At 42.3% G+C, this 62,321-nt stretch overlaps 2 protein-coding genes across 3 annotated transcripts; both read right to left on the reverse strand.

The window, feature by feature from the left end:
• Positions 1 to 2,513: 2,513 nt before the first annotated feature.
• Positions 2,514 to 20,010, reverse strand: mpz (myelin protein zero). Of its 2 annotated transcripts, none has more exons than XM_034207900.1 (6): positions 19,808 to 20,010; positions 17,274 to 17,440; positions 13,156 to 13,369; positions 12,407 to 12,536; positions 11,886 to 11,928; positions 2,514 to 4,916 (listed from the first exon to the last, which is right to left on the reverse strand). In XM_034207900.1, the coding sequence occupies exons 1-6, from the start codon at positions 19,851 to 19,853 to the stop codon at positions 4,905 to 4,907; spliced, it is 612 nt and encodes a 203-aa protein (XP_034063791.1). In that variant the 5' UTR covers positions 19,854 to 20,010; the 3' UTR covers positions 2,514 to 4,904. The 2 variants fall into 2 exon arrangements, with proteins under 2 accessions (XP_034063791.1, XP_034063790.1); XM_034207899.1 differs by having other exon boundaries at positions 2,514 to 6,401.
• A 12,548-nt stretch (positions 20,011 to 32,558) lies between these two features.
• Positions 32,559 to 60,709, reverse strand: lig1 (ligase I, DNA, ATP-dependent; the record flags this gene model as incomplete). Its single annotated transcript, XM_034207902.1, is given in 8 exon segments — positions 32,559 to 32,736; positions 40,316 to 40,408; positions 42,769 to 42,912; positions 51,329 to 51,382; positions 56,642 to 56,794; positions 58,230 to 58,312; positions 58,869 to 59,013; positions 60,638 to 60,709. Coding segments are annotated over 8 exon segments (819 nt in total), but the record flags the coding sequence as incomplete, so codon positions are not given.
• Positions 60,710 to 62,321: the final 1,612 nt, after the last annotated feature.

Consider the following 62,321-nt stretch of genomic DNA (forward strand, 5'->3'; position numbering starts at 1 on the left):
ACAAAACTATCCTAGAACATTATAAACAATTTAGATCTTCCAGAAATGTATAAACATTTTACATTTTCTCGCACTGTCCCCCCTCGCATCTGCACGCCGGAGGAGGGACTAAACAGAGACATAACCTCACAGTGTAGTAACAGTGTAGTGCAGAACTACAATTATCTACCAACAAAATGGCCAAAAGATATTCTGCTCAGAGCCTTGGAGCTAATAATGGATGAGAGTGAGTGGAATGCATTAGAGGAACACGGTGAAGTGGAACAGGAAGAGATTTCTGAAAATGAGGATAGGCTAATGTGGAGGTAAACCCAGAATTTGACAGCAAATTGGAAGATGAACTTGACTCAGAGACAGCTGCTGAAGGACCCCCACAGCCAGCTGCAAGAAGACCCCCACAGTCAGCTTCTGGAAGACCCCCACAGCCAGCTGTGAGGTCTGTGGACCCTCAAAGGACTCAAAGACACAGACTACATTCAGCAACTGCAACAAGTACATCTGATTCTGTGCTATACACACGAAGAAGTTCTGCACATCATGTGTTTCCTAAACGGACTTGCCCATTGACTCACATGATGTTCTGCAGCGTCACTTCATCAATATATTTTTCGGATATACTGTATTTTATGAATAGTGACCGTTAATTGTTTTTATTTGCTTTGTGTTTATATCTGTTCTATGTCATTTATATGGATGTTTCATTCCCTCTATATTTCACAGCCAAATACTTTTGGATGTGAGATTCTTGTGTTCCAATAGCTGCTAAATTGCTTTATTTCCTTCAGGGCTTTGATTATTATATGACAGATTAAAAATAATAAACATTAATGAAAAAATGTTTCATTTACATTTGTCCTAGAAAAGCATGAGCAAAATGGAAACCTAGTTTTTATTACAGTGTATTATTTTTTTAACATAAATTACATTTTTAACACAAAAAACGATGGACACTTCTATTGTTAAATTTGATCTAGCAAAGAGTATTTTCAAAACAACCGTTGGGGAATGAGTTAAAGACAATATATATAAGGAATTGTGCATGTTGAATTTAGTTCTGTATTTTTTTTTAAAACCCTGAAATATGTCCCGGGTCAATTTGACCCGAACATTACCAAAGGGTGCGAAATGTGAACATAACACAAGGGTTAAACAAAAAAGGTGGGCTTCACTGTTTAGTTTCTATGGACATTTGACAACATATCACTGCTCGAACCTCAGTATTATAAAACAACATTGCCTTTTTATTATCTTTTTGGGCTACTATCCATTTGTTTGACATTCTTTTTTCTCCAATCAAAGTATATCTGAAATAGAAGAGTCAGTGACAACCAAGAGCTTTTTGAAAATGATCTACAAGCGTTTGGAGTGACCGCAAAACAAACTGGGAGCACTTTGATAAAAGACTCAGGTGCAGTGCTTTTTCTCTTGGCGGCCATTTACATTTATTCCTCATTAAGAACAATTGAAAAAGATTCTTGCACTCAGGAAAGAAACATATGCACACTCAGCCTTACATAACTCGCACTAAAGCTTCAAATTATAATTTGTTCCTTTGTCTGTGTACAAAATAAACAAACAAGATACAGTTTGTTAACTACTGAGTTTTAGGTGTGCTGCTATGCATATCTTTTATATTTTAAATAAACCAGGTGACCTATTTTTCCTTAACTACAGTCTTAATGCTTTGCTAATAGTCTCTGTTCCTTACTTAACGCCGAGACGTGAGTAGTGTTAATATTTTCATCTGCTCTCAACAACAAAGCAAATATGTACACCTCCTAAAGTGTCAATCTTTCTTGTGAAGGTGCTGTAATTACATCAATTATACACATGGTAACTGGTGGCTCCAAAGGATAGCATCGAAAGTGACACGCCATCCTCTCTGAGCAGTTCAGTGGTCATTAAATAAATACTGGTTGCACCGTGAGTCATGTATCTGTCTGAATTTAAAGCAGAGCATTTCTGAAAAGGTTATGTATTCTCACTGAACCCAGCCTGCCAGTTAAGTCAGAAAAAATTAAGCCTCTCTAAAAATTATACCTCATTTCGTAACCCCGTAAAATGCGAAAAGGTTGTGAATGGTCACCGAGCATTTATTTTCCGTTCATCGTCATTACTTTTTGGTAGTTGGATAACAAAGGGCATGGTGAGGTGAGACCATGTGTCTCCTCGTGATAAAACTTTAATGTTTAATATCAAAACTAAATTCCCTTTCAATTATAAAGAAAAACACGTGGTGGTCAATGTTCAGCTTTCAGTACTCCCTCGTCTAAAATGTTCTTATTGTGTATGCAAATGTCTTTGGATAGCTAATAAGGCCGGTGCTATTCTGTAATGAGTTTTGCTTTCAAGCCATCCATCAGAGTATTTAAATATTTCAAAAGGTGGATATCTAATTTTGGGAAGACTTTCTTCTTTTGAAACGTTCATGAAATGGTGTCTTGGCAGAGACATTCGTGACAGATTTACACAATGCATGGGACTTGGAGCTGAAAGAAAGAAGACGGCAGACATTTTCAGCTGGGTTTACTTTGTCTTCTGTTGATAACAGCTGCGCTCGGGCTTTAATCTGTATTTACGTTCTCTTTACAACATACTGTATTATACAGACAGTCATCAAAAGTTGTTAGTGGTATGGAGTTATCACAAGCATTAAAACAAATGTAAAAAACATAAGAAGCTCCAGTCTTTTTAAATAAAGGAAGGTTATTGTGCAATAAGACTAATGCAGTTCATAATACATATAAAACATTTTTTAAAAGGCATTTTAATGCGGCTTGTCTTATGTCAGGTGTCTGTGTGGCTTTAATGAAAAACATTCTGACTAACCCATGTGACTGGACAGTTAAACAGCGACTAGTGAAACAGATCTCCAGTTATAAATATGTGGATTTTAGCACCTTTTTGCCGTTATGAATTTTAAAGGAACATTCAAGTCTTCACTATCCACCCTGCGTATCAAGCATCAGATCGCAATCCATCTTTGGCTCAGGGTTGGGGAAGGAGCACCTTTAAAAGAAAGCTCTGGGGTAAGAGAAGACGATCCGTGGTGATACATATGGATTTTTGGCTTGCCTTAACACGTCTGATAAGTCTCTTCCTCTCATGCTTTCTCCCACAGCAAGCACCTTCCTCCCCAGCCACATCTTGCTGAATCTGAGGCGAACATAAACCATTATCCACCCCTCATCTTCTCTCTCGCCTCAAAATAAAACATACACCAGAGAGACAGCCACACAGCACCTTCCATAACACACAAGGTCAGAAATATAGCAACATATTCTATTGAATACAATTACATTTCTTCCCTGCCTCGATAAACATGTTCTCCATGTGGTTTCTTGTACACATGGAAACAATGTCTACATTTGCTTTACTTAGGGTGACATACTTGTTTTGCTTATATCAAATCTCACTTTTAAAACTCTTAACTAGACACACATATACATAAAACGCGTCCTATTTGCGACCGAAGGAGAGCTAGCTAGATTATAAGTTCCTCAGAGAGAACTAAAGGGCGATTTCTGCCCGTGTGTTTCTGTCCTTTGCCGGTAAGGGTCATAGGAGGAGTGTTTTGGCATTCGAACCAGCAGAAACAACACAGTGAAGAAAGAGGAAGAAGGCGGACTGGCAGGGGACATGCCTCGGGGGGAGGTGGCGTTTTGAAGGGCAAGTGAGAGGGCGTTCGTCCATCATTTGGTAAGCCGGAGGGAGGGGAGAGAGATGTCCGTCATCGAGTTTAATAAAGAGAAGAGGAAGGACAGAAGAGAGAAGGAAGAGGAGCAGAGCATTGAGCTGTAGGCCTGGCAGTCTGATAAGGAGAGGCTTAAAGAGAGGAGTGGATTGTGTATAGGCCTTTTTTCTGCGCGGGGAAGAATGCGGTGCAGAGTCACTAAAGGCGACAGGAAGCGGAAGAGATAAAGGAAGCCAAAGACGTAAGGACAGAGAGAATGAAACAAGGGGATTGGAGGGAGGAGATGAATCCCAAAGATGGGAGTGGAGATGAAGAGAGAATAACAAAAGGAAGGAAGACAGCAGAGGAGGCCGGGAGCGAGATGAAGAGAGAGATATCTTGTTACCAGCTAGTGCTAAGATAATTAGCCCTGGGTTGGTGAGGAGAAATGTGCGAGAGGATTAAGTGGACCGAAAATAACTCTGAAAGCGTAGAAGCTGCACCTCTTCCTGGTAAGCCTTTTCGTCAGACTCGTGAGACAACCGCCAGCCCTCGGGGTCGTGACGTCATTTCAGGTTGTCAGTCGCCGCCCGTCGAGTCAAAACGGACACAAACAACACTTCTTTCTTTTCTCTACCCCCCTCCCCTGCTGGCTGAAAAATGTGCAGCTGTTACAGTAAGCCCTTACGCTCTTATAGGTCCAGAAATAGCCCCCTTTAGCCAGGGCGGGTGACACGGTGACAACCTCCATTAGCTCGAATGTGAGAGGATTGAATCACCCGAGCTCCGGGGCTTGAACCTCTATCTACGACCCGGCTGAGAGCAGGAATCATATTTCTCTCTCCCGCTATCACACTCCACTCCGTCTCTCTTTTTCTCCATCTGAAGTGCAGAGTGCACTCGCATTGGTGTGTGATTGAGTCGTAAACATTAAGGGGGGAGATTCAGGGGGCCTTAAACACAGAGCGATGTCTTTCGGGCTCCTCTTAAGGAAGTTATGTGTGTTGTTAGGCCTTAAACACTTTTACAGTTCGCCCAATGAGTGCATTCAGGCTCTTTAATCAGCCGTTGTAAAACATTATTTGACACTGTTGCCACTGATGTAGTGGGACTATTCTTATAGCCAGTGCTGTCTTGAAAGAGAAGAGATAATGGGAAATAATGGGGGTTGCATCAGGCTGGGCAGAAAAGGAGGGCGCAGACTAGAGGAGTGAAGGCAGTCATGGAGAAGTCAGACCTTTATCTACAGGAGAGAGAAAAGAGGAAGAAAAAGAGGGAAGGGAAGTGAAAGAGAAACAGGATGGAGCAGTTAGCATATAAATCAATTCTATAATTTGAATTAACAAGAACATTCACAGTGAAAGAGGAAGAGATGCGATTGGAGAGGGAAAAGAATGGAGATCAGCGTAGAGGGGAGAAAGTTAGTTTGACAGGTCGCCTCTGGAAAAAAGCAAATTGGCTTGTCCCCGCAGCTCTGGATTCGTGATGCGTATCGAACGCACTAGGAGAAAGCTTTTTTTCCGGCGGATAGGATCACAATGAAGGAACCAGAAAGGCAAAACCCGGGGAGCAGCTTTTTTAGATTTTGTTATCAAACCCGGCCGTCGTAGGGTCTCGCTTCAATTGGCATATCTTATGACCTGACAAAAGAAACTGGGGGTGCCGAGTGGTAGAAGAGATTATCACCACATCTCAGATCTCAAACCATAAAGTCATTAGCCTGTGACAAGAGCAGATATGATTTGACTCGTGTATTCAGGTTGTGAAGTAGGATTGTGGTTTCTTCCCACTCTCTTATCCTCGACGGCCCCCTCCCCCCTTGCGTCCCTATAGATGAGAGCAACTCGAAAATGAAGGGCCCGCCACTTTTCCGGTTAAAAACAAGGAATCGCCACCAAGCAGTAAACAATAATTTCATCATGCCCAAAAGCTGATGTGTCGTATCCTGCACCCAGAGTTACGGTTTCTTTACTTCCTGAAAGAAACGATCTAATTCAGAAATGACAATAACGGTCTATAATATATTCCAATTTATTCCGTATCGTGTCTGTATTGTACCGTCTTAGTTGTGCCTGATCTATAGTGTTTGAGTGTTAGCCTGCTGCCTGCCACTCGTCCACAGACAGACTGACCGGACATCGATCCAGTATTGATTTAAATTAAATCATAAATCGACGTTGGTCATCGATCTCTAATGAGATTTTTTAATTGTTTGCTGACCATCGTAACTGGGCTACGGGAAGAAGAAAAAAGGCGCAGTAGGCCTACTATTAATGTTTTTAAGTGTAATTGGCTAAAACTGTTTTCACCCAAAAGAGGGGCGGGGCCTAGAGGGAAAAGTGTTGCTCTCATCTATTGGTTTTTACTTTTTGAAGGTGAGCTGGCTGGCGAGGCGGGAGAGGAAGCCAGGCGGTGCGGACCTCCCTCCCCCCGCCTCACCGGCTGACTTCTCCTCCCCATTTTTTCGGGTCAGCTCCAGATCAATGGTCATCAGCACCCGGCCCTCCTCCCCTCCCCCTCCTCCCCCCACACCCTCTGTCTTTCTGGCGATGGTTCTCTGCTGCTGATGCTTGGGCTTGGGCCTCGCCAGCGACAGGTAAACGGGCTGGAGCAGCAGTCGGCCCCAGCCCCTCCCCGTATCCTATTTCTTATCCTTGCGTGACTCCTGCTTCTTCTTTTCCGAGGAGGCCGCCTTCACCTTGGTGGGGTCGGCGGTAGGCACGGGGCCCTGTGGGGGACGAGGGAGAGGGGGTCGGGGGGAGAACAGGGGAGGAGAGTCACTTCAGGAGGAAAGGAGCGTGAGGGTAACAGAGAGACAGTGAGAGGAGGGGGTGACCAGGTGTCTCTCTGGGTGAGGGACTGCACAGCATTTTGTATCATTTGTCCCACCTCCCACAGATTGAGAAATGTCTTGCATTTGATTGTAGTTTAAATGTCGTCCAAGGGATTAGTGCAATATGTCATTGTCCGTAAATTGTTAACTGTTGGAAATGTAATCCATTCAAACCAAATATAGGTCACTTACTTGCATGGTTTCTATAAGGTGTTGTTATTAATATTTATAATGTAGTAGTTGGACATTATCGAAATCTAAACGACCTTTTAGCATCCCAGTAAAATGTCCCATTGTCCCGCACAGACATACTCTTTGTCCCACATGTTGACGCCTTGTCACCCTGGGGAGGTGGGAGGTGGGTGAGTTAAAGTGGAGAGGATGAGACATGGAGTTAACAGGTGGAGCTGTGTGAAGAGGAGAGAAAAAACCCATTTAGGTGAAAGAGAGGAGAGTCAGATACACAGAGAGAGAGGGAGAGGGGTGAGGAGGTAGAGAGACAGTCCTTTTTAGGGGAGGGGGTAGCAAGTGAGGGGGGGGTGGTGTCCAGAGCTGTAAGGGGGTGACAAAACAGGTAACCATGCGTTAGGATGGGACACAGTGGCAGGCAGGCTCCAAAACACCTGTGACAACTGAGTGACCATCGATCAAACACACACACACACACACACACACACACACACACACACACACACACACACACACACACACACACACACACACACACACACACACACACCACACACACACACACAACACACACACACACACCTAGATTGGGTCCTTATGGGGCTGCATGATTTGGAAAAAATTGCTAATTGCTATTATTTTTGACTGATATTGTAATTGTGGCATTAATTTAGCAAATGAAGGGGACATTATTATTTTAAAAACATTAAATTACATTATAATTTTAGGACAATCTGTTCCAAACAAGGATTTTTTATTAATTATGTAGAAAGATATTTGTAGGCTGGGACTTTTCTGCAGCTCCACCACCATTCAGATACGTTTATTTCCATATTTTAGCTAAATATTGCGCTTTCTGCAATTTGAATATTGCACTAGTGCATACCAGATTAGTAACACTTCCATTAATTGTGCAGCTCCAGATTTTACTACTTGTGCTGTTATACGATAACTTTAAATTCGACTAATTGTTGATACATTTTCCTCTTATTTTCCCTTAGTGTTATTCTTATTTCAGTGGGTAATAAAGGTGAGTTTTCAGTCATTAAAGCTTCATTTTAGGTATGTAAAAGTATTATTCAAATGACTATAATTCCGTGTGTAGTTTTGACTTGCAACACAATATAGTCATCAAAAGGCTGTTTACTGATTTAACACTACTATCTATAACCTCATCTGCATTATTCAAATCTCTCCTTTTTCATATCTGAATAAAGCTGCTCTTGCTTTAAAGTATGTTTTTTAACCTCAGATGTATGTCATACTAATGATTATTCTATTATCTCTTTCACTCGAGTGTTTTTGTACATACATTGTCTAAAGAGATAATTAAGACTTTAGGTCCTTCTTGATGATTCTGCATCTTATTTTGTTGACAATAAACTGGTGTTTTTAACTGGGACACCCATTGTTAACACTTTCTGTCCTGCAAATCAAGCCATCCACTTATACTGGGTCCCTGAAATATTATACATTTGAGACACTTTCTACATAAAATAATAAAACTGCACTTCAAGGCATTAAAACCCCATCACATTTAGAGTGGGGAACTTCCTGTCAAAGTGAAATATTTGCTTACAACCCATACATCTGGGATGTTAAACGAATAATTAAAGTTAACAGCCAAATAAAGGTACACTATTGCTGTAGCCTTGAATGGACCTGCTTTACTGGCTATTTGATATATTTTTAAGTCTCACATTCAACCTCCATTCATCTACTGTTACACTGGTATGATTAACCCATTCACTCCCACCCATTCTGCACATTGTCTGTTCAATGTCTAAAACATCTCTAAGAAGAAATCTATGAAAGTTAGAGTAGGAAGGAAGTAGAGCTTCATTTCACAACAGATCCATCAGGAGGAAGTGGACGGATCTGAGATAAGGTCAAGATAACACTTAACTTTACAATAGCTGCATTAAAGTATCACAATAATGCTCACTTAATGCCAACGTCTGTGCACTTGTAATACTCTTCTACAGGTTGTAGAAGGCTGTAGGGCTGTGGTGAAGAGTTACAGTCAGCATGCTGGATGACTTTTGGAGACTGAAACCATTCATGTAAAGTACATTTACTCAAGTACTGTACTTAAGTACAATTAGGAGGTACTTGTACTTCTGCTCCACTCCAATTCAGAGGTAAATTGTGTACTTTTACACTACATTGATTTGATATCTTACAGAAGTACTTAAGTCATTAGCTGCACCTTTACCAGCTTTGATAGTACTTTAATGCATCAATAATTATAAAACACATCATATTATTCAGAAATTGGCCAATTTTTACTTTGTTAAGTATATTTTGATGCTAATACTTTTGTACGTTTACTTGAGTAACATTTGGATGCAGGACTTGTGCTTGTAACAGAGTATTCCTACGCTCTGGTACTTTAACTTAACTTAGTACTTCTTCCACCTGACGGAAACACATCCTCTCATGCACGTCAGGTTACTCAACGGTGGAGAAAAGAAATGCACTAGGCTGCTTCTAGCTCCTGAAGCTCCCACTAATAATCCCCCACTGATTGCATTAGAACATGTATTATCTTTAATTATTCTCTGTGCCAAAGCACTCTGATAAGACGCCAATCGAGGCGAGCGCTGCAGCTACGGTGTCGTTACCTTCGATCATACTTACACTCTCTCATACATCATCGTACTGTTTACCATTATGCATCCCACGGTGGGCTCAGGTTTTTTTTTTTGTTGCTGTATTGCAGAGCTCCCACGCTAATGACGGGGTGAACACACTGCTTAGGAAGGATACAGAGCCCCCCCCCCCCCTTGTCACAGCGCTGCACACACACTTCAAAAGGAAATGTGGGTACAGTGGGGAGGCAGAGGGGAGGTAAGTGGCTGCGTCCCCGGCTGCATACTAAAGAGAGACAGTGGGGAAGGCAGATTGAGAGGTAGATGAAGAGTGAGAGATAGTGATTTTTCTGTCCAGAACCGAAGCTGATCAGAGCCCAGAACACCTGAGGAGGGACGGGGGAGAAACTGGAGGGGGGGGGGAGAGGAGGGGAGGACTGACGGAGAGAGAGAGAGAGAGAGGAAGTAGAAAGGGGGGGAAATACAGACAGATAGATGTTTCTCATGGTCAGGAAGGGGAGAGGAGGATGATGCGACTGAAGAGAGAGAGGGAGGGAGGGAGGGAGACTGGGGACAGGATGAAAGGAATGTGAATGAGAGAGTGAAGGGAAAGGGGGAGGCAATTGGGGGATGGAAAGAAGAATGGGAGGGTTGTGTGTGTTTGTGTGTGTGTGTGTGTGTGTGTGTGTGTGTGTGTGTGTGTGTGCGCAGATCGATACAGAGTGCACTCAATTATCATTCCAGTACAGTGTGTGTGTGTGTGTGTGTGTGTGTGTGTGTGTGTGTGTGTGTTCCTATGTGTGTGGCTGCAGGGTAAACTCCTCTCCCACAACTCCACCTAATGGGGAGTAGCACACACCACAGGGTTCCTTTGTCTCTCTGTCTCCCTCCCTCACTCTCCCTTTTGGAGATTTGTAGCGCAAGCCCAGCAAAGAGCGAGTAACGAACACGCCGAGGCCGATACAGAATTGCGTTGTGTCAGCAGAGCTTCCTAATAAGGGCTATTTGATCAAACAACCACTTATGAGCGCGGTGTAAAACTCCCACGAGCCCTGTGTGTGCGGCGTAGCTACAAGGGAGGAATCAACTAAAGGAAAATCATAAAAAATAAAAAACAAGCAAGTCTGAGCTCAGATATTTTTCTTCCAAAACCACGACTTGCAGGAGGAGTAACTGTAAATGACAACATTGTCAAATATTCCAGCGTCCTTTTGGCGGCAAGTTATTTATTCATATATGCACTGTCACCCGCCGGAGGCACTTGAGAGCAACTGACTGCAACTCGAGAGTAACCTGACAATCATACGACACGAAAAAAATAAAGAAGGGGGGGGGGGGAAGATGAGAAGGAGTGTTGTGATAGGAGGAAGGATGGGCCTCTCGCTGGTGTCACCCTTCAGGGTTGAGCCACAGGGGCAAGATGGCGCACACTCAACAGCCGTCTTTACATTAGCTTATACCTGCGGCTAAATCACACGCCGTCACAGAAACACCTTTGATCCAACGCCTCAGACAACACTCATTTCCAGAGGTGGAAGAAGTACGCAGATCTTAAGTAAAAGTAGAAGTACCAGAGTGTAGAAATACTCTGTTACAAGTGAAAGACCTTCGCATCAACATATACAACATGCCTTGAAATGAAATCTTATGACTTCCCTTTCTTTCATTATCAGCAGGCAAAGGCGTGCAGTCGATTACAATACACCCCCGCACCCCGCATTACCACAGAGTAATCAAACACAACTTGCCCCGGTGCCTTGTATTTACAAAGGAATACAAGCCACCAAAATGTCTGGTTAATCCACCACTTGAGGCTATCACACTCCCATGAGGAATAGGAGGAGGAGGAGGGGGAAAAACAAACCCAAATCCTTGACGCGCAGCAGCGTAAAACCACTGATAACAACCCAGACCATAACAGGCCTAGAGATTTTCATTTGACTCCCAGTGAGAGAAATCAGCAGCTCAAGCAAATCACAATCCTATTCAATGCAGCAACAGAAACGCTCGGCCATTTCACAGTAGCAGGTTGCCCTCTGGATGTTTACTGGCTGCTCGGCCCCTCTGAGGGAGCTGAAGGAGGGGTGAGGGCCACCAGAGAGGAAGAGGAAGAGGAAGGACAGTATGAGGCTTTAAAGCACCTCCAACGCCGACATGGCACACAGCTTGAACACTGTTATTAGTGTTCGCGGGCAGAGTTTGAATGACATTTGTTTGTTGATGTGTTGCTTTGAGGAGGAGCCGGCTAAGTGTGAGGACATGTTGGAGCTTGCATCGGGGGGAATGTGATTACGAAGCTGTGCCGTTATGCACTGTCATGTTTGGATGTGTGCTTTTATGTGGCGCCGCTGCAACAGAAAGGATGAATATTCCTTGTGACAACACGGTTCCTGAGCCTAACTGAACGCCATTGTAATCTCTCCAAAAAGGACATAATTTGACTATTTAGCGCCTGCATGTGACAGCAAGCGGGCTGTTGCATTTGTTGTTGTTTGACTGGGTGTGTTTGTGTGATGGAGCGTGTCAGGAGAGGAGACAGAGGAAGAGGAGGAGGAGGAGGAAGAGGGGATGGTTTTAGGGAGGACAGAAGGGAACTTGCCTGTCTCGCCGGTGTTCCTTCTCTCTTTTTCTTGCCATGTTTGCTGGAGGGGACAAAAGAGAGACAATGTCAGGATGTCGAATCTATCTCTCCCTCCAGTGGTCGCAGGGCAGCACTGCCTGGCAGCCATCATGAAGAGAGCAGCAACTTAATCTACTGTCTCTAACACAGCCCCCCAGGTGGGGAAGGCTTAAAGATATCAGGAGATTGGACAGGTAAAAAACCGGATGACGGATCCATCATTTTCATGATCTGGTGGATAATCCACTCAGAAGCCTCTGCCTCACCACTTTTAATCATCTTACTTTGCAGTACTGTTTTTTTAGATTACATCTAGATGGGAGATAATTATCCGTCTCTTTCCAGCTCGCTGACTCCAAATCCGAAAGCTCACACGCCTAATGAAATCTATTTGGTGGCCTGGCAGCTACGCCCGCTTGGCCACGCAGGTGTCGGTGCCAGGGATGGGCTCCGGCCTCTCTTCCAGCCCCTGGCAGCAGAAACCCCCCGCTGACACTGACCTGACGCTGAGGCTGAAGACACGACGCGCCACCAGGAACCTCATCAGGTAGTAGATGACCACGATGAGCACCAGCAGGCCCAGCACCACCCCGATGATGGCGCCCGTGATCACTCCAGCCTGGATTGGAACTGTCGGTAGAAGGGAGGTTTGAAGAGAGAGCAGAGCATATGAGGATACAAGGGATGGATAGTGACAGAAGAAGGGCTCAGAAGAAAGATCGGAGAAACGGTAAACAAGAGCAGGAGAGGAAAATATGTCACAAATGGACAGGAGAGGAAGAAACAAAGCAAGAAAGGAGAGATGGAAGTAGAAAAAGACAAGGAGAGCAAAGGTAGAATAAAGGTTGAATGGAAGATGAAGAGGCAGAGAAGGAGATAAGGTTGAATAGAGGTGAGAGCAGGGGTACAGGAAGTATGGGGGGGAGAGATGGAAAAGGGTGAAAGAAGTGAGAGAGAGGCAGTGATAGCAATCTCAAATAAAGAACATTGTAATTGATTTCATTTGAGGGGAGGGGAGGGGCGAGGAATCCTAACGGAGGAAGGGATCTGAGCACGGTCATCACTTTGAGTCTGATGCTCTGCCTAAATTGAGATTAAAATCCAGAGTTTGGATCGATTATAACAACAACTGAGAACAGTAGGCTTTCGATGAAGACATGTCACCAGCCATATGGGCTCGGAGGAGGGCTGCAGATGTGACACTGTTGACTTTAGACTTTACATCCTGGGGAATTTCCTTTTGTCTCACCGGTCTCAAACACCAGCAGCCGCACGCTGGAGGGACGGCCCACGATGTCGGGGGGGTTCTTGGCGTCGCAGGTGAAGGTGCCGTTGTCGTTGTAGTCCAGGTTCTTGATCAGGATGGAGCCGTCGCGTTTGCCCGGGTTGCCCACGAACTCCACGCGGTCCCTGAAGGGGCCCTTGTTGTCCACATAGGCCTGCCCACTGGTGTAGTGGAAGATCTGGAGAGGACATAGAGGATGGTGTACTGTAAATGATCCAATTCAAATGTATTTATATAGCCCAATATCACACATCACATTTGTCTCAGAGGGCTTCACAAATTAACAAACATGAATGATAATATAGTAAAAGGACAAGATACATGGGAAAATACCAAAACACAATGACACAAAAACAGTTAGAATACAATAATTAAAATTCGCCAAAGATCGCAGGGGGCGCCAGGCCTCAGATGATTTGAGGCCAAATATCATATTTAGACTCTTTTTTTTAACATATAATTGTAAGGCAATACATGATTGTCACTAAAAGCCTTGTCTCTACATTACAGTAAAATATAAAAAATAATTGACTAATTAATTTTAATAAAAATTCAAGTTAGTATTAAAGGCATAAAAAGACAGAAATGTATAATTCTTTCTTTAATATAAATGTTTCTTCTGCCCATAAAGTGTCCAAACCAGGCTTGTCTGGATAAGCGCATTTTTAAAACATAGTTATTGTCCATGCCGGTTTCAGTTGGATTATTTGTCACAGTTGCTCCGATCAGATCGGTCTCCTCCATTTTGTAGATTATTTACGACTTTTGAATCCACATAAACACATCGGCAAAATCCGGCTTACTTTGAACATGTGTTTTAAACAGTTTAATCCCTTTGTGAATTGTTTCCACTTCCATTGTTTCCCGTCCTTTAATTTCTTCATACAGCGGGAATCCAAATGAATTAATCCTGAGTCCAATAACCATCAAAGTCACTCCAATAGTGCTCCTTAATTACGCTTTCATCCTCCTTTAACAAAATACTTCACATTCATCCAGTTTGTGACAGTTGTAGCATTTTTGAGACTTTTAAACTTTAAATACCGCTGTTGCGCCCCCCCCCCCCCCTTGTGTGTGTGTGTGTGTGTGTGTGGGGGGGGGGGGGCGCAACTTCCAACAGGAGTCATTTGGGGGGGCTCTTGGGAAAAAAGGTTGGGAACCCCTGTTCAAGAGGTTAATTGTGCTTATTTTCAGGTTCATATTTGTATTTTCTGTCTCTCCTGTGACATGTCTCCATGATTTAAAGTTCAAAAAGCTCTTTATATTTCTCATACTGCCTGTATGAGTACAGGAAAGGGAAAACCCCAACAAAGTATAATAAAACTGGTTGTTGTGTAGAAGAACTGCGAGTATTGACATGTTCAAATACCAAAGGTTGAAATCAAATCTGATCATATTCCTAATATCATTATATTTAAAACCTCAGTTTACATTTAGATTAGAGCTCTGCTGATCTGCTGAGAGATCCTATCTGTCTTGTTAGGAGCTAACGGCAGGTTTCTAACGGGGTCTGCCTTTCGCTCGGACAGGTAGTGCGGCTGAAACACTAAAGAATAGTGCAGAGTGAAACAAAGCAGTCACCTTGCAGGCTGGGAAAAAAGCAATGAACTGTAAGAAGTTAAAACACTCCGAGATAATTATCTGTGACTCTGAGAGCAAAAGCTTTTACAGTACAACCATTTCATCGATTGATGATTCTAAAGTATTGATCTAAAAGTAAAAAGTTTGCCTTTTTTGGTTTTCTATGAAACATGTAATGGCGCATTTCTTAAAGTAAGGTATTTACAAAAGTGTTGTTTTAGTGTGAAACCAACAACTCCAGATGGGAGCTGGGTTCGATGCCAAGCCCCACCAATATATCATTTCAGTAAAAAGCCACATTTAATTGGTAGATAACAGACAACTAAAAGCTAATTGATTTTGGGGGAGTCTAAATGGAGGCGTACAGCTGGGGTAAGTGAGGGTAAGCAATGCCCTAGACTCTGAGGTCAAGGTCAAAATGAGCTGACATTTTAGTAAATGAATCAATAAAATGTTCACGTCTGTCTGAAGGTTCGAGGCCTGTGGAAAAAGCCTCTATGAATTATCCACGGCCTCTTGACATGATACGAACATGTCAGAAATCAAATGCGACATTTCAAAAATGACAACTGCTCCGAGAAAAACAGATAGACATATGAAACTGTAAATCTGTCCGGGCAGCCGCAGAAACGAGCGACAGCAGATAAGCAGGAGGAAGACGAGACATCTAGTTTCAAAGTGAGGGCACTGCGGGAGACGGATGAAAGCGAAGGAGGTGAGGGGAGGAGATAATGAGAGAGGAGAGGAGGCGAGGCTGGGGAGGAGGAGATTAAGGGAGGTGGACAGAGGGAGATAGAGAGATTAGAAAGATGGCAGGACGATAAGGGCAGGGAGAGGAAGGTGAGGATTAAAAAGTTTCTGCGCCTGTTGTCCCCTTTCTCTCATGTCAGGGCACATTGAATATCACTCGAGTGTGTGATGGAATTGCAGACTCGGTCCTGTATTTGTCGGATTAAAGCAGGATTCCTTTTTGATGATTTGCAAGTATCCTGCTCTGCGAGAGTGCTTTTAAAATACTCAGAAATCCACCAATACTGAAGCAAAACTCGGATCAGCCGTGTTTCAATTCATCCTGATATTAATTCAAGTTTTCAAGTGATTGCACATTAATCAAATATATATATATAGTTTGGAGGACTTCACTCAGAAACCATGCCCTGTGACATCGCCCCCCCCCCCCATCATCCTCTGACTAATGTCTGTTCCTCTTCGTGCCTGGTAGAGGCAGAGATGGAGAAAACAAAAAAGTCTTTGGGCAGAAGACTCGGCCATTGTTGGAGAGTCGACATTTCTGCTGGAGCACATGATGTATTTGCTTTTTCGTCTTGAATATTTATTTGCAGCTTTTTGAATTTGAATCACACCATTTAGGAAAATGAGGAAAGATGAAGGGACTCTCTTTCATTTCCTCTTAATAGCAATTTCTATGTTCTCAAAATCTGCCTCTTTAGCAAATAAATGCTCCACTTTGTCTGCCATCTCATCACTAACTTTGTCAGTGTGCGGTTTGGCTTTGAGAAGGAAGTCTAAAGTGAACAGTGTAGGACAGTAACTGAGTATATTTACTAAATACTGTAATTAGGTACACTTTTGAGGTACTACATTTTAAGAGGACACATTGTAGTTTTGACCCTTCTATATTTAGCCTATGTTACATTACAGATTCAAATTAACTTTACCAAGTATTTGTTTTGTGTACTTTAACTACATGTTTGAAGGCAGGACTTATACTAGTATTTTTTACCGTGTGGTTTTACTACTATGTCTTAAAACACAGTACTTCTTTTACCTCTCAGTGAGTTTATCAGAGCTTTTCTGCAGAACTCAGCGGCCTGTGGCGACTGAATGCAGATGTGTGCATTAGAGTGGATTGAGCTGTAAAACCAGAACAATGAGCCTAAAAATGAATCCCTTTGAAGCTCACCTTAAATCTGTCCCATGACAATCTCATAAGAGGCAGCTTTAAAGTGGGTGTGACTAATTTTGATTACTTTAAAGGTTGTTTCTCTGTTTGTTAACCTGTCGATAAGCACCAATTATCTTGTGTTGCACTACTGGAGGAGCATGTGACCTAAGTTTTTAATTGCCATATCTACACTGTAGCTAATGTACAGATCCGGACTAAAACCACCAGACAAAGGGACAGTTCATCCCACAGGCCATAAGACTGTTAAACACCTGAACTTTTGAAAGAACATCCATAACATTCATCTGTTTGCAACTTATATCAATATTCCAATGACTTGTATATAAACTATTCTGCACTATTTCCATTAGATTCTATTTCATTTCATTTACTTGCACTATTATCTGTTTTATTGTGTTGCACTGTTGGAGGAGCCTGTGACCTAAGAATGTCATTGTCATAACTACACTGCTATATGTACACATGACAATGAAAGCCTTGAACCTTGTACCTTGAAATGACAATAAAGCCTTGAAACTTGAAACAATGAGCAGTCTATAGTGGTTGTGTGTGTGTGTGTGAGTGTGTGTCTCACAGAGATGCTGTCCCGGGATCCGTCCGGTCTGTACGTCCAGGAGAAGGTGACGTCATCGGAGGTGCCGCGCCATGAGAAGAAGGAGCAGGAGAGGCGGACGTCGGAGCCCAGCAGGGCGTGGCGCTCCCAGCCGGTGTAGATCGATATGGCCTCCGTCTGCTCGGGCACTGGACACACATAACATCAGGATTCATCAGTGGCGGTTCTAGACCAATTATACTTGGGGGGGGGGGTTAGTTATTTCATGAGAGGGGACAATAAAAGCGGGTTAAAAAGACAAAGACAGTATCAAGTAATTGTGTAAAATAAACGTAAAATACAGTAATTGGTTTTTGTTTTTGTAAAGATATTAGTTTTAGTACATTTAAGTTACAGTCCTTTGTTTCAGTAGTTTTTTTTCATTTAGAGTATTTGTTTTAGTAACTTTAAGTGACAATTTAATTACAAAACATAAACAGTATTTGCTTTTATATAAGGTCATGAACAGTTTAATCTCCACTGTACATCGGGGTCTCTGATTTGATTTAGTTCCAATAAATCGTAATATTGGTTTTTTTGGAGGATCAGTGCGACGGGGGCACTGGCCCCTGTTCCCCCCCCCCTAGAACCGCCCCTGGGATTCATCCACAAACATCACCACGAGGCAAAAGATTCAGGGAGAGCAACATGTTTTGGGTTTAATATTATCATAAGTATTGATTTAAAACATAGTCTACAATCTGCAGTAGAATGTGATCAGAATTTCAACCTGCTACACTTTTTTTTTTAGTTGAGAGCAAATTGTGAAGATATATGAATCATTCATGCAGAATTGGCTACATGAGTGGAAATTAAAAAACATTAAATGAGTACAAACTTTGAAGGCCTTCATCTTATAATTGCAATTCAGTAACAGTCTTCAGTTTATGTGACATCTTTTGGTTAGTATTTGGAGAAGAAATACAAAAAAATATAATTGGAAATCTAAGAATACCCTCCGTTCAACTTTGTATAAAAGTCATACTGTTTTCCGGGTCAATGTGACTGATTTTGATGTTTGTTCTATTATACTTTTAATCAAAATATGCTTAGTTTTCTCCGTAATTCACTACATTTCTGACCATTTTTCAACTCCTACCCTAACCACAAGGCATACAAAGCACAACTCACATGACCTTTCTCTCTGAAATCTTTTAAATCAGATACTTAGCTATGCACCAACACACACACACACACACACACACACACACACACACACACACACACACACACACACACACACCACACACACACACACACACACACACACACACACACACACACACACACACACACACACACACACACACACACACACACACACACACACACACACACACACACACACACACACACACACACACACTGTTAAACTGCACATTTAGAGGTGTCAGCTCCACCATCGATTCAGACAAGCACTCAGTAAATATGTGGATTAACACTGGAATATTAGTGCTAGTCCCTCAAAGTCAAAGGGGAACATCATTTCCCCATTAATATGGATGGCGTTGGCTTAATCATGTGCACTGTTTATGCTCGAATAATATCTAATGATCGATGTTCATTTGGTTTTGGCTGCAGAATCAATATTTTACTTCCCTCAAAAATGCATTCAGCATCTCAAGCAACCACCTCTGCAACCGCCGCAACAACATCATCTTTCTGTTGTTCAGTTTCACTTACAGCCGTGAGTCACTGTATTCTCACTAATGCCCATAAGTGTAGCAGAGCTTCATGCTTCCTCTTCTTTAATCACCCGGAGAGTAAAGTTCACAGCGTTTAATGCAACAGTGAACGCGGTCAGCGCAGAAAACGAGTCAATGAACTCACGCTTGACATTTTCAATTACAAATCTTACAAAAACTGCAAATATGTGACAGGCGGGGAGCGCAGAGAGCCTCAAGAACTCAAGCCTCCATTTGAAAGTCATAATATTGCTTTTGAGGCACCTGCAATTATAAGAGGAGCACACAGGGACAGTGCTGGGTCATCGAGTATAACACACCAGAGAATGCCTATTTTGTTATCAAATAAACAGATCAATGTTAAAGATATTAGTTCAATACGCTTTGAGTTTTAACAGTGTGAATAGTTCAATCAATGAATCCCTACTGCACTGAAAAAACTTAAATGTTGACTTTATTTAAATGTGTTAGGTCAACAAGTTTCACATTACTGTATAGGTTAGTTGAAAGCAATAATATTAAGTTGAACATTATAGGTTTTCTTTGAACTTAAAAGTATTGCTTTCAACTAACCTAATACAGTTATGTGAAATCTGTTGACATAATACATTCAATTAAAGTTGAGTTTTTTCAGTGTAAGCCTTTTGACCTTATTTTTTTCAAATATATCATCAGTTTTCAGGTTAGCTCTGAAGAAGAAAACACCGCACATTCAACCCCACATCAGATGTAAGATCATTTCACCATCTTCCTTTACAAAAGCTGTAACTCTCTGGTGTCTTCGACTCAAAAAATAAAGTAGGAACAAGTTCAATATTTTCTTTCTTTTACCTATTCCCAGGAGGAGAACCGACGCCAGCGCCACAAACGTCAGCATGGTTTCAGGCTTCAGGAGAGACTGGTGCTGCAGAACAGAAGTCTGTCGAGGAAGAGGAGGGCAGGCGAGTGGAAGGAGGAGAAAGACAGACAGAAAGTGGAGGGGTCAGGACGCCAGGACACGGGTCTTCAAAACAGGACAACAACAGGAAACCCACTGTCCCCTGGTTTATATCCAACCACACCTCTCAGCCCGGCCCATTCCTCCTCTCCACCCCCCCCCCCCCTCCCCTAACTTCCACCCCTCCTGTGAACCTCCCTCATCGAGACACACATCATCTTTTCAAGTGGTAGACAAAAGGAAGGCGAGAGGCACCTGTAGCTGGTCAATTAGGTAGGTAAACAATGGGCTCTTTGGGGCGAATTTGCAAAAAACTCTGAAGCATCACGCCATCATGAATGAAATGTGTTAGATTACACCCTCTGTGTGATGTGAGAGGGAATGCTAATCAACACTTAGCATGGAGGCGCTGACAGGAAATCAAGACCATCTGTAGAGCTGTGTGTGATCAGTGCTCATATGTAAATATCACATGTGTGTTTACAGTGAGGGAGGAGGAGGAGGGGGGGATCCTGCAGCGAGGTCAGACCAGTGCTCCCCCCCCCCCCTCACCTCTCCTCTTCTTGCACTTTCACCGGGTCTGACTCCAGCGGCTCTGAAACAAAGCCCCGACTCTTTTGCTCCCTGTCCTCCCTCTCTTCAGATTCCTGTCGTTTGCTGACGTCTAGCACTTGGAGACAATGGAGAGAGGGGGGGCACTGACCAAACTGTCAATGGCGCTTTCTTCCACCCTTGCCTGGTTTTAATGCTTCTGCCCAAGACAAAGCTTCGTATTCAAAAAATGGAGCGCCCTCGTTTCCAGTAACACAGACAGCGACTGAGTGGGACCTGCTATATATAGATGGGTTGATATGAGGACACACGGACATGAGACAGAGACAGATACAGAAGCAGGACATGAGGAGAAACATTTGAGAAAGAGCAGACACGCTCGAGTGGAATTTCTGCAAAAAAATCTTCATTTTTTAAAAAGGCTTCATTCCATCATTTTGTCACATGTCATAAATATGCATCAATTTAGCCGCTGGCGTAGCACTAGTGGATGCATGCACAAATGAATGGTCTGCGGTGCTCCTCCAGCTTCAGGAAGCACACAAGCTGGATCCACTTTTACCACAAAATGAAGTTTAAAGTATATCATGTATATCTCCTTCTGCCCCCCTTGGGAAATGAATATGAGGGGAAAGAAGAGCTGCTCCAAATACAAGTCAAAAGATGATGAAAATAAGGTGTTTTCACTCGTAACAAGTAACAAAATCTGCGAATAGAACAAGTGAAAATTCGCTTGGTAACATTTCTTGAAATAAGATGGGATATTTAGATAAATCAGATGTAATTGACTTATTTTGCACTATATTTTTCCAGAATAAGGAAATGTTTTTGTTACAAAATAAGCCACAAATGCTCAAAAGTGTTCTGTTTTCTGATGTTAGACGGATTTTTTCGAATAAACATGTAAAAAAGAAACTTGAAAAAAGAGTCTTTGCCTTAACAAGATACTCAAGATGCATTAAAACAAGACCCTATGTCACTGCGTTGTTACCTCTTAGGTTATTAAAGTAAAACAATTATGAAAACAAGGTATTAGGAAAATTAGCTTGGTAAGATTTCTTGAAATAAGATGGGATATTAAGATGAATCAGATCTTGAAATTAACTTATTTTTGAACTATATTTGACCAGAATAAGGAAATGTTGTGTTAAATAAGCTAACTAAATGTTAGTTGGTGATTTTCCAATAAACGTGTAAAAAAACAAATACGTTTTTTTAAATAAGATGTTTTCAAGTGTCTTAAGATGAATACAAACAAGACCCTTCGTCTCATTGTTACTTCTTAAGTTATTAGGTCTCAAGTGTAAATAAATGTCTGACTAGATATTAGACTAAAAATACTTGGCAATAATTGTTCCAGTTTTTGTAGTCTAGAGGAGGCACTTGACAAGGTTGTCCACTTCATCCTCTTCTTTGTCATTTTGTTGAGGCTTCTCATCCAGGTTTCCTCTGCTCTCCTCCTCTTGGCCGAGACGGCAGCAGAGCATTTAGCGACAGATTGACTTTTGCTTACATTTGAGACCGCGGCATAAATTCTTGCCACTTGTGAAATATTGCAACCACTCATTCATTTTAACACCCCAAATACCCCTGCTGACGGATCAGCTGAACAAAATGGACCATCTGCCAACTTGTTGGCGCCATCAACTGTCTAAGCTTTGGCTTGAACGTCTAAATCGCGACATCCTTAACAATTATGGCAGATCCTGCCTTCAGGCCCCGGAGAAACAGGGGGATTCTTTATGAGCCTGGCAGGTGCGGAGCGTGGCAGCCGCCCAAACTCGTCAGCGCCGAGTGACGGTGGCAGCGGCAATGGCTCAGCTTGGCAGGCAGAAAGTGTATCACATATAGAGCGAAGGCCCCGTTCCTTCGGCTGGCAGCCGTGCAGCACACTAATGCAGGAGAGGGAGAGCTTATCTACAGCTAAATTATACAGAGAGGAGGTAAGAGAGAGAGCTAGCTGTAAGAAACGGACAGAGAAAACACGATCCATAGAGCCATTTAGAGATTGTTGCTAAATTATTCATCAGTCGTCAGCTGCACTTTAGTGATATTGGGGTGGACAAGGCTTCATATCAATTGGTGTTATTAGAGTTGAATGAATACGCAAATTACCCCCGGCTTCAGCCACGGCGAGAATGAAACCGTCTTAACTGTCAGCCCATGTAACTCATCAGGCTTGTTTTTTTGCGGGTTGAAACAGTGGACTCGGTAGCATTTTGTGAGGGCATGTCATTAGACACCCGTAGAAATGTACAGAGCATTTTCCCTTGTGATATTGTCATTTTCTTTGATGTAGAATTATTTCCAATGGCAGGAGAGAGAAAAACATACATACCAAGCGCACATTGAAAAGACCGGGGATAATCAGTCTGGGAAAGAGTCCCGAGCTGTAGATGCTAGGCACTTGTCAACTCTGTGCATGTCTAATTTTTCTGCAATGTTGGGTATGTTTGTCACAGAGCAGCGGTGATCACACGGCAGGCTGGCAGATGTGCAGCGGGAGTCTTTATCAGGGCTTCTGTGAATGGAGAGTGTCTTTAAGATAGGACTGGAGGGTTTATCGCCGGTTTAATCTGGGAAAAACTAAGAGACACAGAAGAAATACACACCACAGGCTGGTTCACACCAAGGTCAAAAGACTAATGACCGTGGACAATGATCCGATGGACCCCCTTAAGCACAAGCCTCTCAGTGTGGGCCAAAGTGAAGCAGTGACAAGTGGGCAACAACAACTACCCTCGCCATCATAAACCAATCATCAAGTGTTCTCGCAAACGACTCCAACGGCTCACAGTTTTGCTGCAGGGGTTGGATAATCAAGCGAAACATTTCCATAACCAAATAAGGCAAATGAGCCATGGCGAGCAATTGGCCAGAAAACTGTCAAAAGTTAGTGCTAGGAGGCAGGATTAAGTATAAATACAGCACTGTGGTTCTATAATAGGACACCAGTTCAAAGCCTGATGACTAAAATAAGATCTCGAGGAGGATACTGCAGCTAAAAATGACTAGAAATGGTTTGTATACCTTATTTTTAAGCATTTAGTGCAGATCCCCAACCAGATAAGTCTGCAGTTGCTTATGAGCAGATGGAGGGATTGTAGAGTAGCTTGAAGTCTGTCAAAAATGCAAATGTTGACTCAGTGTGAACATGATGTAAAAAGAATATGTGTGTGAAAAATAGTGCAAGGAAATACAAACACTTGGATAAAGGGAATCGGTAGTTTAACTAGCATGTTAAAGCACATGATGAACATATGAAATTGTTATTTTAAAAGTACCAGATAAACCTTTAAAGAGTCCTCTCCTGCTGATGTTCAGGTGTATATCAGTATGTAGTGTCTCTACTTTAAAGAGTCCTCTCCTGCTGATGTTCAGGTGTATATCAGTATGTAGTGTCTCTACTTTAAAGAGTCCTCTCCTGCTGATGTTCAGGTGGTATATCAGTATGTAGTGTCTCTACTTTAAAGAGTCCTCTCCTGCTGATGTTCAGGTGTATATCAGTATGTAGTGTCTCTACTTTAAAGAGTCCTCTCCTGCTGATGTTCAGGTGTATATCAGTATGTAGTGTCTCTACTTTAAAGAGTCCTCTCCTGCTGATGTTCAGGTGTATATCAGTATGTAGTGTCTCTACTTTAAAGAGTCCTCTCCTGCTGATGTTCAGGTGTATATCAGTATGTAGTGTCTCTACTTTAAAGAGTCCTCTCCTGCTGATGTTCAGGTGTATATCAGTATGTAGCTTCTCTACTTTAAAGAGTCCTCTCCTGCTGATGTTCAGGTGTATATCAGTATGTAGCTTCTCTACTTTAAAGAGTCCTCTCCTGCTGGTGTTCAGGTGTATATCAGTATGTAGCTTCTCTACTTTAAAGAGTCCTCTCCTGCTGATGTTCAGGTGTATATCAGTATGTAGTGTCTCTACTTTAAAGAGTCCTCTCCTGCTGATGTTCAGGTGTATATCAGTATGTAGTGTCTCTACTTTAAAGAGTCCTCTCCCGCTGATGTTCAGGTGTATATAAGGATGTAGTGTCTCTACTTTAAAGAGTCCTCTCCTGCTGATGTTCAGGTGTATATAAGGATGTAGTGTCTCTACTTTAAAGAGTCCTCTCCTGCTGATGTTCAGGTGTATATCAGTATGTAGTGTCTCTACTTTAAAGAGTCCTCTCCTGCTGATGTTCAGGTGTATATCAGTATGTAGTGTCTCTACTTTAAAGAGTCCTCTCCTGCTGATGTTCAGGTGTATATCAGTATGTAGTGTCTCCACTTTAAAGAGTCCTCTCCTGCTGATGTTCAGGTGCATCAGTATGTAGTGTCTCTACTTTAAAGAGTCCTCTCCTGCTGGTGTTCAGGTGTATATCAGTATGTAGTGTCTCTACTTTAAAGAGTCCTCTCCTGCTGATGTTCAGGTGTATATCAGTATGTAGTGTCTCTACTTTAAAGAGTCCTCTCCTGCTGATGTTCAGGTGTATATCAGTATGTAGTGTCTCTACTTTAAAGAGTCCTCTCCTGCTGATGTTCAGGTGTATATCAGTATGTAGCTTCTCTACTTTAAAGAGTCCTCTCCTGCTGATGTTCAGGTGTATATCAGTATGTAGTGTCTCTACTTTAAAGAGTCCTCTCCTGCTGGTGTTCAGGTGTATATCAGTATGTAGCTTCTCTACTTTAAAGAGTCCTCTCCTGCTGATGTTCAGGTGTATATCAGTATGTAGTGTCTCTACTTTAAAGAGTCCTCTCCTGCTGATGTTCAGGTGTATATCAGTATGTAGTGTCTCTACTTTAAAGAGTCCTCTCCTGCTGATGTTCAGGTGTATATCAGTATGTAGTGTCTCTACTTTAAAGAGTCCTCTCCTGCTGATGTTCAGGTGTATATCAGTATGTAGTGTCTCTACTTTAAAGAGTCCTCTCCTGCTGATGTTCAGGTGTATATCAGTATGTAGTGTCTCTACTTTAAAGAGTCCTCTCCTGCTGATGTTCAGGTGTATATCAGTATGTAGTGTCTCTACTTTAAAGAGTCCTCTCCTGCTGATGTGCAGGTGTATATCAGTATTTAGTGTCTCTACTGTGACATGTCTCCACGCTTTAATGTTCAAAAAGCTCTTTATTTTTCTCATACTCTCTGTGCTGCAGCACCTCTTTTCACCCTCTGTCTGAAACCAGAGCCCAGTCTGCTTTGATTGGTTAGCTGACCAGCTCTGTTGTGATTGGTCAACCGTTTAGAGATGTTCCGCCCCTTATCACATTGTGTTGGAGCGCTAGCCAATAGAAGGCCAGTGTTACATAATGATGTCACTATGTTACGTAGGTAAACAAAGGAGTCCAACTGTATACATTGCCATGAGACTTTGTACAAACATTCACGTCCCAATAAGAATCCTCCAAAGACAAACAAGTTGGTGCTTTCCTTTGGTTTATGAGCAAATACCTACAAAACAAATGCCATACAAATAACACTCCCATGATCTTTTGGTGTCCGTACTTTGTTACTAATGGCGCATTTCCACTGCAGCGGGGTAGCCCCGTTTAAGCGTCCCTAAGCGTCCTCGCTCTGGCCTCGGGCTGCCTCGCTGGCCGTCCGAGGCCGTGGCGCATTTCCATTACAGTTTAGGACCTGGGGTAGCAACGCAGTGTAGGCGGGGCGATCGGCTTTGTTTTTGTTCACATTTCGAGTTGTTCCGTCGAGCTCCCGCTGGATTTGATCATCCCCAATGAGATGTAGGAACGTCGTCACCTCCTCGGTCGACCACGGTGTGCTTTTCTTATTAGACGTAGCCATTTTTGTAGCTCATCCGTTTACAAAATGCTGTTTATAAAAATGCTGTTTATAAAAATGCTGCAAGCTTGCTTCTAAATATATATGCAACGCTAGGGATGAACTCGCGCGCGATCTTGTGACGATTCTCTCTGACCAATCAGCAGTCGAGAGTGTTGACGTCACTAGTTCAGCCCTGGCCCTGGCCTGATAGAACCACGATTTTATGGGGCCGGAAAAAGAGGGAAAAAGTACCCGCTAGCCGGTGCTAGGCTATATGGAAAGGCCACCAAAAACTGGCCTGGCCGCTTGAGGACGGTTAAGGACGCTTAAACGGGGCTACCCGCTGCAGTGGAAACGCGCCATAAGCTAAGAGACCTTGTCCATGGAAACATTGCTTTTGCATCCCTGTGCTTCAATTTAGACTCAAACGCAAACCAGTTATCTTAGATTTGTATACTCATCTCACTTTGTATTGCTGCTGCTTCACGGCAATTTCCCTCGGGTTACTAAATAAAGTTTAATCTTATCTTAATCAAACCTTAACCAAACCAAAGCAGAGTCGGTTAACAAAGCGGTTTCACAATGGAGAGATGTGGCTGTGTGAGGGAAGGGCTCAGGAGGTCATTTACAAACAATATCATCTCATTTAACTTGGAGGACTTGTTGGCTCGGCTACACGCGACTTGTGCTCGTTGAAGTGAGCTGATGAAGTGCCTGATGAGTCACAAAGCAAACACAATTGTGCACTATCTCTCTCGTCGAAGGCCTAATAGCCTTTCAGAGTGGAGCCTGGAGGACGAGGGAAATCGCATAAAGGACCCAAAAATGAGGGGGCCTGACATCATCAAATCCGAAAGGTTACTGGCCAACGCTGGGGCCTCCTGCTCAAGAAAAACGCGATTGATATTCTACGGTTTTGGCTGGGGACAATAGCCGGGTCTGTCCCTCCCTCTATCAGAGCCTGGCATGGCAGAGATGTCACAGAGAGCACCAAACAAATGGATGGAGGGATAGAAGAGGGATGGCGGGATGGGGAGGAGGAGGAGAACAAACACATTGTTCACTGGGTGGAGAAAGGGGTATTGTGAAAATGACAGATAGCTTATGTGGGAGAATGGGGTGGAGGAGACGGAGAGGGAGACAAAAGGAGAGAGAAAAGGTGAAACCTGGCATTTTTTTTTTTATAGATGCCCGCCTTTTTTTTCTCTGTAGTTGGAGGTAATCCATAACCCTGCTTAAGGGGACACTTCAGCAAACTTTAAAGACGAACACAGCAGAGACAATTTCAGCACAGAGGAGCTTGCCTTTCATCTGTCACAACAACACAGATCAGTTCTGCGGCATTTTATATAAAGCACGCTCCACGCAGCAAAGCCCCCGGTGGCTTCTTAACACGTAGCGAGGCACATCAACAGAGGGGGAGCAGGTAGGTTTGCAAATGTGACTCCCCCCCCCCCCCGGGACCCGAGTGAACGGGTGACTTGATGTGAACTAACAGCACAGATGTTAGAACACGGCCAGGACCTCGCTGGCGATGGAGGCCACTGTGCTGCTCCGCAGGCGTGTGATATGAGCCAGCTGCCCCCTTCAGTAAACATCACACACACACACACACACACACACACACACAGACACACAGGCACGGGCAGTTAACCAGGCGCGCACTTTCAGAGATGATAAAAACAACTTCATTCAAACATGGACAAAAGAGGAAATGGAGACAGTAATTTGTACGCTTGCAGCACTTACTACAAACACACAGCCAAAAACTCAACAGCATGGTCTCGTCACAAGAAGGATGACTGGAAATAATCAAGACTATAGCAGACGTATTTCTTTAAGTCTACAGCCATGCATTTGGCTCTTTAAGGCTTTAGTTAAAAAGGGACAGAACATCTAAATATTGATTATAAAAATGACTTAATTCAAACAAAAACAATACATTTGTAAAACTCAACAGCAATGTCTCTTCAAGTCATGACCCCTACACTGGAAATAATCAAGACTATAGCAGTTGTTTTTCTTTCTATAAAACCCGTCTACAGCCATGCAGTTAGCTCTTAAAGGTTTAGTGACAGAAAATCTAAATATTGGTTATAAAATCGAATTCATTCAAAAATGGACAAAAGAAGAAATGGAGACTAAGTTTGCATTCTCTATATCTATCAACACAACAACATAAAGGTACACAAAGACCCCCCCTCCACTAACACAATCAGACAAACAGCGAGTCAACCCTCACAGTAATTCCCAACAAAAGCCGGGATCATGCAACACAGAATGGAATTGAATTTATGACATATTTGCATTTCTCAATACTTCATGCTCTGCCGCCTGGTTGCTTTCCATTAGGGTCTTTTTTTCCCATTCCTCACGCCAACTTCTAAAGCAAAAGTACAGCTGACAAGTGCTATTTGAATTTCAAATTTTAGCAACACCAGCAGGTCCCTTGTTTCTATTAAAGAAATTGACGAGATGTGATGAAGATATTACAATATAAGTGTCAGATGTAGCCGAAGTAGCGCGCAGGAGGCGAATATATTTCAAGAGCAAACTGTGAGGAAAAAACACCTTTAAATCTTCACTAGGGGAAGGTAGTAAATGGAAGAAAATATGAGTATGGTACAGATAAACAACAGTGGCAGATAGAGAGGGAAGGCAGCTCTGGATTTGGCATTTCCATGATTATCCTACCACAATGGTGTCCTTCTCAAACTCCCATTCTGCAGACACAAGACACAGCCCACACAAATAATAGGCAAACCACCAGCCGTGCAGTATGCATACTCGCATGCCGACATAGCACAACACATCTTGACCTCATAAGCACTCCAGTATAGGAAATACAACCCACTCTGCATGAGACAACAGTGACATGCCACATACAGTGCGAGTCACCACAGAACGGGCGAACATGTACATGCAAATGATCCTGCAGACCAGCCGCTGCTGTTCAATTGCACACTTGATGAATGCCTTCTTGCAGCCGGAAGAATGCCGGCTTACCGACGCTTGTAATTTATTTCCTGCATCTCATCGTGTTCAGCACAACTCCCCGCTGCTCAGCTGGAGCTATGCATTTATGATCACCTAGTTCACGAAAACAACCATCCTTTTGGCTCTGTGTAGTTAAAAAGGACAGTTGACCATAAAAACAAATACATTTTCCTCTCCCCTGTAATGCCATTCATCAGTCTAGATTATTTTGGTGTTGCCTTTTAGGGTAAAGTATATGGTGCTTGGATTGAGATGCTAACCTTGATTGAACTGGGACAGACAATCTTTGTAATGCCATTCATCAGTCTAGATTGTTTTTGTGTGAGTTGTCCTTTTAATATAATGGATCTAGATGATGCTCAGCTTGAAGACCGCCAAATAAATACTTTTGTAAAACTCAACAGCAATGTCTCTTAGCTTAAAACCATGAAGCGGTAAATCAAGATAATCCAGACTTTATGGTATATTATGAATGTACTGTATGTCCTTGTATTAAATGGTGTCAAGTGAACAAGAGTATCTTAGTGGTTTCCTCATGTTGGACTTCTGCATGTATACAAATGATGTATCTAATATATCACATTCCAATCACTTTCATATGGACCCTTATTGCACTATTTCACTAATTTTCTTTTTGTATTTACTTGTGTTGCACTGTTGGAGGAGCCTGTGACCTAAGAGTTTCATCGTCTCAACTACTGTGGCTGTATGTATGACTAATAAACGCCTTGAACCTTGAACCTACACCAATGCATATTCCAAGAACTGTAAAAACATGGGGAGCAGACCATGATGACCCAACTGTCCAAGGAACAGATTCAGTGTCAATCAGTGAACGATGTAAGGTTACGTTATGTCTGTAACTTCATAAAGAGAAGATTGTATTGTAAGTAAACACCCGGAATCATACCCTCCTGTCTCCATCCTGCCTTTTTCTTGAGATGCTTTTCATGTAGGAACTATTTTCTTTCAACAGAATCGCAGCGCACAAGGAAGTGTGCATCTTCTCATGTATCGGAGGATCTTTTCAGTTAGTAAGTAACACAACTCTGCCAGGAAGGACGCCATTAATGCTTACATTTCTCTCCATCACCAGTAGCCATCTTTCACTTCTCTCCATCACCAGTAACATTTAGTTCCATGCTCCCTTCTGTGCCGAAATACAGTAGGATGAAAATTGTTCCTACACGAACCACTGAGACATTGTTGTTGAGTTAACAAATGTATTTTCTTGCCGCTTTGAGCATCAGGAGCAGAGTGCCATCTAGTTCCATGTTATTGCAGAGAAGGCAGACATCCCTAAGGCTGATATCTCCGACACTCACAACAAAGTCATTTAGATTGATGAATAGCACTAAGGGTAAGAGGAAGAATGTCTGTTTTTGATTTTGGGGTGAACTGTCCCTTAGTTTTTATTCAAGTCACATAAATCCGAGGATCAATAAAGACATTCAAATTCATCCCGAGGGAAATTAATGTAAAATAGCTCAATCTTTCTGATAATCTTCAACAGATTTCCCTCAAAGCCACTCGCTACAGGAAAATCAGTAGGGTTCTTCCACTGGGAAGTGTCGGTACACATTTTAGAATACGTGAAGATAGTTCTTACCTTTCCTTCCACAGATAGTGTGGCACCACTCAAAATAATTTAAAAGAACACCTATTGTGCAAAATCCACTTGTTCATGTCTTTTCTACATCAACATCTGTGGAAAGAGATTCTGAAAGTTTCAGGAAAAAAGATTCTCTCTCTGTTTGTCCTGATCCATTTATATAAAAACCTGTCTGAAAATGAGCTGATCAGATTTTGGCCACTTTATGTCATAAGGATTTTTTGGCTTGTGTAACCATTAGCCAATCACCAACCAAGGTAACCCCCCCCCCCCCCCCCTCCACACCGGAGTACTTTTCCCGTTTAGTTCCGATAGTGCCTGGAATTTTGCGTTCACACCAAAAAGAGTACTTAGTGCCGGGAACTTTTACGCCCCATTTGTAGTGCCTGCTGATAGGTGGTACCATCCTGGGGAGAAAAAAGTACCAATTTCTATTGGCTGGGCGAATTGCAAACCACGCCCCGTAAAACTCTGAAAAGTTTTGTGAAGCCGCCATTGTATTTGCTGGCATTAGCATTAGCATTAGCCCAGCGCACCAACGGAGAGAGACTAACTTATGGCAACACAAAAAAAAACATGGGAGCGGTGGAGATGAGGAGGTGTCGGCGTTCTGGCGATTTACTCGGAAGGCTTCAGTAGAAGCTGCTGGGAGTCCCAGCAGTCCCGATCTGTACTTAGATCCATGGGGGTACTAAGTGCTGGTACTAATTGCTGGCACTAAGTGCTGGTACTAAGTGCTGGCACTAAGTGCTGGGCACTAAGTACGGCACACACTTGGTGTGAAAGTGGCTATTGTGTTATTTTTAACCAAATGTCTCTCAGAGGGGCGTGGGGAGGGGCTCCTTGTTTTCATCTAAAGTAACAGACAGAGAATCAGCACTTTTGAAACAGGGCTGAAACAGAGGGGATTATGGGTAATGCTGCAATGATCTGTTTGGTGTTTGGAGCCAAACACTTCAGAGACATGTTTGTATATATCTGAGACCTGTAATATATTGATGAAAAACAGTATGATAGGAGACCTTTAAATCTACTGTATCTGCAGCCATATGAAGAGTTTGCACTTCTTTGTGTTTTCATTGCAGCTCTGTTGCTCCTGTACGATGCAACAAAATATGTCCTGCATAATCACTTAACTTGGCATTCACTGCAACACATCGCTGACAAAAGCACAAACACATTAAGTGGCTCAATCACGGTGTGGAGCACACTCGCATCCCCTCACACGGCATCACTATGCAGACTCAACGCTCACAATCCTCTGCTTCTCCGTTTAACAAGCGCCCGTCCTTGGCTCTCGAACTGACCCCCCCCCCCCCACCCACCCCACATCTCTAACAGTCTCTGATTGATTCAGGCTGGACAGTTAGTGGATTTCCATCATCTAATGCAAGCTGTGAGTGCTTCTCTTTTGTCCTGCTGTTAGAGAATCTGTCAGCTCCGGCGCCTTTTTTTCGACTTCTAATAACGTTTTCAGGCGGCCTGCGATCTCCTTGGCTCGTCCTCTCGTTACCGACACGATGAACGCCGTTTGCCGCCGCCTTATGAGCAGAAAATCGGGGCCCGGCTCAAAGTATTGGTATGCAGCCCGTCCGTTGCATGTTTTGCTGGCGATCTATTACCAGCAGGTAGCATAACTGCTGAGTCGATATGAGTTTTGGGAATTTATGTTTACGCAATTTCGTCTCTGAAAGGCAGCCGCTTTGATTAATCAATATAACAAATGACAGCGTGCTTAAAACTGGCAACAGCCTTTATTTTCATTCGACATTACAAAAAGAAAGCTATTTACAATTATTTCTGAAATTGGCATCATTTATTATTCCCACAGGTGATCAGTAGTAGTCCTCCAGATCGCCCTTCTCCCCCTGGTTCTGGATCTGCTGCTGCTTCTTGTACAAATCAGCAATCTGCAGGGAGATGGAGAGGAAGGGAGGGAGGGAGAGGAGGGAGGGAGGGAGAGAAGATCATGAAGTCAGGTCAGTAACATGAACAGCTAAAAATAACAGGATGATTATTCATATCCTGGGCTTTGAAGTCGGTGACTCCCAGCTGCTGACTGGCAGACGGAGGTGATGTTCGCTGAGGGTTTGAAGGTGAGGATGGGGGAGGAGAATAATGTGGGAGTAGCAGGGCCCGCCCAGAGTGAGCAGACGCAGGGTGGCAGAGCGAGGAGGGAAACAATGAGAGGATCAAGGTAACGCTCTGATTCTCAACCTGTTCGGTCCCCATGTTCTCATAATTCCTCTTGGCTTGATTTTGGATTATTTCAAACTGTCTGCTAACTCACAGAGAGTGAAACTAGGTGTGTGTGTTCATACTTTAACAACTGATCATTTAGATGCCGCTGATGTTGCAACCTGACAATAACGATCAACATATCTACAGTTAACAGATGGCTGCTAATTCCAGACAGTAAAAAATAACATTGTAATTTGATTCCGAACGTATAAAAAGTACCAAGGCTCAGGTAAAACAAAACAAAAAACAGCTGGATGTTTTAAGCCTCGTCAAAACTCAAATGTATGTGAGCAGTTACACAACTATAGGCGATGGTTGCTGGTTCAGATGCAGAAGAAGGTGTTCGCTGTCAGTCAGAGTTTGTACAAGAGTGTCTTAAATCTTTCAGGAGAGCCAAACTGGTGGACAAAGTGAACACTCAAAGCTACATGTTAGCAGCTGTGATTTGTTTGTGTGCCCCTGATGGATTGATAAGACAGTTTTATTTGATGTGGGTCACAAAAGGACATCAAAGCGACCATATATATATATATATATATATAAAGTCCCACTGAAGTACCTGGCAGCCTCTTTGCTCTGGCACCTCTCTACAAATAAAATGCATGTGTTTGTGCAAATCTGTTTCCAGACCTAATCTGTGCATCTGGACCGGGTGAAGATTTTACCTATTGACGCAGCAACCACTGTAAGTTATATTCTTGTTTAATTAGACTTCTCTGTTTCATTTATTCTACTCTGTATAATTGTTCTGTAGTTATTGTAGCTAATACGGCGCTTTTGAGAGATTTTAAATCTCAGATCTGCTCAGGCGAAACCTGCTGCACAGGTCTCAGCACTCAAGCCTGCATTACAATAGAGGCAGGGCCGGTCTACTGTCTCCCATCAGCTGTAGATAGTTAACTAATTAGAGGGGCGTGGCCCTACAGCTGTGAGAACTCAGCAATCAGGCGTCCATTTTAGGTAGCTCTTTCCTGGAGCGTCAGACAGCCGAAGACTGACAAAGACATTGGAGTCCTACGGGAGTCACGAGGGAGGCAAATCCTACTCTGATTGAGCTGGTGTCTTATTTCTCTTTTCTTTAGTTTTCTAGCCCCTCATGCTATAATCATGTGTATTTTCTCCATTCCTGTTCATGTGTCTTCTCGCAATTATCACTGGCCCCGTGTATCTCCTAATCGATATAACCGGCCTGCTCTCGTCTATCCCACGTGCTCCACTGAGATCCAACATCTAGTTTCAGGTGGCCTGTGGAATTGCCAGTCAGCTGTTCCTAAGGCTGACTTCATCTCTGGCTACGCCTCCCTGCAGTCTCTGGATTTCCTTGCTCTCACTGAGACCTGGATTACTCCATCCAACACATCCACCCCAGCAGCTCTCTCCACTGCATATTCCTTCTCCCATACACCTAGACCAACTGGCAGAGGAGGTGGCACTGGTCTCCTGCTCTCTCCCAAATGGAGCTTTTCCCTCTTCAAGCTACCTAACTTCACTCCTTCCACCTTTGAATTCCATGCCGTCACAGTAACCCATCCTATACAATTAACCATTGTTGTTCTCTACCGTCCACCAGGCGCCTTGGGGGACTTCTTGGAGGAATTAGATAATCTCCTCTCACACATCCCTGAAACTGGCCCTCCCGCTGTACTTCTCGGAGACTTCAACCTCCAGATGGGGAAGATAGACGAACTAACATCCCTGTTAACCGCCATTGCTTTCTCACTGTCTCCGTCCCTACCGACTCATAAAGCTGGCAATGTCCTTGATCTCATATTCTCAAGGAACTGCGCTACTTCTTACCTCTCTGTAAACCCGCACCACACATCCGATCACTTCTTCATTTCATTCTCTCTACCCCTTTCCAAACATAACAAACTAATCTCTTCTCATCCTGCACTTGTCCGCCGTAACCTTCGTTCCCTCTCCCCCTCTACCTTTGCCTCATCGGTGCTCTCAGCTCTCCCTTCCTCTGACTCGTTCCAACTCCTGCCTTCAAACTCTGCTGCAGAAACTCTCCTCTCTACTCTCTCATCCACTCTGGACTCTCTCTGTCCTCTCACATCTCGGCAGGCTCGTCAGTCCCCTCCTGCTCCCTGGCTAAATGATGCACTGCGTGCTAATAGAACCGTCCTTCGGGCAGCAGAGCGGAAACGGTGGGAATCCAAACACCGTGACGACATCCTAACCTATCAGGCTCTCCTCTCCTCTTTCTCTGCTTCGATCTCTCAGGCAAAAAGCACTTTCTTTCAAGATAAGATCCAATCTTCCTATTCCAATCCTAAAAAACTATTCTCCATCTTCTCCACCCTCTTGGACCCTCCAAAAGCCCCTCCCCCCTCCTCACTTCTGTCAAGCGACTTTGTTACCCACTTTGAAAAAAAGGTTGATGATATTCGCTCTTCTTTTTCTGACTCACCTTTACTCACCGCTGGGTCACCAGACCTTCCTTCCACCAACACACTGACCTCCTTTTCCCCTCTCTCTCCAAGTGAGGTTCTTACCCTCATTACCTCTGCCCGCCCTACCACCTGTCCTCTGGACCCTATCCCTTCAAACCTCCTTCAGACTATCACTCCTGATATTCTACCGTTTCTCACCCATTTCATCAACACTTCTCTAACTTCTGGTCACTTTCCAAACAGTCTCAAGGAGGCAAGAGTAAACCCTCTCCTAAAGAAACCCACTCTCAACCCGTCTGATGTTATAAACTACAGGCCTGTCTCTCTCCTCCCGTTCCTGTCTAAATCACTCGCGCTGTCTTTAAACAACTCTCCTGTTATCTCCATCAGAACAACCTTCTGGATCCGCACCAGTCTGGTTTCAAGGCAGGTCACTCCACAGAAACTGCTCTCATTGCTGTCACGGAGGAACTGCACACTGCCAAAACTGCATCCCTCTCCTCTGTCATCATCCTATTGGACCCGTCTGCTGCATTCGACACGGTGAATCATCAGATCCTCCTTCGCACTCTCCAAAAACTTGGAGTTTCAGGCTCTGCACTTTCCCTCCTCACCTCATATCTGAAAGACCGTACCTACAGGGTGACTTGGAGAGGGTCTGAGTCCCACCCTTGTCAATTAACTACAGGGGTCCCTCAGGGCTCTGTTCTTGGTCCCCTCCTCTTCTCCCTGTACACAAACTCACTCGGATCAGTCATTAGCCCGCATGGTTTTTCATACCACTGCTACGCTGACAACACCCAATTAATTCTGTCCTTTCCCCGCTCAGAGACCCAGGTCGTCGCACGCATCTCTGCTTGTCTAGCTGACATCTCTCAGTGGATGTCTGCTCATCACCTCAAGCTCAACCTTGACAAGACTGAGCTGCTCTTCCTTCCGGGAAAAGATTGTCCCACTCTTGACCTAACAATCAACATCGGCACCTCAGTTGTTTCCCCGACTCAGACTGCAAGGAATCTGGGTGTGACCCTAGATAACAACCTGTCCTTCACTGCAAACATAGCTGCCTACAACCCGCTGCTGCAGATACACGCTTTACAACATCAGGAAGATACGTCCCCAGCTGACACAGAAAGCGACGCAGGTTCTGGTCCAGGCTCTCGTCATCTCACGCCTAGACTACTGCAACTCCCTCCTGGCTGGTCTACCTGCATGTGCCATCCGACCTCTGCAGCTTATCCAGAATGCAGCGGCTCGTCTGGTCTTCAACCTTCCTAAATGTTCCCACACCACTCCGGTCCTCCGCTCCCTTCACTGGCTTCCGGTAACTGCTAGAATCCACTTCAAGACACTGGTACTTGCTTACCATGCTGCGAATGGATCTGGCCCTTCGTACATCCAGGACATGGTTAAACCGTACACCCCAGCGCGTGCACTACGCTCTGCATCAGCCAAACGACTCGCTGCGCCCTCGCTGCGAGGGGGACCCAAGTTCCCATCAGCAAAAACACGTGGGTTTGCTATCCTGGCTCCAAGATGGTGGAATGAGCTCCCCATTGACATCAGGACAGCAGATAGCTTACACACCTTCCAAACTGAAAACTCATCTCTTTCGACTCCACTTCGAGCGTTAGAACTATTAACGAAGCACTTTTATACTAATAAAGGACTGGCTTATCTAAAGCCAGTTGAGTAGCACTTGAAATGTTTGGCTCTATGAAACCTGATGTACTTATATGATTCTGTTTTCTTCAAGGTTGTGTCTTCCTGGTCGAATGTACTTATTGAAAGTCGCTTTGGATGAAAGCGTCAGCTAAATGCAATGTATATGTCCTACAGTGTGTGTGTGTGTGTGTGTGTGTGTGTGTGTGTGTGTGTGTGTGTGTGTGTGTGTGTGTGTGTGTGTGTGTGTGTACAATAACAGTGCAAATCTTCAATGTTAAGTATGTTAAACTTTACTTTAACAGTCAAGGGTCCTTTGACAATTTTTTGAATTCAAGGGGATTTGCTTTTATGAAGAAAAGTAAAAAGAAACACATTTACAAAGATGAACGCGCAGGAATCCGCAACTTTTACTGAATGGATAAACCAATTCATCATTTTGTCTATTAATAACAAATTAATCTGCAGCAGTAATGACATTCTTTTAAATAATTTAAGACATTTTTAAAGCAAATATCTTTAAAAAATGTGCTGGTTTAGCTTCTCCAATGTGAGAATATATCACTATTTCTTCTATTAGTGACAAAAAATGATTGAATCTGACACACCTTCAGCTTGTGGACTCTTCATTGATGATAACAAGCAGGGACGCAGGAAGGGGGGGTGCTGAGGGGGCTGCAGCACCCCCACCTGCGAGGCTCCACTAGCACCCGCACCCCCAAACGCGGCACACCTATAGTGTAAGCTACAGTTACGCCGCTGCGAGGCTCCACTAGCACCCCACTCCACTAGCACCCCACCCCCAACTCTGACAGACTTCGCACGTGCCTGATAACAAGCATTTAAATGTTTAGACCTAAACATTTTCAAACACTATTTATAGCTGACACGATTACTAAATGAGAATAACTCTCAGACTAAACGTTCATTTAAGTCACATGGTGTTGCTTGACATATTAGTGTGCACAACCTTAAACTAGAGTTCCCATTATTTGAAATGTCCAGAGATCTTGAATGTCCCCAGCTTCTCCAGTGAGTGTGTATTCTGCATTTTACACAACCGTACAGCAATGAGTGCATTGTCAGGTTGTTTGGGTCGAAGTATAAATAAATGATGTGCTCGTGGGTCAGCGGGAACGACCAAGAAAAGCAAAACATCTTAAATAATTCAAACGTAATTTATACCACTGGTAAAACGTGATGTCACTGTACAGATGTAGCATCCATTCATACTCTGAGCTACATTTTGAGTAGAATCACAGTTTAAGGTGTCAGCGTGTTTTCAGGTGCCTGCTCATCTCTACTCTATCATTCAGTGTTTGTGCCCTCAGAATATATTACCCAGACTCCAACAGTAAACTCCAGAGGTGCCGTTTTACCTGACTGTCAGTGCATGAATCAATGCCAGCGTACAAAAAGCAGCAGCAGCTCGTCCTTGCAGTGCTATTCACGCTTGAAATGTTTACAGGACAGCTCTTTGTGAGGTGGCCATGATGACGTTGATGCACTGATTTAAAGTAGCATGGCCAAAAAAAGAAAGTAAATTAAATTCCCCACCAGTTAACGGTCATTATTATATTTCACAAGGTCGACCTGTGATGGGGTGTGATGCTCTAACTCAGGGTTGTCCAGACTTTTTTTCCCGAGGGACACATACAGAAAAATATACGAAGGGCTGGGCCACTCACTAGAGGTTTATCGCCTCATAAGTTAAGTTATAAATCAGCAAAATAAAACAAATGTAAGTAAATTATGCTTAATCAGCGTACATCACAGCTCTCCATAGGTTTCAATTATTTTGTTGGTAGCTCATTCCTTAAAACAGAAGCTCCAGATTGATTATAATAAGAGGAAATATTACAATAATATACTTATTGTAAGTCGCTTTGGATAAAAGCGTCAGCTAAATGCAATGTAAAAATAGGAAGGGTTTATTTCAAGCTTGTTATACAAATAAGTTATTGAGCTTTTTTCTTATCAACTTAGATTTGTTAGAAAATGTTTTCAGCTTTAATTAAAGGTGGGGTAGGTCATTTTGGAGAAACCAGCTCGAGTGCGCTAGAATTTGAAAATACACAACCGGAACAAATCTGCCACTTCCTTACAGAGCCCCTCCTCCAACACACACAAACGCGCACATGACCAATGAGGGCACGAGATAAGTTTGTGCACGGATGGAAGGCTGACAGGCAGGTACATTTTTGTATGGATTTTTTGTCAAAGCTCTTCAGATATTCATTGCTATCGGGATGTTAAGAGCATTCCATGGAATATAACAAAAAGTGTATCTCGAGCCGGTTTCTCAAACTTACCTACCCCACCTTCAACTGAATTTATTTGAAAAGTGGGCTTATTAACACATGAATACTGTGTAATATCTGTTTACATCTATATTTAAGAAGTAAAAGACGGACACAAGTTTCATTTGAGGGCCATACTGCATTATACTTTTTGAATTTGCAAAATGGTCCACAGGCCGCATTTGTTCCCCGGGCCGTAGTTTGGACACCCTTGCTCTAAGTCAGGGGTGTCAAACTCAATTTCATCACAGGCCACATTGGAATTATGGTTGCACTCAAAGGGCCGGTTGTAACTTTAAGACTATATAAATATTTAATATATATAAAATGATGTATTATATTACATTACTGCCTCGGATTATTATCAGATAGGGTAATAACTTCATAATAATAATAGCTCTACGGCAAATAATTGCAAGTCTCTTCGGTGAGAATGTCACAAAATGATTTAAAAAGAAAAGCCAAATTCTGCATTCTGTGACATTTGGGGGAAAAGGTAACATTTTGAAAAAAAAGCAACGTTTTGAAAATAAAATCGAATTCTGAGAAAAAAGGCATATTTTGAAGAAAACATTTCAAATTCTGAGAAAAAAAGTCAAATTTGAGATGCATTGTGGGACATGTAGTTTATGGGCAACGTGCTTCTGTAAATCGGCATGTAACCGTGTAATAAACATATTATATTCTTTGCAAGCTCTTGTGGGGCCACAGAAAATGAAGTCACGGGCCAGATTTGGCCCCCGGGCCTTGAGTTTGACACCCCTGCTCTAAGTGAACCAGACATTATTAGGACTCCACCGCAGATTTCACACCCCTGTTTTTAGCCTCTCACTAGGCTGATCTGAGTGTCGGTGATCTGAGTGTCGGTGATGTGATGTTCGGTGATGTACCTGAGCTCCAGTCGTGGCGTCCTCAGGCTTTTTGTCATCTCTGATCCGAAGGAAGCGGGGGAACCTCAGAGAAATGCCCTTCACTGGATCCACCTGAGGGGGAGGGTCACAGTGAGTTTACAGTGAACAGACGTGTGAGCATTTGCCCTTTAGTTGCTTTTACTGTCTTATAAACGGTGACCCCTAGATGTGTTGAATATCTTTCTGACCATCAGGCAAAAAAAAGCTATGAAATCTCAACTACTTCAAGGTTTTAAAACATCAAAGATTGAATTACTTTCTTTTTGAATGTAAGGATTTTTATTTAACCCTTCTTTGCACTTTTGTCCTACTTCATGTTCCTCTGAAATTCTCTTTTTACCTGATGATTCTCTAATTTTCTCTTTTTTTATGAAAACCAATAGGAGAAAATGTTGAACGTGAATCATCGCATTTAAGATTTCCAAATGTATGTATGTAGACATTAAAGGGGCGCTATTATGCTCATTTGTATGCTGTGTCTCTACTGTGACATGTCTCCATGCTTTAATGTTCACAAAGCTCTTTATTGTTCTCATACTGCCTGTGCTGCAGCACCTCTTTTCGCCCTCTGTCTGAAACCAGAGCCCAGGCTGCTCTGATTGGTTAGCTGGCTGGCTCTGTTGGGATTGGCCAACCGCTTAGAGATGTCCCGCCCCTTATTTTATCATATACATTGTGTTGGAGCATCACTTACATAATGATATCATTATGGACTTTTTAGAAGTCTGAAAATGTCCAAAATGAGAGCTCATCAAACTAATCAGTGAAAACTGGCTACAAATGTGCGCTTTGAAAAGTCACGTAACCAAAAAATAACAAAGCCGAAGCTGAATGCTCCATCGAAATCAGTCGCATTGACCCGAAGACACATTTTGAGTTATATACACTGTTGGAAAGAGGAGATTCCTAGCGTTCTAATGATATCAGGATTGTTTTTGTACTCCAAATATTAAGCACAATATGTCACATTATATAATGACTGTCACCGAGTCATCGTTTTGAGAGAAAGGCCTTCAAAGTTTCCTCTTCTCTGGAATCCATCGATCTGATGTATTATTAGCAAATGATCAAAATACTACGGAGGGAAGATATTTTCATTTGGATTACTGGTCTGGGGGAAGCTCGCGAGTGTGTGTGTGTGTGTGTATGTGTGTGTGTGTGTGTGTGTGTGTGTGTGTGTGTATGTATGTGTGTGTGTGTGTATATACGTGTGTATTGTGTTTGTTCCCCGGAAAACACTCACGAGAAACACCGGCTGTTGTTGTGCCTGCTGTGACGTCAAGTTACTCCGTTCTCCGCTTGTAATTATGCCGTTAAAAGCTTCAAAGCTGTATTTATCATCTGAATTTGCCGAAACAAGTTTAATATTCTGAAAGCCAAGACTTTGTTTATTTGAAATCAGATGAAAACAAACTGTAACGGTTATCTATGATTACTATACGCCTTACATTCATAATTTCAGCGGAGGGAGGGGGGGCGGCGCTGCGGAACAGCAGAGTGGCGAGTGACAGCTGCCATCTTCCCTTTATAAGATTCAAAAATGTATTTATCGTGTGATTTTGGAAATAAAAGTGTCATATTCTGAAAGCCAAGACTTTGTTTATTTAAAATCAAACAAAAAACCTGAACCCCGAAAAACTATTTTTTACGCAAATCCACGTTTGTTTTGAAATGAGCCGTTGCGACTTCCGACTGATTTCGATAGAGCGGTTCACAAATTGATTTGTTAACTTCATATGTTGACTCACACTAACCTGTTTAAGCCTCATTAAAGCGGCAGAGACTAACATCTTAGAATAGTTGTAGTAACATTGTGATGTGGAGATGTTTCAGTAACAGTTAGTGCTGAGATAACCTATAACATTTAGGGTTTAGATTTGTTCCAACTATAGGAAAACCCTGTGCAATGTACAGGATGTTAAAAAGTAATGACACGAATCACCTGTCAAAACTATCCTGGTTGTTGACGATATGTGAAGCATGGAAACCACTAACCCTCTTTGAAATGGCCTCATTTGTTTACAATGACTCATCCAGCTATCTCAAATTCATGTGCAGTAAAAAGTATGTTCATAGACACTAAATATGTTTTTTTAAATAAAGAAATCCAGTAAAATATGCAATACTCTTGTTTTTCCTCTTACAAATGTTTGCAGACGGACATCTATCTCGGGGCCTTTTTTTCTTCAGGACTTGAACACTGTAAACTTTATAGCAAACCCTTTATGTGCACTGTGGGACTGAGTCAGACATGCGGCTACACAACGGGTGATAAACAAGTATCTGTGCCATTAAATCCGGCATCTTTTACAACATTTTTTAATAACTCAATTAAGAGCCGCTAATTGTGACTTTTCATTGTTGTCAACAGACCATAACATGCCGGGTTTATCAGGGGAAACACATTGGGGAGATTAACGGGCTGTACTGACCATCCCCATGGCAGCTTTGTAGACGGGAGACAGCGATAGGTCGGCACACTTCACCTCCCAGACCTGCATGGCATCCAGCCACACCTCGGGCTCTGCTGATTGGTCCACACGGTAGTAGGGGCGGGGCTTAGGCAGAATGTGCTCCTAGAGAATAGAGAATAGACATTAAAGGTCTCCTACTATGGTATTTTTAGGCATATATTATGGGTCTCAGATATTTACAACACATGTCTCTGAAGTGTTTGGCTCCAAACACCAAACAGATCATTGCAGCATTACCCATAATCCCCTCTGTTTCAGCCCTGTTTCAAAAGTGCTGATTCTCTGTCTGTTACTTTAGATGAAAATAAGGAGCCCCTCCCCACGCCCCTCTGAGAGATATTTGGTTACAAAGAACACAATGGTGCTCTAGGAGGAGATTCAGGTGATAAGGGGGGGGGGGGGGGGGGGGGGGGGGGGGGGGGGGTTACCTTGGTTGCTGATTGGCTAATGGTTACACAAGCCAAAAAATCGTTATGACATCATAAAGTGGCCGAAATCTGATCAGCTCATTTTCAGACAGGTTTTTATAGAAATGGATCAGGACAAAAAGAGAGAGAATCTTTTTACCTGAAACTTTCAGAATCTCTCACACAGAGGGGACACGTGTTGATGAATAAAAGACATGACAAAGTGGATTTTCCATAATAGGTGACCTTTAAATATTAAGTGTTAACTTATATATATCCTTTATGTAACCAGGTAAAAGTCTCATTGAGATTAAAACCTTTTTTCAAGAGCGACCAGGCCAAGAGGGCAGCATGAACAATGTTACAACAAATGAACACAAAACAATACAGGCAGACGAATACAGCTGTAAAACACAAATGAAATGGCACATTACAAGTCAATATGCAAATAAAAGAAACTGTTATAAAACATTAAAAACTGGCACAATTTTAAAACGACTTCAATTTTGGGATATAAGAGCAATCACATTGACCAATGGTTTCTTGTTCTCTGTCCTTTAAGATGGACTTGAATTCCCCCAGAGCAGGGGTCGGCAACCCGCGGCCCACGGGACGCATGCGGCCCTTTAAGCCCTCTGCTCTGGCTCCCTTGAGCTTAGACAAAAATAAGAAGGAAATAAAATAAAAGTATTTGTAGGACTATTTATATTTTGTTGCACGGTTGAAAATGTTTCGTATCTTGTATTTTGAGGTGATACTGTGACACAAAAATAAAAAACAAAACGGTTTTAATTAGGTCAACTAAAATATGCGTCACATCCTGCTACGGTCCCGCGCGAGCGCCTTTTCCTGGAGGCGAATAACCTGACCCCGGCTCGATGAGCGAACTATGGATAAATCAGAGAAAAGTACCAGAGGAACTTTAATTTTAACTTTTAATTCTGTGTGGACAGTTATATGCTTTCACAGCAAACGATGCTGGTTTACCGGTATGTTTGATATGTAGAGAAGTTGTCAACGGTGGTGCAGCCTTTACGTATCGAGGAACAACACGGGAGAGGAAGACAGCTGACGATCTTCAGTCATAATTCAATGGGGTATGTAATTTATTTCAAAAACACTTTTTGTTATATTCCATGGAATGCTCTTAACATCCCGATAGCAATGAATATATTAAATGCTTTGACAATAAATCCATACAAAAATTAATCTCTGGAAGCCGTAGCGCTGTAAAAAGCACGACCAATCATCTGAGCCGGCCCGGCTAAAGTAACTGGATGATCTACCTGCCTGTCAGCCTTCCATCTGTGCACACACTTATCTCGTGCCCTCATTGGTCATGTGCGCGTTCATGTGTGTTGGAGGAGGGGCTCTGTAAGGAAGTCTGAAGGAATATTTTTTCCGGTTGTGTACTTTCAAATTCTAGCGCACTCGAGCTGGTTTCTCCATCCTTACCTACCCTACCTTTAACTCTTTTTAGGGTGCAGCTATATGTTTTATTTATTTCAAAGTGGGCCCATTTTAATAATATTTTTTTTTCCTTCAAATGTGCAGAGGACTCCCCAAGTGCTGTGTTTAATTTATTTTAAAGTAGGCCTGTGTATTATTTTTAATTCTCCTTATAAGAGTTCTTTGTTTCTTATTAGAGGTTAACAGTTTTATATCATGTAATAAATAGCCTAATAAATGCAAAAACACTGTGACTATGAAATATGTTTTGCGGCTCCAGACAAAACGTTTTTTTTGGAAAAAGGAGCAAAATGGCTCTTTTGGGCAAAAAGGTTGCAGACCCCTGGCCCAGAGTGATACAATCTGACAGTTTCAGCTCCGCCTCCTTCTGTACATGATTCCAGGCAGAAGGGGCAGCATATTTAAAAGCTTGTTTGCCTAGTTCTGTTCTCACTTCAGGAACCAGCATCTGAATAATATTTTTCTATTTTATCTTGCACGACTTGTCTGTGTTAAGTATTTTGTATTTTGTTGGAGGAGCCTAAGTCATTGCCAGACGACCCTGTAGGTGTTGTGCATGTGACAATAAAGCCTTTGAATCTTGCACATTCTTATCTCAGTACCAAGGACCTCAGGAGATGGAATAAAACACATTTTATTCAAATATGCTGAAGCAGTTAACCCCAGTGTTGATGTCAGCTGAGTTTCTTTACATTTTGTTATTGTCAAAAGTCCTTCTAAGTTTATATTATATTAAATCAACCTTATTCAGTTTGAATTCAGTGGTGAAGGAACGTTTTAGTTGACGCAAAGTCTGTTCATTATAGTTTTATCTTTAAAGAAAATAGTCTAGTTTTAGTTTCGTCATCTGAATATATCAAAGATTTAAGTCAAACAGGATCATTTTATTCAGACATATTTTTGATTTAAAGAGGCCCTATTATGCTAATGTTATATCACGTACACTGTGTTCGAACGCTAGCCAATCGACGCGCTAGTAGTGATGTCAATATCAAAAGTCAAAGTCAACTTTATTGTCAATCTTTCAGTTTGAGTGTATGTCGCAGAAGTAACCAAAGGAGTCCAATTGAGGGCGGTGATGGACATATTTCATCATCGTTTTTGTCAACGAAACAATCCCAAGGTAGTCTTCGCCTTTTGAGATATTAACATACTTCTGTATATAAACTGTACATAGATACAGACGTCTATGAGCTAAAGACCAAAGTGAAATGCATTCACAAAGAAAGTGATACAGAGGAGCTGTGGTTGCTCTGCTGAGTCTGCCGCTGCCTCCCATCCATCTCGAGAGGCAGCGCTCTGAACACTCATATCTAAATGATACCTGCTGCCTGAGGGCCAACATGAGAGGGTGTTTCCAAACCACATCATCATACACCTACATGAAACATTTCATTCAGAAACACCTTGATATGCACATTTTTCTGATACCTGATAGTAACCTCTTCAATGAAATAAAAAAAACTTCAATAAACTAGCAGCTGAGTTCAGGCCTCCGCTTCCAACAAAGCGTTTCCGTTCTGCGAGCAAACCGTCAAATTCTACAATATTTAATAGTGTCTTTTTAACTTTGACACAAGCAATCATTCTGTCAGCGTAGGTGTCACACTTTTGCAAAATGACACCTATCTTGCTTTTGGCATAAAAACAATGTGGCTCTGGGAACAGATTAATGATAACTCCAGTGCTGCAGAGTCCACAGAACTGGGTCATATTTAAGTAATGCCGGGGAAAGGAGGCTCCGGCAGTCGTGCTGCTTTTCTCTCACATATTATTTATACTGTGGGCATTCAAGTGACTCTCTTATAAAGAGTGAATTACAATGAGTGAGCTGGTAGGCGTGTAGGGTCTTATAAAACATCTCTGCTCGTCGAGTTAGCGCTCCAGATATATACTTTATCCCACTCCTGATCCACATGAAATCTTTTACAGGTTATCGTTATTAGGGCAACACAATTTATTGAAATCGCAGAATTCTCTTGTGCAATATTCAAATTGGAGGATGTTTCGCAAAGGCTAAATATGTGTTCAAATACAATTTTGAATTAAGTATTGTGGAGCTGCAGGGAAATACTGGGTTACAAATGTCTGAAACCAGAGCTTAGTCTACTCTGATTGGTTAGCTGGCCGGCTCTGTTGTGATTGGTCAACCGCTTAGAGATGTCCCGCCCCTTAGCCTATCACGTACAATGTGATGGAGCGCTAGCCAATAGAAGTGCAAGCGTTAAACAGTGATGTCATTGTGTTAAAGAAGTAAACAAAAGTCCATTGGAGGTGTATCAGGGAAGGAACTTGGGGATTTTAGCCTTTGCAGACCATTTACATGCACAAAAACCTATAGAGCAAACGACAGGAAAGGGAAAACCCCTAAAAGCATGACAGGGCCTCTAAAAAAAAATTACAAATGTTTATTATAATTAGACATAATGTATAGGAGCGGTCTCAGTTATAAGCACATTTCTTCACACCTCCCTGGGTGTAGCATCCATCTTGAGGACATACAGTATAAAAAAAGACTTCTATTTATAATTGAGTACAGGTGCTGTTGCCGGGGGACACAGAGTTTTTGCACAGTATGCAGTATTTCTGGCGAGCTTAAAAAAAAAAAAGGTGGACTTCTTGTTAAGTTGGAAAACTGGAGATTGTATAAGATCAAAAGCAAATCCCTCAGTAGCTCTCAGTGGCCGCTTAAGTCAAGCAAGTGCTCACTTTAACTTGGGTCTTACCATATATTCTCCTATAAGAGTCTGAGGTAAACAGCTCACAGGGTATAATCCCGCTTCTTTGAGACGTTAAATGTGAAACATATGTGCAGGAAGTGCTGGCTGTCACTGACAGTAGCTCCACAGCACTCAACGGAGAAATAATGAATGAATGAACACTTTATTTTGGTTGGAGAAGAGCAGCAGAGTGGTGGGACACAACATGGCTGTTATTGTGCTGCTGTATCAAGTGGGATGTAAAGTGGTTATAGTTCTGCATTGTGTCTTTGATGTAGCAACGCTGACCCATTCTCAGGTCTCGGTTATGAACATGGTGAATAAATTGTTATCAAATCCAATAGGAAAGATGTCCAAGTCTAGGAAATCTATGAATATGACTTTGATATCCTGATAGGAGACGAGATATGACATTTTTGATATTGTAATATTGTTGGTGTCATCTTTTCCAGTTGATTTACAAAAAAGTGTTTTTCTTCCTGAACCAAACCGTTCTAGCTGTTCTGTGACGGCCCGTCCACACTACAGCTTCGACAGCTTCAAAAACGGTTTCCGACGCCTCTGACCATTCACTTTGAATGGGGTGACGTCACTTTTCGCCGAACTGCATTGTGGGAAGCAGAGCGGAGCTTTCCTGGCTGCAAAAGTTGAGCAATGTTCAACTTTTGAAGCTTCTGAAGCTTTCGGTGGAAGCGTCAGCCAATCAAATCATATGCCAGTACAAGCTCTAGCCAATCAAACCGCTGCTTGTGTGTCAGGGGCGGGAGATTCATGTGATTGGTTGTTGGTCGAGCTTCAGACACGCCCAGCTCCAAGCTTTTTTTGAAGCTGGAGTGTGGACGGGCCGTTAGAGCCAGTATTTTTGTGAAAAAGGCCAATTATTTTCACCTCATGATGACCTCTGTAGTCAAGGGACTAGAGCAGTGCTTCTCAAAGTGCCAACAATGGTCAACCCCACTAGGGCTGCACAATTAATCAGATTTCTTTCAAAATCGCAATTTGCACCTGCCCAATAGCCAAGATTTTGTCAATGCAACACATGGGAAAAAATAGTGGTGTTTCTTTGACGCTCTAGCCTACTAATAGTAGATCACAGACTGGAAATAAATCTTGCTTTAAAAAAACATCACACCCTCATATATGGCGAATCCTATCGCAAATTAAATATCTGTCAAATAATCTCAATTAGTGATTTTTTCCACTAGATCGAAGTGAATGATATTGTGATATATGATTTTCTTTATATCGTCCAGCCCTATTCTGAACAATCTAAAATCAACCAGTTATATGATCAGACCGTGGGCTCAGAAAGGAAATAAAGCGATCATTGCTCCCCAGGTTACAGCAGCTCGCCACCCAGAGGAGTGTGAACTCTCCAATCTTCTGTGAGTCTGGACTCCTTGCAGCTCAGCAGCAACACAGCAGCAGCTCGCCTTAATTCACCATCCATCACCTTCACATGGAGGGCCTCATTACAAAGCTCTACAGTGCCGGCTGTATTGGTCCGCCAGAAAGAAAAAAGCTTACACCACCTTCTCAATCACTGTTTCACTGTGTGCAGCAGTTTGTACCACTGAGTCCAAACCCTTAACCTTTACAATATTACTTCAAGGGTTTTATTGTTACTCCGAAAACTCCAAAGTGCAGCAGTTTGTAAGGTGAATGTTCTAGTGGTGACAATTGATTACACATATGTAATTGTGGTGATTAGAATAATAATCTGTAATAAATCATGATTGAAATAGCATTTTGGGGGATTGCTAAAACAAATACACGTGGAGAAAGAAATACATTGCAAACGGGTAAGAGAAATCTGAGGGTCTTTTCGTTTCTTCTACCATCTCATCTTAGTTTTGAGGATTTCTGAATTGTCGGCATGTCTGACAATATTCAGATACTTAGCTAAAGCATCGACAAAGCCGCTTTTCTGCTGTCATTCCCCTCTGTATAATGTGCGCTACCCATTAGCTCATATGGTAGTATATATATGCTGTCATTCCCCTCTGTATAATGTGCGCTACCCATTAGCTCATATGGTAGTATATATATGCTGTCATTCCCCTCTGTATAATGTGCGCTACCCATTAGCTCATATGGTAGTATTCATATTGTGATCCCCGTCTGTATAATGTGCGCTACCCATTAGCTCATATGGTAGTATATATATGCTGTCATTCCCCTCTGTATAATGTGCACTACCCAGGGCATATTCTCTCTGTCGCTATCATAGTGCGAACACTCTCCATTCCTAAAGTGGAGACCATGTCCTTTTCTGACTCCTGTGCAACTTCAAGAAACTGGCTACATTTGTACTTAAAAGCTAATGAGTGCAGAACATGTATAACAGCTATGTCTGTATCAGGGTTTCCGCTAGGATCTTTTCTCGCCGGTCAAATGTCCGGACAGAATTTATTTTACCGGACAAATTTGAAACTTACTGTTATCATGTTTCAATAATAATAATAAGAATGGTGTAGCAGAGTTTCCGTTAGCAGGTAATCACCGGACTAGGACTGGATATGCTCAGTTAATGGGAGTCATTTTTATATTGCTTCAGTTTATAATCGTAACAAACAACATAATTATTACATTCAAACAAACTACTTGTAGTAGATGAAGTACATTATTCAAAAGTTTACATTAACTTTGAATAATAACACGGGAGAAACTGATCCTCTCTTTTCCTCTCTCCCTCCCTCTCTCTCCTGACAGCCGGTCAGTTCGCTAAACAGAGGCGGGGCTTCAGGTGATTATGCAGCAGCTGATCTGATCTCTCGCGTCCGGTTACACTTCACTCGCGTTTATCGATCAGATCCAGCTCTCCTGATCGGCCTTTATAGAGAGCACAGATCAAACTATTAAGAGTGAATATCGGCCGATAATGATCGGCGGCCAATCGATCGGAGCATCGGACATTTTGACCGGCAGGTTTTGAATTTACCAGTTTTTATTACATTTTACCAGCTAAAAACCGGTAATTACCGGCTAACGGAAACCCTGGTCTGTATACTGATGTCTAGTGGTCTCCAGTCAATGCACAACATGTAGCTTGTGCTGATTTCTGAGCTTTCTTTGCTTTTTCACAGCAAAGAAATCCATGGTCAACATCTGTACTTGAATTACGGGAGGAAGATGGGGTCAAACTTGGTAATGTGTTACAAAGCGTTAACATTCACACTCTGAAAACACCAGTGTGTGGCAGGTTTGTACAGTGAATATTATCTCACAATTACTGTCTTTCTTGAACAGATGACTGCTTTCTTAAGTGGATTTATGTAAACGCGTGTCTACACTTAGCTGATAACGTCAACACGACTACTCCAATGTATTCTGACTCACAACAGCTATCACTTTCAGAGCAGTCGTCAATTTCTCCGAATGCTGCTCTGCTGCTCCGGAACAAGCCTCTTCAAATGTAAATTGAAAAAGCAATTCATTACCTCATGTCACAGCACGCCTGCACACTTACTCCAAATGCACGCAGATACATGTTTTAAAGCCAAATTCTTCATTATATATATTTTCCTTTTATAGAATATGTGTCACGTTCAGTTTAGAAGAAACTATGTGGACAGTTCTCTGTCATACCTGAGAGGTTGCTTAAATGAATGCATGATGCAAGTATATATGCACTCATTTTGGTATCCATTTGTATCTGAAAAGTTGGAATAAAGGAAGAAATGAATGAGGGGAAGATTATATGTAGATTGAAAGGGCTCCAAAGACCAATCTCACACACTCATTCTGCTGCTTTTAACCTCAAAACTGACTGTTTGAACAAGGAGGAAATTGAGTAGCTGGAGAATGTTGAAAAACCCTGGTTATGACTTTTTCCTTTAAAAGGAAGGCATTCATGTGAGAAAACAAGCGTCAAGTTGTGATTTTTTTCTACCGAACTAGTAAGTGTGACAGTCACGTTACCTTTAAGAAATTGAAATGCTGCTCCAGATCCTCATCTTTGAAGCCTGTCCCGATCTGGAAAGAGATAAGACACGCATACATATAAATTCCCTGATGGTGACACACACACACACACACACACACAGCACACACACACACAACACACACACACACACACACACACACACACACACACACACACACACAACACACAACACACACACACACACACACACACACACACACACACATCACACACACACACACCACAACACACACACACACACACACAACACACACACACACACACACACACACACACACACACACACACACACACACACACACACACACACACACACACACACACACACACACACACACAGGGAGAAAAGAGGAAGGTGTATCGTGCAAATAAAGCATTTTTCCAGCACATAGATGAATTCTAAAAGGTGTGTTCTGAACCTGAAGCTTTATGTTCTTCCGGCTGCCGTTTCATTCGACTGTGGCACCTTTACGTGTTCGGTTTCAAATCTCTTGCTGGGCAGAGTCCTAAGCTAACTGTGGCGCGATTCTCACATTTTGGGATGTGTTCGAAATGTTTTTTCGCTGTAGTGCTGGGTAATTCACTTTAACATATGAACTGCTGTTAGCAACAAGTCTTTGTTATCCAGCTTAGGCTTAACTGTTGACATTTAAAGGATGGGCGATGTGGTCACAAGCTTCTATCCAGATATAGGTCATCATTGTATATCTCATAACGATATATTTGTATTAATATACCATTTTAGTTTTAATGTTATTCAATAAATGACTACTCTATATAAGAACCCACATGGTTAAGCCTATTCTGGTATTTCTGTTCGAGTCAAGTGAAATTGTAGTGAAAAATAATGCATATGTCCAACAACGATGTGTCAAAACGATCAGATTTGATGGAACATTTTAGTATATTCCCAGGGTATAAGCAGGAACCCTGAAGTCAGATGTAATACCTTTTAAGACCTTTTTTAAGACCCTTCCCATACATTTTAAGACCTCATCGCCACTTGGAGTTCTAACCGGTTACCTTGGCGACACACTTCACCTCACATTGACTATATACAGTATTGATTGTCCTTCCTCCTTATCTTCCAACCATTTGGACGCAAACTTGCATTTCCCCATAACGATGTTGTTTAACAACCGGCGTAAACGGACCTTTGCACGCTATCAAGCAGTGAGCGTGCGATGTCCTGTTCAGATGACGTCAAATCCAACGGGATGCCATCAATAAACTACACAGAATCACACTACACACCTACGCAATGATTACATTCAGGCAGACTGTAGAATACAACCTCTTTGGACCATTTATATACTTATTGAAAACAAGATACAAAATGTAAAACCTTGGAAAATGCCGTTTAATACTTTAAAGTAGCTTAATTTTCGCTAAATTGATTTATCAACTTTTAATACTTTTTAAGACCCCGCGGACCCTGACTCCAGATGTGCTTCATTTAGATGTGATAATACCATATCTCGGCATATGGCTTTATCAACAGGGATGTTGATGTGGATGTTTATTTGATTGTGCCCCAGGGAAATGCAATGGGTCTCCAATAAAATGCGTTTCTCTGACAAATTCTTGAGGGTATAACTTGTGTGTAATGTTAGATGGTTAGATGTGATGGTGGGTTTAATGTTTCCTTTTAGATTTTAATGCGTCAGAGACAGGGGCGGACTGGGACTAAAAAAATCTGCCCGGGAATCTCGACCGGCCCACTTCGGTACCGCCGGCCCACTTCGGTACTGCTAGCCCACGTCGGTACCGCTAGTTAATACTGCTAGTAAATTGTCGACGGGGGGGACGGACGGACGGACGGACGGACGGGGTGCTAGTGACTTAGCCGTCCGGTCCACATCGTCCGACCGGCCCACTTCAGTACCGGCCCATCGGGATTCGTCCCGAACCCTGGACGAGTACCTATCAATATCACGATATAATAAACTGTTCTATTGAATCAGCCCTACAGACATTGCACATAAAGCAGAGTCTCTCAAACAGGTTTGTGCTTCTTGATTTTTCCTCTTTGAAAGAAACAATCACACGAGGCTGTTGCTCCGAGTTATTCCCGCCCGAAGGCAGCGATCTGTGAGGTTTGTTCTGAGGCTTCACACCGGGCTCAGCGGAGACGTACCCATTTACTGAGATTGCTGTTGACACAATAGCCAATACTCATGCTGGGATAACGTGGCATAAAAATATCAGTCTTGATGTACATGGGAGATATTAAAACACGGGAAATAGCAATAAGACATTCATTACGTTGAGCTGTGGTGAATAAGATTGAATCTGATGTTTCGGCCCTTCCACTGTCTTTAATAAAGTAGGATGTCAGTACCAATAACAGACAAATATCCAATGAGGGAGCCACTTGGAATTTATGTGATTTGTATTACACCAGGGATCCCCAAACAAACTGAATTCAACAGTCACCTGTATAAAGTGGAGTGTCAAACATAACCGACTGTAACCTAATTGGCTTTTTCGTTTTATTACAACTTATTTCCTCTGAGTTTGAGTGAACTTCAGAGCTGCAGTATTGCTGCTCCTGGATCTGCTGAGGACTCGCTCAAGGACGTTTCACCTACACATATAGCCAAGATTACTTTTGGGAAATGGAAATGCGTTGGGCTCTGAGCTATAGTGGAGCCTCTCAAACTGAAGGTTTCTGAAGTTTATCGTGTCAAGGACAACGAGATTATTGCTTTTGGTTTAATGTCTGACATTGAGAAGTGAGAGGAAAAAGTAGCAGGGACTGTGGGCTCCATGTGTTAAGAACATAAACTGACTTTAGCTCTTGTTTTTGAAGACTGTGGGCCTATGTGTACTTTAAATATAAACAAAATGCTGAGAATGGAGAATGTGATGCACCAATAAGACTTTAATAAAAGCACAACTGCCAAGATATCAAGAAAACGTAAATGAGATTAGATCGGGATGCCAGTCGGGACACCTCACAGACGAAAATGTGACTTTATCTTAATGTGGAAAAGATTGAAGCTGAAATCGTGAATAACGGCGCTAATAAAAGCTGATGTTATTGGATGCACCGGGTTATAATGACTGACAGGTACTCTTATTGTGTAGCTCAGTCAGCATTTGTTTAAAGTTGAAATTATGACAATGTAGAAAACTAGAGCTAGCAGCTATCCAAGCAAAAATAAGAATAATATGAAAATCAATAACAGACAATTCTTCTGACACTTTCCACATCTTTCTGCAGCACCTATCCTCACTTATCCAGGGCGGTCACCTGAACTGTGAAAACATCTCCAATCAGATTTTATTTATAGGAGAAGTAGAGCAAACGGAAGAGAAACCCCACCACCGAGTGAAGCACTAACTCGGTAATCTAACGGGCGCTTTAGCCTTCATCGGCTCCAGTGGAAGTGCTCGGAGGCCGGCGGCGCACGCTGCGGTCTAACAGCCAGCTCCCAGGTGTGAACGTGTGTAAGTACATGAAAGTGAGGCGGGCGGCGCTGGGAGTGTGTTCACGCTGCTCACTAAATCCCATTTCCATGGATAAAGACATAAAAGTTACAGACGGGAAAGAAAAAATAGAGATGGGAGCTTTTTGCAAGACGGGGAAGAGACAGAATTGATGCTCTGTGGGGAAGTCAGATTATTCACGCTCTTATTATATAAAGTACACACCTTCAGGCAAATGCACACAAGTGGTCACGCATGCTCAAATACACGCTTACAACCTATCCTAAGATGCACCTAGTCACGCCTTCACACACAGATGTTGCTCAGGCTCAGATTTGAAGAGTGAAAGAACAAGACGACAAATAAAAACACCCTGCAGTCATCATGTCGCGTCCATCTTTTCTTTGGGCAACTGTAGAAATAATATATATTTAAATTAGGGCTGTCAAACGATTACAAATGTAATCAGATTAATCACAGCTTGAAAATGTATTAATCAGATTAATCACCATTCGAACTATGTCCAAAATATGCCATTTCTTTATGTATATTGTTGGGAATGGAAAGATAAATGAAAGAAGGCGGATATATCCATTTAACAGACAGTATGTTTATTGTAACATTGTTCTGTGTGTCGAAATGAAAGACAGCCCACACACCTATCAATCATCAAACCGTGGGGTCTTATTTCATTACGTGTTGATTTCTATCAACACGTAATGTTGCATCGATGTATATAGAGATGTACTACAGCAAAAGTATTCTCCGTTGGGACTTCCTGCAACAACACAACGCCGTTATCTTGATTCTGATTGGCCAGAAGACATTATCAAAGATGTTCTATTGAGAAGACGATCACTACGTGACAAAAGTTTTCAAAACCGTTTCTAGTCTTCGGTATTTCCAGACAAGTGGCTACTGAAATCAATCTGACTAACTGAAGACTTTTCTTTTTGTCGCTGCTTTTAATTGAACTATTCATATCTTAGACTGCACTGTAACTTTTATCCATGTACTTTTTCTTTTAATGTTTATTTTATTAGCTTTTCTTTTTAATGACTGATTTTAAATGCCATTTTCTTAATCTCTTTCATTTTTGTAAAGCACTTTGAATAGCCTTGTGTTGAAAAGTGCTATATAAATAAACTTGCCTTGCCTTGCTGTCTGTGCAATTTACTCCGCGCGAGTTGGCAGACTTTATTTAGCTTACTTTAACATCATTTTTCATGGTGGGGCTAAGCCATTTCTTGGTATGGGTGTAGCCTACCCCAGCCATACCCTGGCGCTGCCACTGGTGGGATGTATGGGGCGAGCCATTCTGCACATGCGTTAAATGCGTTACATTTTAACGCAATTAATTAAAAAAAATGTATTACCGCCGTTAACGCGATAATTTTGACAGCATTAATATTATACGGTCATGGTTTGCAAGCTATGTTAGTTTGTCCATCCTTCAGTTTGATTAAATAAGACCTTTGTACCATGACTGTCTGTTTGCAACGTTTTATTGAGCATAGGGTTTTGTAACGTGATTGTGAAAGGTCTAAAGGTATAGTGTGTAAACCAAAAAGAGGTGAATCAAATGTGTGTGATTCTTCTCATCGTTGGACATGTACTCTTGACTAACTTGATGCAAGGTAATCTGTTCCTTATACAGCAAGATAACATTTAAACTCAACCACATGTGTTTTAATGTTTCCTTTGTGTTATTCTTTATTCTATTCCTGAGTGTTAAGATTTCGGATCCACGACAATACTCTATCCCAAATTGCTCCTGTAGCCATGTCTACCGCATTGATGTGTGTGTAAGTGGTTTTGGATAAAAGCATCAGCTAAATGTGATGACACACACACACCTTGCACACAGACTGAAACTCCTCGTTCTCCTCATCGTAGCAGGCCAGCAGGAAGCCCCCATAGGCGCCCGCCCTCTTGCCTTTTCCCAGGTAGGCGCCGATCACACACAGATCCATCGTGTCCCCCACCCCGTCCAGGTAGTCCTTCTTCAGCTGGGGGAGAGAGAGGGTCAGATATTACTGTGTGGTTCATGAGCACATCGTGCAAATAGGGCTTAGTGGCAGCTGAAAAAAAACAGGATTTGTTCCGAGTCTTAAGAGGTACATCTCTTCCGTGCATAAATGAAATGCCAGCAGCACAATTAACTGTCATTTATAAACAATTGGAACTGTCAGGCGTCTCAACTGCTGCTTATAAATGTTGACAAGCTAATGGTCTTGAAAATGTTCCCAGAAATATGAAATTGGTTTGTGTTTGAAAGTGCAATGATTGTTACAAACAAGAACAAAAGGTAGACTTTATACGTTGTGTGCTGCACCAGTGGTGAACCGTGTCCATCACAACTGGACCTTCTGTAGACACACCCGCGGCCCCCTCCCACGGATGTGATAACGCTTCACGCCGAATATAAACCTGTCTCCCACTTGACAATTTAGTTCTAATTAAACTCTTTATGCAAGCCATATTTTCAGTTGGAAGCAGGTTGGAAGGCATCACTTTGGTGTATGTTTTCTTACGAGATGTTCCCTCCTTTGGCGTTCGTCAATTATGCCATCATTTTGTTTTGCTAGATTTGGTTGAGCGACAAGTAGGCATGAAGGGTAAAGCATTGCCCTCAAAACCAATGAAAAAACCAGTGGCGAACCGTGGCTATCACAACTGGACCTTCTGTAGACACCCCCCCCCCCCCGCCGCGGCATTATAATGTCCGTCTTTTCACTGAATTGTCGTCTTGAAAAGGGTACTCACAACAATTCCGCAACAACTTCCTCTTCACCTGTTGCACTTGTCATTTCAACGTTAAAAACAATAAAACGGCATGAATTGCTTCGTCGCATTCATCTAGATCCTCTGTCTCGAGCCAGTTAACTAGCGGGCCTTCTAGAATAGAATACCCTGGAACCGAGGGGAACTCTGAAAGAACACGCCCATTGGCTACAAATCAATATATGATTGGTTGATCAAGCTGTCAGTCCAAACGTACGCTCTCATTCAGTGCAACGGCCAGGGCATCCTATCAAGGATGTAGAATACCTGGTTGAAGGATATTCTACCCAGAGACCCAGAACAAGATCTGATTGGTTGCTTTCTTTTCTACTGAAATGCGTAGAGCATGGTCCGAGAAGGACAAACAAATCAACGTAACACTGTAATATTACAGATCAACAACACAGATATGATTCTCATTTAATTTATATAATTACATCGATTTTTTGTTGGTTTTATCTGAGTGTTCCAGGGTATTCTCTGAATACCTTGAAGGCCCTGACGGTTCGCCTCTGATAGGCACAGAGAAGTAGATGAAGGCCTTTGTATGGTCAGTGATGCAAACATTGGAGCTCACTCGTATCACTTTGTGTCATAACTCCTTTTATATAAAAAAACATGTGATGTCAAGTTTATGTGTTACTATTATGTCACACGCACCTTGAGCCAGTTGTGAGAGCGCTTAGCGATTTCATAGGTAGCATCCTTCTCCAGAGTCTTCACCATTAGACCCTCGCAGGAGTCTACACACACACACACACACACACATTAGTACACCAAAACACAATCCTAGTTGTGCAGAAAGGAAATTAACAGATTATCTTTGAGATATATGGAAGGTCTTTGTCTCCCTCTGAGACGCACACACACAAGCACGTACACACAGGAAGTGAGGACACAAAGAGAAGTAGGCAAAGTCACTGGCATATATAACACACACACATATGCATGTTTTAAAATACAGGAAAACCCAATTACACAACTCACAGGTTTGGTCTCTGTTGCAAAACACACACAGACACACTGAGGCAAACACACAACAATGCAACCAACAAAGAGACAACAGGCAGGGAAATAAGTAAACAACTACAAATGCACACACACACACACACACACACACACACACAAACAACTCGTAGAGAATTTACACATGAAAGCAGCAGGCAAGGCCACAAATGAAATGAAACCTGCACCAAAAACACCCACAAATAAAAAGCTTTAATACACACAGGGATAGTGGGAAGTAAGACAAATAAGAAAGTGTGTCCATATCTAACACACAATCATGAACACACACACCTCGGACAGACTGCTCCAGGAACTCTGCGATGGAGTCGGTGTTGTCGGAGTCGATGTATCGGGCGAACACAAACTCTCCCTCCACCTCCGAGAAGCTTTCCCTCAGCAAAGCCCGACGCCGACCCAGCGGCTGCCGCACCAGGGACTACACACACACCGAGAGAGAGAGAGAGAGAGAGAGAGAGAGAGAGAGAGAGAAACAGACACATTACAAATGGCAAAACTGTTTATCATTACAACCATTTCCTCTTCATAGCTCGGAGCCTTGCAATGACTAGGATGAAATGCCATCTCAACTAGCTTCCCACACACACGCGCACACACACACACACACACACACAGACTCAGAGTATACTCACAGATACAGTCACGGCAGAATTGGACACATTTTAAAACACCCACTCACAAACAAGTCTCAAACCAGCAGAAAACACAGAGATCACGAAGGTTCCAACCACCTACGGGAGGTTTGGGGGTATTTTGAAAATGTGCACATAACAAATAAATATATATGACAGTTATGGAAACAAAATCCACTAATTAACACTTGGCCAAATGGAAAAGCACCTACATGTCTACAAGAAACTCTTTACTGCACTCTTTTTGCATTTCAAACTGCATTAATAGGTTTCTGGAAACGAGTCACACAGGTAATATAATAAGTCAAAACACAGCCATCAAATACAGAGCTGTTTGGTCTCTTCTAACTCCTGAGGGAAATGTTGCTAGTTGCTCAATGCTAGCTCACTATGAAAAGCCTTAACGCTGGAAAATAGGAGTGTTGTATCCACAATGACACACTTAATAAATAATAAATGTGGAATAGATATTGACAAGTGTGGTTATCTGTGTGTTTCCTTAATGCTAAGGTGGTTTCTGTTTACCTACACGGACACTATCCCCAATTGTTTCTTTTAGCCTTCAAACTGACTGCTCTGGTCTGGAAACTGGATAAATAAAAGTACCAAGGACGTGACCTTGGAGTCCTCAGCGGTGGAGGAAGTCCTGCTAGCAGCGTCTAATGGTTGCACTGAGGGTTCAGGAGGGAAACATAAAGTGCTCTTCCACTTGGCCAATAACCCTATCAGCAGTGGCAAAAGGCTGCAGTGCACAGGGAATGTGACACTGAAAATGTGAAGGAAAGAGAGATAATCAATCAAAAATATATAAATAAATGACTGAAAAAGGGCAACAGCCAAAAAAAGTATGTGCATACAGAGACAGAGTAATTTGGTACATTTACATAAACGCCACATTTAGGTGGGAGGCATCAATGAAATGGCAAAAAGTTAAGAATAGCTTGTGATTTCTTTAATGTTGTAGTTGTGTTGTTGCCATTTACAGAGCACTGGCTGACATGTGTTGATTTGCATTTTATTCACATGGAGAATCTGCCTAGAAATGTGTATTATTTGGTTGAAATCAGGCACAATGTCAATCTCACACCCATTCACAATTACCACACACACACACACACATGCAGACTCTGAGACAGTGAAAGGCAGACACACACACACTCCGACACACTCGGCTGGAATTACAATGAGCGTTACAATCATTATCTAGTTACGGCCTCCAGTAGCACCATCATTGGCATTCAGGGACGCCGTCTGCATCTCAGCGGGGTGACGAGCATGCAGGCACGTTCACACACAATGACAGCACAGAAAAGACAACAGGAGCTATTTTGTGTGTGTGTGCGTGTGCGTGTGCGTGTGCGTGTGCGTGTGCGTGTGTGTGTGTGTGTATTTCCCTCATCAGGGTCTTACCTCTCCATTGAGATAGAGGAGGTCAAAGGCGTACACACACACTTGCACTTTGATCTCCGAAGCGTCCACGTCCTGCAGGGAGGCATTACAGAAACACACATTTTATTATTTTCCCCTTGACGGAAATATGCAAATAGACCCTTTTTATTCACAAATCGCTATCTCCAATCTTGGGACTTGTTACAAAGCGCGCTTTGATTTCTCCTCAGTTCATCTTGAAAGCTAAGCACCTGTTCACAGCCTTACACCTCCTTGTGTTCACCTCTCTCTTCCAGCGCAGCACTTCCTGCCTTCACTCTCACCTCTCCTCATCCCGTTTCTTAAACACTTATTTATCTAGTCGCCAGAAGCAAAATGCTAACGTTATGCTATAAAGGAACGACAGCAGGGTCGCTGCTTCAACGTCACGCCAACTTAAGATCCATATTCAAAACTACAGATTGTAAATGGTAGAAGTTGAAGTGTTTGTTTGAACAGTTTGCCGGAGGCAGGTACTTGCTTTCAAGCAGAACAGGGCAAACTAACTTAGGAGTGTTTACGTGTTCGGCGTAATGACGTACAACGGCCTGGACAACTCCTGTAGTCCTATTCAGCCACTTGTGAACAACCATCGTTTCTCAGACACGTAAACTCTTCAAGAATCACCAGCGGGGTCACTGCTGATGGATTTAATGTCGTAGAACAAAACGTGATCTGTCTCTTCAATTTGTGTCAAACACAGACCTTATCTGGAGCTATTTTCCAAAACCCTATGGAGAAATTGCATTTTATCGAAGGAACCGGACGTGGTAAAAATGCTAACATACTTCCGGGTCCGCGTCACTGCGGTTCTCTATTTCACCACTTCGGGGTCCCTTGTATCGAAGTCAACGTGTTTTTTGGGAGCGTGTTTGTAGTTAGAAGCCTGAAATAAGGCCTATGGTTAAAACAAGCTGAAGAGATGTTCACATTTTGTTCTCAGACATAAATGTCAGTCAATACCACACTGGTGAATGTCCTCTGCTTCTATGTGTCATACGAACAGGTAGGGCTGCTCAATTAAATCATATTTTAATCGCAATTACGGCTTGCAACGATTACGAAAACAACGTAATCGAAATAAAACTATTATTATTACTTTATTTTTTCAAATTACATATTTTTGTATTGGTTTTTCAGTTGAGTTATATTTAAAGTTCAGAGTTATCAACTGTTCAAAAAAGCATCTCCAATAAATGGATGTTTTCAAAGTAAATCGTTTTTAATAATCGTGATATCAATTATTGACCCAAATAATCGAGATTATGATTTTTGCCATAATCGAGCAGCCCTACAAACAACTTGACACTAGTGTAAATTTCGTCAGCTATTTTTTTTATTTAGTTTTAGTCTTAGTCCTGTGTTACATTTCCTTTTTAGTTTTAGTCATATTTAGTCACCTTCATCCTGTTTTTATTTAGTCAAGTTGTAGTCGACTAAAAGTCTGAGCATTTTAGTCTTACTTCAGTCAAAGAAAACTAATTATTTGAGTCTACTTTTTGTCAATAAAAACTGTTGAGTCTTTTTTAGTCATCAGATTATATAGAACATTTCAGTCAAACTAGTCTAGCCAAAACCAATCATTTGTCATTTTAGTATATATAAATAAATAAGATTATATCTTGTCCTTATTTGATGAAAAACAGGTTGAATGATTAAGAAGCTT

This window comes from Gymnodraco acuticeps, unplaced genomic scaffold, assembly GCF_902827175.1.
Source record: "Gymnodraco acuticeps unplaced genomic scaffold, fGymAcu1.1, whole genome shotgun sequence".
NCBI lineage: Eukaryota > Metazoa > Chordata > Actinopteri > Perciformes > Bathydraconidae > Gymnodraco > Gymnodraco acuticeps.

What these genes read in the sequence shown, in the direction of transcription:
- mpz (XM_034207899.1), bottom strand. Translation starts at nt 19,853, where the DNA reads ATGCTGACGTTTGTGGCGCTGGCGTCGGTTCTCCTCCTGGGAATAG. An exon ending in GATCCCGGGACAGCATCTCT is followed by an intron (nt 13,370 to 17,273) that starts GTGAGACACACA and finishes TGTCCTCTCCAG; the next exon opens with ATCTTCCACTACACCAGTGG. An exon ending in AAGGAACACCGGCGAGACAG is followed by an intron (nt 6,402 to 11,885) that starts GCAAGTTCCCTT and finishes CGTCCCCCACAG; the next exon opens with GGCCCCGTGCCTACCGCCGA.